This window comes from Phocoena phocoena, chromosome 8 (assembly GCF_963924675.1).
Source record: "Phocoena phocoena chromosome 8, mPhoPho1.1, whole genome shotgun sequence".
NCBI classification, from domain to species: domain Eukaryota; kingdom Metazoa; phylum Chordata; class Mammalia; order Artiodactyla; family Phocoenidae; genus Phocoena; species Phocoena phocoena.
The window spans coordinates 98,176,506-98,239,758 of NC_089226.1; the positions used below are offsets into that span (position 1 = coordinate 98,176,506).

The following is a 63,253-nucleotide window of genomic DNA, read 5'->3' on the forward strand; positions in this document are numbered from 1 at the left end:
AACAGAGCACTTCCCCAGGCTCCCCCTGAGCAACCGTCCCACCAGTCAGAAGGGATGCAGTAGAGTGTTTGCAGACAGGTTTGGTTTCAGAGTCCCCAGTGAGAAGCAGATACGTCCCAGAGGTAACGCAGAGATGTTATCAGCTGTTCATTAGCCCACACCTAATAGGTATCTGGGCTCAGGGGAAGTGACACCAAGAGGTGCCACTGACACATTAAGTGATTAGGCTCTGACCCAGCACCTGAGTAAGGTGAGAGAGGCAGGGGTAGAGTGGTGATACCTAGATTCTATTTTGCAATCGGAAGCCTGAGGCTTCTGGAAGAGCTGACATGGTTAAGTGTACTTTCTGTGCAATCTTACCCTGCCCCCAGGTGACGAGTCAGCCACAGAACCCCTCTTCCATCTATCAAAGCCAGGCAGTCAGGGTAGCCAGAGAGCCCGGACTGAGGGAGGAAGGATGCCTTCCTGCCCTCTCCGCCTCAATCACCAAACTCACGCTGCCCTCTGTACCTTGAAGTTTGGGCAGGTTGTAGCCCACCTGCCTCATCCTACAACTTGTGCACTCAACGTTGGGGCTCATCAGAGTTTCTACCCAACCCACACCCGCACATACGGTCAGTCTTTAAGCTATATTAAGGTGCAAAGGAGAGACCTGAAGTCAAACCTGGAAGCAAAGAGGTCCAAAGCAAGTGATGGGACTGGAGGGACGCTGACACAGGGCTCCTGGCAGATTGATCCAGAAAGGGCAACGGGAGTGAACTGACCCCCACTGAGCTCTGTGCAGGGCTTGGTCTATACATGGTGGTGCTGAGAGATTGGGTCCAAGGAGGATCCTGGATGTCTACGGTTCCCTGGGATTGGGGACCGGGAGGGCCCAGAGCTGTGAAGGATCCAGGTCAGGCTATAGGACTCAGGAGTTAAGACAACCTAAAAGGAGGTGGGGGGGGGGAGGGTCGGGGAGGAATTCCCTGGCGGCCAATGGTTAGGACTCTGCACTTCCACTGCTGGGGGTCTGGGTTCGATCCCTAGTCGGGGAACTAAGATCCTGCAAGCAGCGCAGCATGGTTAAAAAAAAAAAAAAAGAAAAGAATAAAAGGAGGCGGGACTAAGGCTGCTGACACCTGAAGGGAGTGCCCAGGGAGGCTGGAATCTGACCCTGAGGCACGACTAGGAGGGCTTGGGGCCACTCCTGGGAACTCTGGCTTGACAAATGCCCTTGAGAAAGATGCAGCTTGGGCTGGTTTTTGACTTGGCCCCAAGTCACTTGTCCAGATTCCTCAAAACAGGAGACTCCCAGGAAACAGAAGGAACCAAACTGCCTTGGGACTTTCACTAAATAGCTTCAGCATTGGGACTTCCCTGGTGGTGCAATGAAGACTCCGTACTCCCAGTGCAGGGGGTCCAGGTTTGATCCTGGTCAGGGAACTAGAACCCACATGCATGCTGCAACTAAGAGTTCGCATGCCGCAACTAAGGAGCCCGCCTGCTGCAACTAAGACCTGGTGCAACCAAATAAATATTTTTTTTAAATTAAAAACCTTCCAAAAATAATAAATAAATAAATAGCTTCAGCATCAGTAAGAAAGGAACCCTCCCTCTCTCAGCCAGGATGGGAGAGAGGGGCTGCAGGCCCCACCCTGGAGGGAAGGGGCAGTGAGGGGCAGCAGGAGAGGAGGAAGCATGGCTGCAGGATGCATGGGACGCTCCGGCAGGGGTGTGTTTGCCCCCAAGTCTACAGAACTGACGATTGTGTGCCCCCAAGTCTACAGAACTGACGATTAGGAGTCAAACGTCATTATGATCCTTGTCCAAGCCTGGGGTGGCCACCCCTGGTCCGTCCACAGCCTCCCTCCAGCTCTGAAACACGCTCCTGGGTGTCCTTGAATAAGTCCCTTCTCCTCTGAGCCACTTCTTGAACCAGAAAAGAGGAATGCAATGGCACCGGGCTCCCTCCAGGAACTCCATGAGCATCGCGTGAGATTTGGACACCCTCGCCCCGAATCCACGCATGCCGTTCTCCGTGTCCTCTCCATCATCAGCATTGTAGAATGCAGGCCAAAGAAAGAACTCTGGTGCTGAGTGAGGGCCTCTGGCTGGGAGCAGCTTGGGTGCTGAGACCCTGGGGCACACAGAAGGCCAGGAAGTAACCAAGGCAGGGGTAAGAGGCATCTGTCACCCCTGAGGCTGGCTACCTGGGCCCAGCACCTCATGGCACCCGTGCATCAGTACTGAGCTCCCACGGCCCTGGGAAGAGCTGCTGCTCTCCCTCTATTAAGTTGATCTGAAACCTGGGACAGGCTGCGGTCCTCCTGGACCTCAATTCTCCTCGTGGCTCTGTGGGAGAATCCACTAGGCCCAGCACAGCTCCTGCAGAAGGCCTCCTACTCTGTTCCTCACCCCCCAGCCAACTCCTACTCGTCCTCCAGAGCCCAGCTCGAATATGACTTCCTGAAGGACACTGTCCCCCAGCACCAGTGCTCTCACTGGCACACGTGCTCTCACTGTGGCCCATATTCTCTCATCATAGAATTTATCCCCGCTTGTAATTACATATTTGTGTTCGGGATTATTTGATTTCTGAGTTCTCCCCCATCACAGGCACAGGTAAACACCCGTGGGTACACAGTCGGGGCAAGGACCTTTAGTCACTTATTCAACGACCATTTATTAAGTGACTGCTGATGCCAGGATGGCTCCAAGGGCTGCCGTTACATCAGTTGGATAAAAAGACAAAAACCCCTGCTCTCATGGAGCTTACTTTTTTTGGGGGGCTGTGCTGTGTGGCTTGTGGGATCTTAGTTCCCCAACTAGGGATTGAACTCCTGGCAGTGAGAGCACGGAGTCCTAACCACTGGACAGCCAGGGAACTCCCGGAGCTTACATTCTAGTAGGAAGAGACAGACAATAAACAATGAACCCAGTAAGTAACTAACTTACATTCTGTTGGAAGGTTATGGAGAAAAAAGAAAAAGTAGAGCAGGGTATGGGAAGACCTGTGTGCCAGGTGAGAGCCAGAGGTGCAGGACTAAGCAGGGAGATCAGGGAGGCCTCGCTGAGAAGGGGAAGCAGGGGCAAAGCCTTGAAGAAAGCAAGGACTTGGCAGATGGTGGCTGTTCACTGCTAAATTTCCAGCCCCTGGTCCCATGGTTGGCCCCCAGTAGTCATGTAATAAATGATTAAACAGATGAATGAGTGGGTGAATGGATGGATTGTCTTTATTTAGCTCAATGTCCAGCCAAGACACTGTCACCTGGACCTGGGGGGCTGTGGTGGTCCTTGTAGTTGACCCCCTTTTGAGTATCTCTTTCCCCCTCTCCGCTGTTCAGCAATAATGTGGCTCTGGGTTTGATCTAGTCTGTAAGACTGCCCTGATGCATCCAAGATAATCATAGCGGTATCACACTCCCTGCCACGGACTGATTCAGGAACCCCAACCCAAGTCAGTCAGTACCTAACACCCTCCAGGTGACCATTGTCTCAAGTGAGTTTTGACCTAAGATATCCCAGAGAGAAGGGAAAGATTTTTGTCCCGTGATGGGGGAAGACCTGATTTCTCCTCCCAGAGAAGGACAAGGAGGCCAGATTAAGCCAGTTTGGGTTGGGTTTTCTATAACTTGCACCCCCAAAGTACTCTGGCTGATGAGGGGCATCCCTTCCACTCCCCCTGTGTGCTGGTTCGACCCCCTCATGGGTCAACATTACCCTTTTTGCCAAGGTCAGAGATAAAGTGGTCTGTCCCATCTCTGGGTACCACCCAGTACCAGCTCCTGTCCTCTCAAACCCCCCTGTGAAGTATACATTATTCTCACCTAAATTTTTTTTTTTTTTAGTTTTTTATATCATCCCCATCTTAGAATAAAGCCCTTGGACTCAGAGAAGCTACTGAAATATGTCTTGACCAAAAACCCATCTCTGAAGCCATCCAGCTGATGGTCAGAGAAGGGAGAGGATAAAATCTTCAGCTGAAAAAAGAGAGAGTGCCTGGGTCCTGCATGTGCTGAGGAGAGGCTCCAGCTGCAGCCTGGAGAGCCCCCACTTCTTAGGTGGGTCTTGCCTCAGGCAGGAAATTCCTCTCTTTTTTTAAATTTTAAATTATTAAAGAGGTAATACAGGCACAGGGTTTTAAAAAACAAACAGCACAGGGCTTCCCTGGTGGCGCAGTGGCTGAGAGTCCGCCTGCCGATGCAGGGGACACGGGTTCGTGCCCCGGTCCGGGAAGATCCCACATGCCGCGGAGCGGCTGGGCCCGTGAGCCATGGCCACTGAGCCTGCACGTCCGGAGCCTGTGCTCCACAACGGGAGAGGCCACAACAGTGAGAGGCCCGCATACCGCAAAAAAAAAGAAACCCACAAACAGCACAAAAGATTACATAGCAAAACCTAAGTCTCCCAGGATCTCGGCAGTGCCTAGGGGCAGCTGTGGTGGGCATGGAGGTGGGGAGATCTCTATTACTTGAATCCACAAGCCCCTCAGATTACCCTGAGACTCAATACAGTCTGCTGGCTAGACAAGCATTGCCCTTCCCTCCCTCTCAACCAGAGTCATTCCAATACAAAATTCTGGGCAGCTACTCTTACCTATTTTATTTATGCTCTTCCAGAGACTGTCTATGCGTGTAACAGTATATGTGTGTATAATTTTATATATATATATATATATATATATATATATATATATACACACACATATATATATATGTATTTCATTCCACAGGGTTTTGATACAAATGATAAATATTACACTCCTCTGCACTTTGCTGTGTTAACTTAGTATCTTTGATACTGTTCCATATAAAAACATATAGGGCTTCCCTGGTGGCGCAGTGGTTGGGAGTCCGCCTGCCGATGCAGGGGACACGGGTTCGTATCCCGATCCGGGAGGATCCCACGTGCCGCGGAGCGGCTGGGCCCGTGAGCCATGGCCGCTGGGCCTGCGCGTCCGGAGCCTGTGCTCCGTGGCGGGAGAGGCCACAACAGTGAGAGGCCCATATACCGCAAAAAAAAAAAAAAAAAAAAAAAAAGAGAAAAACATATAGACCTCGTTCATTCTTTTTGATGGCTGTATATGGACGTACTAAAATTTATGTAACCAACCCCTATTGATGATACTTAGGTTGTTTCCTACATCATATGCTACCACAAACAAGGCTACATTGGCTATTGAGCTACACATATCTTCGTGTACATTTTAAGAGTAACTGCAGGAGGGACTTCCCTGGTGGTCCAGTGGTTAAGACTCTGTGATCCCAATGCAGGGGGCACAAGTTCCATCCCTGGCTGGGGAACTAAGATCCCACATGCCATGCAGTGCTGCTAAATAAATAAATAAGTAGAGGAGGGCTTCCCTGGTTGCACAGTGGTTAAGAATCCACCTGCCAATGCAGGGAACACGGGTTCGAGCCCTGGTCTGGGAAGATCCCACATGCTGCGGGGCAACTAAGCCCGTGCGCCACAACTACTGAGCCTGCACTCTAGAGCCCGTGAGCCACAACTACTGAAGCCCATGCGCCTAGAGGCCGTGCTCCACAACAAGAGAAGCCACCGCAATGAGAAGCCCGTGCACCGCAATGAAGAGTAGCCCCCGCTCACCACAACTAGAGAAAGCCCACACGCAGCAACGAAGACCCAATGCAGCCAAAAATAATAAATAAAGTTATAAAAAATAAAATAAATTTGTAGAGGAAAATTAAATAAATAAATAGATGCACTCTTTGGAGGAAAAAAAAAAGAATAACTGCAAGATAATTTCCTAAACAGTGAATTTTGAGATCCATGAGCACGTGCATTTTATTTTATTTTTATTTTTCTAAGCGTTTTTTTTTGTTTGTTTGCTTGTTTGTTTTTTTGGCTGTGTTGGGTCTTTGTTGCTGCGCGCAGGCTTTCTCTAGTTGCGGCGAGTGGAGGATACTTTTCATTGTGGTGCACGGGCTTCTCATTGTGGTGGCTTGCCTTTGTTGTGGAGCACGGGCTCTAGGCTCACGGGCTTCAGCAGTTGCGGCGCGTGGGCTCAGTAGTTGTGGCTCGCGGGCTTAGTTGCTCTGCAGCATGTGGGAACTTCCTGGATCAGGGCTCAAACCCGTATCCCCTGCACTGGCAGGTGGATTCTTAGCCACTGCGCCACCAGGGAAGTCCCAAAAAAGAAGATTCTTAAACAAAAAGGAAAACCGCTCATCAATTCCCCAACCTTCGATAATTTTCTTTTCTGCATATTCTCCTCCAGACTTTGTCAACATGAATACTTACTATTTGTGGTTGCAATCACAGAGTTCATGCAAATTGTGTATCCTGCTTTTTCTCAACAAACATGATGTTATAAACAGTTTCCATGCTTCTGCATATTCTTTATAATTATCATTTTTGTGGTAGCATAATACTGTATTGACTAGATTAGGTATGGTTTTCTTAACCATCTCACTGCCTGGAGAAATACAGGAGAATAATGCCAGTGGCATGCCTGGAGCTTTTTTCTTCTGCTGAATTACGGTCTTAAGATCAATTCCCAGGAGTGAGATTAATGAGTCAAAAGGTAATAATATTTTCAAGGCTCTTATTACATTGCACTAGATTGTTTTCCAGAGTTTTGCACACTGCTTCCAGAGACAGAGGAGCACAGACTTCATCCAATCTGGCTGGCACCGGGTAATGGTGTTTGTAAATTCTGCTAATTTAATAAGTATGAAATGCTATCTCCATACTGCTCTCGTTTGCATCTCTTTGATCACTAACCAGTTGAACTATTTTCCAAGCGTTTGTTTACTCTCTGCTTATCCTCTTGGGTGAAGCAGTGGGTCCACATCCTTCACCTGTTTATCTGAGGAGTCCTGAGGCCTTTCTTATCAATTTGAATAATTTTAGAGTCGATAAATATTAATCATTTGCCAGCCAGATTTGGCCATTGGAGGCTTCTGAGCAGGTGAGTACATGATCAAACTACAGCTTGGGGAGATTAATAGTTAGGTTGATTGAGGAAACGGGGCTGAGAGACAGAGAAATCTGTCGGTGGGCTGCCGGGCCCGATCCCACAGCGGGGACCTGAACAACACAGTAGGAGTGGAAATGGGCAGGAGGGTCCGTGGCCCCCATACTGGAGCTTGTGGTTCTCTGCATTGCCTCCAGCAATGCCCCCTCATGCTCCCTTGCAAGTTCAGTGGCTTCAGCCCACAGAATTGGAGGGGAAAGGGATTGTTGTGTCCTGTTCATTCACTCTGCAGATAAGAAATGTTGTGTGTGGAGGACCACACAGCGAGGGGATGCTGCAAGCGCCTTCCTCCTCTGGGGTCTCCAGGGGGGTGGGGGAGGGGTTGGAGCATTAGTGCAACTGGGAAGGGGGAATCACCAGAGTCTTTTGCCCTATTATTTGGGTTCCCAGACTAATGGAGTCTAAGGCAACTCATCCCATAGCCACCCCCAGGCAGGGCTTCCCAATACTTCCCCATACCCACCTCCACCCCAGACTTTTTTTTTTCATTTGATTATTTTATTACATTTCACAACTAGTTTATCTCTGTGAGTTCACCATGGTATCACAAGATTCAAAGTCTGGTGTTATTAAAATGTGCTATTGAGGTGGGTTTTTTTGTTTTTTTGTTTTTTGGAGTATAGCTCCTTTACAATGCTGTGTTAGTTTCTGCTGTACAGCAAAGTGAATCAGCCACGTGTATACATATACCCCCTCTTCCTTGGACTTCCTTCCCATTTAGGTCACCACAGAGCATTGATAGAGTTCTCTGTGCTATACAGTCTGTCCTCAGTAGTTATCTATTTTATGCATAGTCGTGTATATATGTCAATCCCAGTCTCCCAATCCATCCCACCCCCGACCCCAGACTTTTCACACACTGCTGGATACCAGCATGACCAGCAGCACCTTGCACCAAGATGGCTTGATTAGCATCTTCCCACTAGTCGGTGGGTCCAATAGGTCAGCCACACTTGTGCTGAGTGCCTACTCTGGACTGGGCTGTACCAGGTACACGAAATAAAGCAAAGTCAAAAAAGATATGGACCCTGCACTCAGTGAATTCATGGTCTCGCGAGAAAGGGAGGCTCTCTGCACCGGGAAGGGTACTCCAGCAGACACAACGGGACCTCACTTTCTAACCAAGAGGCCTCCAGGGCGCCAAAATTCTGACTTACGGTCAAGACTGGCATGGAGCCTCAGGAAAGAAGGAGAGGGTCACGCAGACCTGGATTCAGAACCTGGCTCCACAGTTTCCTCACCCTATCCCCTCTGACGAAGCCATGTGACTTCTCGGTCCAGCTGCCCTTAATATTTGCAGGGCCAGGGCGGGATGCAAACAGAGGCTCTGGGACCCTAGGTTGAGAGGTTCCTGCTCGCCCCACCAGTCCACGCCGGGCAACCCATGCCCACAAGGTACCCCAGCCTCCAGCACAGAAGCTTTGCTCTTTTGTGTTCTTCAAAGGGACTCAACATTGGAAGGCTAGGTTCAAATTCCAAATGATCCAAATCCTCGGAGTTCTGTACAGAAATCCAGCCACCTCCTCTTCTCTTCCCAAACCCAACTCCACCGCAAACCAGGAGCCTCGTGGACGTGCATGGGAATATCGCACCCACATGTCCAAGCTCCACCCACACCTCCTCCAAACAGCTGCCCCTCAGCCACCCTAGGGGCACACGTACTGGCACAAAGGCAGAGGGGAGATGACGCCTACACAGGTGCTAGAAGTAGACTTGGGCCATTTGAGCAAGAGATTCCAGGGTTCTGGATACCCAAAGCATGGCCTCAAAGGGGGAATGCAGGGAATTCCCTGGTTGGCTAGTGGTTAGGATCCCGGGCTTTCCCTGCCATGGCCCGGGTTCAATCCCTGGTCGGGGAACTGAGATCCCGCAAGCGGCGCGGCGCAGCCAAACAAATAAATAATTAATTAAAAATAAAAGGGGAATTCAGGCTCTCAGAGGACACATCCCTTTGGTCTCAAGGCCTTTTTCCCCCATGGAAGGATGCCGGCTGGAGGAGGACCAGAGCAAAACCCTCTAAATCATGGGACCCAGGGCAAGATACTTCTTGCCCAGATCTAAAAGTAGTACTACCACTCTGAGTTTGTATCTCCATCTGTAAAAAGGGGATAGTAGTAGACCTTCCCTCCCACAGAGCGGCTCTGAATGTTAAATGAGCCAGTACACATACATTCATGACATGACGTGATTAGTTAACAAAGGTCAGTTATTATTATAAATAATGTAGAGGGACAGAAACTCGAGAAACCAAGCAGGGAAGGAGAAAGTACATTCTGACAGCCCTGCCCTTTAAACGAATCTAGTTTAGGTTTTCTCCCCTGTTTAAGAGACGACCTGGAAAGGAACCCTGTCCCCATCAGGCCAGGCAGAATAGGATGTGGAACTCACTGGCAAGGGTTCCGGGAGGCAAGAGCAGGCCCCGCTTTTTCCCCTCCCTCCATAGTATACGATCACCCCGACAGGTTCAGGGGCAGGCCTGGTGGCCAGTGGGAGTCCTGAGGGACCCAGAGTGGGGTCTGGGGGAATCCCTAGAAATTCTGATCTTCATCTGGGGCCCACATCACAACCCCAGAGCTGGGAAGTTGGGGACAGCATGGCTGAGAGGCTTCACTGTAGCTTCTGATTCCAGAGTCACATAGAAAGAAGGATGTCACCGAGTCATGGCTTTTTGAGACTTCAGGAGTTTTGGGTCCAAGATGTACCTTTTGATAATGGGGAGCCTGAAGTCCAGAGAGGAGAGAGGTCGTTCCCACATTACACAGCCATTCGGAGGCGGAGTCCAGGCTAGAACTCAAGACTTCCAATTTTCAGGTCTGGATTGCTTTCATCACACTGGGCAGACATCCCTGGTCTGTGGCAGGGGCAGGTGGAGATGTGGAGGTCAGACACACACACAGGGTGGGAAGTTCTAACTAAGAACCGACTCCCGGACCCAGCTCTGCCACTTAGGACTTCTGAGACCTCAGGCCATAACTTTACTTTCTGCCCCTAAGCTGCAACATCTATCTCCTCAGGTTGCTGTTAGGCTAAACAAGAAAATTAATATGAATATTATTAGCGTCTATTGAGCACAAGGTCAGGCTCTCTGTCAGGTTCTTTCATGCTTTATTTCATTTCATCCTTAAACAACCTGAGGAGCTGGGAGCTACTATTGCCCCCCGACCCCTGCCTCATTTTCTGGATGAGAAAACTGAAGCTTAGAAAACTTCAACACCTTGCCCAAGGTCATCCAGCTATGAGAGCAGCAGAGGCAGGGCGTGAACCCAGCAATGCCTCTGCTCTTGACCATCGAGCCATCCCATCTTGTATGCCAACCGCCAAGTGTCCTGCGGTGACGTTGCCAAGTAGGTGCAGAAAAGAACCAGGGAAGTTCTGCGGACTCACTAAAGCGGCCCCCAAGAAGGAAGAGGGGCCCCAGGTGTCACACTGAGAGTAGGGGTGCTATTAATAAGCGGGAACTGGTAGATGAAGTCGACACTCATCTAGTTTGTGTCAATGTCCTGCTTCTTCGACATGACCTCCTTTCCAAGCTCACGGTTCTCCACACAACGAATCCGCCTTCTCAGGGAAAATCCATCCATCAGCCCATTTCCCTGAGATCCTTGGCTTCCCTTGGGACTGCAGGTCCACCTACAGCCACCAGAGGGGGGGCCGGCTCTGCGGCAAGTCCTGAGGACACAGTAAGCTGCCCACCAGCCCCCTCCCCCAAGTGTCCAGCCAGGAATGGACCCAGATGCCCTGCGGCACAGCTCTCGGTTACACTTTGCCTCGGGTACATCATTTACTCCCTTAGATCTCAAAAAGTCCAACTGCAGAAGTTCAGTTCGATCAGACGCGGTGTCTGATTCTACTGAGATAAAGATCTCAAGAATCACCAGCAAAACGGTAATGACAACAGCTGCCACTCCAGACACTGGTTAGAACCTCACTTTACGAAGCATTTTCTCATACCCTGACTGGCTGGAGATTTATCTGGGTAAGCGGAAGCTTATGCGTGAGTGGGACATTCCATTGTACAGATGAGGAAACTTAAGGCAAACAGGAAAGGATGTAACTCGCTTCGGGTCACCTAGAGGACTCTGGTCTTCGGGGAGAGCTGTTTCCAATTCCCTGCCCGTCTGGAGGAGGGGATGGGGGGTGGGGGGACTGCAAATGTGGATAGGGAGAGGAGGAACAAGGGGTCAGGATGCTCTACTGGGAATATCAAATGCATTGTGGTATTTCCTGTAAACTGAGACCCTGGGCCATCCACCCACGCGCCATTCGTCCATCCAACAGTGTTCATTGAGTACATGCTGGGGACACAAAGATGGATGAGAGGAATTTCCTGCCCTCAAGAAGCTGTAAGTCTAGTAGGGGAAAGTAGTGAGTCAGCAGATAACTAGAGGAAACCGATGCTGTACGGTGGGTTATAAGCAGAGGAATGTTTGACCGTCTGGAGCACACCCAAGTTCGGGGTGTCTCTTGGGGCTCCCAGGGCTGAAGGACAGGACTGGAGCCAAGGATCGTTGGCGGGGACGCCCCCTTTCCTGCAGCTCACCCCGGGATGGGGGCTCCCCTCCCAGCTTCGGGTCCCCGCCTGTGTTGGGGGCCCCCCAGACCCCACCCAGAAGAGCGCCAGTCCAGGGAACGGATGACAGCACACACCTGAGTCAGCCCGCCGCCCACCCGCCCCTCAGCGTCTGTCTCCGCATCTTGTGATATTTCGCTCCCCGGGAGCCAGCCCCACTGCGCTCCGGAGGCAGCTCGGCAAACAAACCCAGCGACAGATTGCGCCGCGGCTCATTCCGGGGAAGGACGCCAAATCCCACCCTACTACCCCCAACACTCCCTCCCCGCCGCCCCCTCCAGGCCTTCCTCCCAGGCGCGGGCCCTCGGCAGGGTGGGTCCCGGGAAACGCAGGGCCCCTGCTTTCTAGAGATGGGAGAGGGGCAGGGGAGCCCCTGAGACGCCCCTTTTCACTCCCACCTCACCCGAACGTAAGACGGGCCGGAAGAGGAAATTTAGTTGCTGGGAGGGCCTGAGAGCCCGAGAAGGGCAGAGGATGTAACCAGCAGGGGGCACCCGAGCGTCGAGGTGCAAGAGGGCTGGGAGCCCGCTACTGAAACCCGGTGGAAAGGGAGACAAGAGACAGACATCCGACCCAGAGATGGAGAGACAGGGAGGGAAGGAGGCACAAGGGCAGAAGGGAAGCGACAGAGACACGGACAGAAAGCGAGAGAGACAGAGAAGACAGTGACGCAAAGAGATAAGTCATAAGGGAAGGAAGTGGCAGGGAGAGAGTAAGGAGGGGAGGGAGGGAACAGAGAGACGGAGACCATAAAATATGAATAAGAGAGGGAGGAGAAAATGAGAGAAATCGAACGAGAACGAGGGAAGAATGAGATTATGGGTGGAACAGAAAATGAATGGGAAAATGAGATCAGCATTTATAAAGCGCCGACTGTATGCCAGGCGCTGCGTTGGGCCCTGGCACAGACGGGAGAGAAGGAGCCAGAGAGCCAGGTGGAGGAGCGAGGGGGTTCCTTTTCTTTGCTCGCGGGAGCGGCCGCCCGGGACTCCCGCGCTTCCTCGGGCCGGCTTCGCGCAGATTTCCCTGGCTCTGGCCGTCGGCGCCGCTCCAGCAGCCCCAACCCGGCCTGAGCCGCTTGGCCACTGTCCCCGAAGCGGCTACCCCGAGGGCCCCGCGACTGTCCCGCGCCGGGGCGGCTCCCAAGGTCCGGATGCCCGACGCCCTGGACCAGGTCAAGGCCAGGGTGATCCGCATCTTCCCCTTTATAAGGAGACGCTTAGGTCGCGGGCCTGCAGGTATCGCCCTGAACGAGGCCACGAGGGGCGCAAGGGGTCCCGAAGAGACCAGAATGCCTCCCTCTTTAAAAGGAAGCAGAAGAAGCTCCCGTGAAGCCAACGCTCTCCTCCCACCTTTGAGTCTTCTATCCCCCTCACGGGCACCCAAACTTGCACCCGCTTGCAGATGCGTTAAGGGGCACACACACACCACTGTACACATACCCCGGCCACCCAGCCCCAAGTTTGCTTGCGCCAAACCCTCACACGTTTCCCATCCGCGCAGACACGCGCGCTGGCTGACAGCGGCTCATCCATTCGCACACTCACGAGCCCCTGCTTCCCCCGGCCCGTATAAAAGATAACGTGCAAGCACTCAGTCACACCTGCACAAGCGTCCTTGCGCGCGCGTGCACGCTCAGATGCGATCGATCTCGCGCCCACAAACTCCTGCATATACTATTCTTATAGTCGCACACACTCAGGGCTTGGGGTCTGGGAACGAAAGGGAAAGTGGAATCTTGGAGGTCTCCCAGAGGAGAAGAACATTGGAGACCTGGGCAAAGGGGCCTGGGGCCCGGCAAGGAGGAGGGGGTGACCCAGGAGCCCGGCTCCTCCCAGAAAGTTGGGAGGGGGGAACTGGGCAAGTCCACGGGGTTCCCTTACACTACCGCACACCACCACCACCACCCCCGGAAGGGATTTCTCTAGAAGCGTGGCGCCGTGAAGGCGATCGAACACAGTCCTCCGGATCCCCCAAGAAAGAGAGGGGGCCTGGATGGAGGGGGCTAGAAAGCCGCTCCCGCCTCCTAGTGGCCAGGAAAAGGTTAAATCGGCAAGCTAGGAAGCGAGGGAGGAGCCAGCGAGTGCGTGAAGGAGGGGGGTGGTTGGGAAGAGCATCCTCGCTGTCCCCACTCTCCCTCGGCGAGCAGCCGGCGCTCACGGACCGACGGACTGACGGACACCGCGCGCTGCCTGCGGTGCTGGGGGGCGCGGGCACCGGGCATCGACGGCCGGCTCGAACCCCGTCCCGCCGCGCCCCACCCCGTCCCGTCGGGGCCGATGGCTCCTCACGAGGTTCGCAGCCCAGGGGGCGCAGGGTAGAGCGCCGCGGCCCGGCCACACAGCCCGGGGACTCCCGGGCCCTCCCGGAGCCCCGCGGAGTCCCCGCCGTCCGTCTGGCCGGCTCAGGGAGCGAGTGGGAGCGCCCTCCCCCCGCCGCCGCCCCCTCCCCCGAGCGTCGAGACAAGATGCTGCCCGGGCTCAGGAGCCTGCTGCAAGGTAGGGACCCCAGCCTGCGGGAAGGCAGAGAGCAGCCTGCCGAGGCGAGCGGGGCGCCCCTCCGCCAGGGCGCGAGGGTGGGGCAGTAGTGGGGGTGGGGGTAGCCTGGGAGGAAAAACGCTTAGCCCCGGGCCCCGCCCCCGCCCCCGCCCCCGCCCCCAGAGCTGCCGGCAGGAGCCGCGCACCCGACTCGGAGGAGCCTGCTGGGCTGTGCGGGGAACTCGTGACCGAGGGGGGACGCAGGGGGCAGGCGGACCGGCCCCGGGGGGTGGGGAGGGAGGCTCAGGTTCTGCTGTCCCGGCTCCACCTGCTCTGGGGGACGCCGAGGACTCGGGCCGGCTGGGGAAGCGCCGACTCAGCAACTTCTCGTGCCCCGTGCCTCAGCACTTTCCAGTCACCAGGGAGGACGAGGGATGAGGGCAGGGGGCTGTCCGGGAGGATGGGGGAGCAGAGGGAGATCCAAATGGCCCTCCGCGGTAGGACGGATGGAGGGCGCTACAAAAGGGATAGTTCCACGAACTGAGTGACGGACAGACAAGGGTGTGGGCCAGAGATTGGGGGTGGGGTGGGGAAGGGGTAAGAAGGAAGAGAGCGGAAGATGGAGAGAGCGGTCAGGGGAGGGCGATAGGAAGGCGGGGGAGGAGGAGGAATAAAGGTTAGACGGGAAAAGCTTGGAGGGAAGTGAGACCCTGGCGAGGACACAGGAAGAGGGAAAGAGAGGGGAGACCAGATTAGGGGAGGGGTGGGGAGAAGACCAGGGCCAGGGACCCAGAACCTGGCGGTGGGAGAAATAGGAAAGAGAATGAGGGCTGGGACCCTAGGGATGGGGAAGGAACGGGGAGTGAGATCAGAAAGCCAGAAACCAGAGGAGGATGGGGATGGTGGATAGAGATGGGGTGTCAGGAACAGGGAAAGACGACTGGGATGAGCTCTAGGGTTGGGGATGGGAAACCAGAGATAGGAGAGGGCCTGGGGTTGAGCAGGATGGGGATGGGGGCTGGAAAGGGAGGAAAGGAGGAAGGAAGAGAAAGGGGAGAGGGAGAGAGAGAGAGAGAGAGACTGGGGGGGCGGACTAGGGATGAGACAAAGAGACTTCTGGTAACCACTTCCACGTGGGAAGCCCTCCATTTCCAAAGCGCCTGCCTGTCACTTCCCTTCTTTCAGGGAGTGGCCAGTGGGCCAGACCCTGGGCTCTGAGCTCAGGGCCTTGTGGGTGGCTGTGAGGGGGAGAAGGGGAAGACATTCAAGTGGGGTGGCAGCCTCCTCCGAGGGTGGGCGCCCTGGCTGGCTCCATGCTGCCATTTATATCTCTGGGCCCCATCGTGGGATCCTGCCGCCGCCGCCACGGTGGCTGCTTATTTTGGGGTGTTACATTCTGGCAGAGTGAGAAGCTGTTTGCAGCAGCTCTAAACCTCCATCACCCGCGTCAGTGCCTCCCCAGGCCCCTGCGTCACTGGTATCATCACCACCTCCGTTCTGTTCCGCGGCTCCCACCCCCTCAAGCCCCTGCCACCTCAGCATCTGCCCGGCAGGCCCAGCCCTTTTGGGTGTGGAGCTGTTGCTTCTTGTCTGGGACCCTGTGCCCCTCCTTCAAAACCAGAGGCCTTGACTCTCTTTCCAGGGAGCACTTTTCCTGGGGCCACTCTGCCCTGAGGGTTGGCACCCTGTTTCCTGCCTCTACACTGGGTCCATCTGCTTCCTTCTCAAGTTTCTTCTTTCACAGGGATCTCTGGACTTAATGGTGGCTCCCGGGCTGAGAACTTTGTGAGCCTTGGTGCTCCAGGATGATAGCCCAGAGTCCTTGACAGTGGGCCCTCAGTGAGTGGATACTTTTTGGCTCTGGGCACCTCAGTCTTCTGGGATCAATACCATGTTCTGGCCTCTCTCCGTTCCCTCCCCTGGTCAGTTCTGGCCACATCTTCTGGACACTGGTCATCTCTTCCTGACTCCCAGGTGGGCCGTCCCCTAGAACAACCACAGCCTGGAGCCCAGGAGGGGAAAGTTGGAGAGGACCTGGGTCCTTTACCTTGCCTTGACCCTGAATAGCCAAACAGAGCCGGTGTCATTGCTGGCCCAGCCCTGTGCACCTGGGTGCAATTTCTGTCCTCCCTTTACCCCACCCGGAGCGCAGTAACTCTCACACTCGGGGGTGGTGTCTGTGGATGACGTGGGGTCTCCCAGAGAGAGGTCAGAGAGTTCCTTTTGACATGCACTTGTCCAGTCTGGGTTCCACCTTGTCCAACTGCATGACCTGAGGCAACTCGTTTCCTGTTTGTGAGCCTCCCTCCCTTCATCCGCAAATTGGGAGCCATAGATTGATCTCACTGGGGCTATGTTATGTTGTATTCTATGCACAAAGACATGTACAGATACAGTGGCTGGCACACAGTAGGTGTTTAATAACAGATGGTTTCTGCCCATCCTTGCTCTCTGCTCCCCTGCAACTCTAGCCATCACCCGCTGACTTGAGAAAAAAAAAAAAAAAAGAGGATGGACGGAATCAGCAGAGAGGGTGGGGAGGCTGTTAGAACCGGCCCAGATAGTAGTGGGGGCATAAAATGAAGCCTTCGAGAAAGATAACCCAAGGTGGATTGACAGAGATTTGGTCAGGGCCTGGGCTGCGCCCTCCGAAATGAACTCTTCCCCTCTTCAGTTCCCAGTGGTGCGGCCTGTGAAATAAGGGCTTTGCTCTTGATGGCCGATGAGGTGTCCCCCACCTTCCTGCTCTGACACTCTGTGCATCTTGACCCCATCTTTGCCAGGGATTCACAAAATGGGGGCCGGGAGTGGAACCGTGGTCCTCAGGGAGAGAGGGAAGACCCGGGCCTGGGGGGAAGGAGTGATGGTGAAGAGCCAGGAGAAGCAGGGGGTGGGGAGGCGATGGTGGTGGGAAGGAAAAGGGCACAGGCTGGGCAGGGGCTGAGGGCGGAGGAGGGAGAGAAAGGCTCAGCTCACCAGGCCCTGCTGCCTCTGCCCAGGAGCACTCCAGCCAGGCCTGGGGGCAGAGCAATCCGGAGCCCCACCTGCCCCTCCTCCTCACGCGCTTCCAGTGAGAGCCGCAGCCTGAATTATGGATGAGGCTCCTTGGGTTACAGCTGCTTTGCACGGCAGCAGCGAGGACCAGAAATGGCAACAGAGTCACTGTTACGCAGCAGCTGTCACGGAGGGGCCCCCTGCTCAGGGTCCCCCCCTCAAAGAGCCCGCAGGGAGCGCCATCTTGGCCTTGGGGAGGTGGGCCATGATGGGGGGAGATATGGGGGCAAGAGGGAGGGGATGTGGGGAAATAAGAGAGAAGCCCCCTAAAGAGGGCAAGCAGGGGGCCAGGGAATTGTGGGCTAGAGGAATGAGTGGGGCCCCTGCCAGCCCCTGCTGAGCTCGACCTCCAGGCTGGAAGAGACCCTGGTGCCAGGGGACCGCCTCCTGACTCCGGAGCCCTCTGGGATCACGTGTCCTTCCCTCTGTCTCTCCTGGGTTAACAGTTGGCCCTAGAGGCTGAGGAAAGAGCTCCATAATCCCTGGAGGGCTGGCAGCCTTCTGAATGAACACCCTGTGAGCTTGAGGATAAGGGGTGGGATTAAGGGATCAGAGAGGGATTTGGCTTTCTCTGGTGTCAAGTCCTTGGGGAAGCGAGCTCAGAGGGTGACTCCACCAGGAAGGAAAGTGCTCTGGCCAGTCATCAGGAGACTCCTTTCTAGTCCTTGCCCTGCCAATCACGTTGCTGTGTGACCTTGGGCAAGTCACTTTCCCTCTCTGAGCCCCAGCCATCACCTCAGTAGAACCAGAGCTTGAACCAGATGAACCCGGAGGATTTTCCACCTCCAAGATCTCCTGTTCTAAGCCTCAAACCTCAGCCCTCCTGAAACCCACCCAGGGCTCCCTACAGGGCTCTCGCACCCCGCCCCTGCCTGGTTGGGTTGAGGGGTGAGAGACATGCTCTTCCACCCAATGTGGAAAAACTCGGGAGGAGAAAGTAATCGTGAAACGCCGCACGGGGGAGGGGTGAGAAGGGCCGAGAAACGCGGAGGTGGTGTGAACGAAGGGAACAGCAGCCGCTGTGTCACCGAGTATTACATCACACCCAGCCTACACACGCACGGGGCCCGGCACTCACACACACGCGGAGGACCACCGGCACACTCTTGCGCGCAGCGGCGCGGGGAGGGGCCGGGACGCTCGCCGTGGGCCGGGTGGCGTGGCGCCGGGGTCCCCACCCTGCGCCTTTGCGCTCCCCCGCGGGAGGAGGCACAGCCCAGCTTCCGTGATGTCCGCGCCACACGCGGGGCCTGTCGGTGCCATGTGCCCACCCCGGGCTCAGCAGCACTTCATGTAGAGGGCACCCGTCCCCCACGCGCATTCACACACAGCAACCTCTGACACCGGGCGTCAGTGAAAGTCACGGAGCCCTCAGGGTCTGCCCTGAGGACCCAGGATCTCAGGTCCTCGGGTCCAAGGGCAAAGGTCTTCCACTGCCTTCGCAGGCCGTAGCACACTGTTTGGAGCAGAAGGTGCTCATTCCATGTGTGCCCAGAGAATGACCGCCTGGCTTTTGGAGTGCAAAACCCGCCAGATGAAAATCCCGAGACTCATCCGGAAGTCATGATAAAGGGCAGAGGTCAAGCTAGTTCCAGCCCAGAACCTGCATCAGCTGCCCTGAGGGTCAGAAGGCCAGGGGACAGGGATGGATGAGGGGTCCCAGAGCCCCTGCTGTAGCTCAGGGATACGGAGGCCTAGACACGGCTCTTTAGCCCCCAGGCCCTTGGGCCTCCCTGGGCCTGCCTCTCCATCTATATCACAAGAAGGCTGGATCACGGCCCACCTTCAAAAGTTACTTTGAAAAAAAATTATTGTTATGTTTTGGCCGCACCAAGTGGGATCATAGTTCCTCAGGGATCGAACCAGTGCCCCCTGCAGCGGAAGCGCAGAGTCTTAACCACTGGACCGCCAAGGAAGTCCTGAAAAAGAATTTTTAAGTGACTTTGAATGAGAAGAGCCTGGGGTGTAAAATGCAGATTCCTGGGCTGTTCCCCCAGGGATGCTGATTCTGCACAGGCAGGGCCCAGGAAGCAGCATTCTTTCCAGGACCCTCTGATGCTTCTGCTGCAGGTGGCTGGAGACCCCCTGTCCCGTGGTTCCTAAGATCCCTTCCAGTGTGGAGAGATGAGGGAGGAGGGCTGTGCTCACCAGTGGGCCAGCAAGACCAGACCCCGGAGGCAGCCACAGGGCGATTTTACATGGGCCTTAGATTCACAGAGGGTCTCAATTTAGTGCCACCTGTTCTCAAATGGAGTCAATTTTGCTCCCCAGGTGATACTTGGCGACGTCTGGAGACATTTCGGTTATCATAGGTTATCATAACGGCAGGGGGAGGGGCGTTACACATCTAACGGATAGAGAACAGGGATGCTGCTAAACACCCCTATATAGGACATCGTTGTACAGGACTGCCTCCAACAAAGCACTGTCCAGCCCAAGTCTCAAGACCAAAGTCATGGTCAAACCTACCATAGTGAAAACAGGAATGAAAGTAGACGCTCACTCATCGAACAACTTTCAACCTATCACAGTGCTTCCTACAATGTCCTCTTGGCATTTCTTTACTCTTTAATATACCAGGAGCCTCCAAAAGCGGAAGTGGCCACGGCCTCTCGCGACTCTGAGGTTGCACCCAGAACCCCCCACCCAAGCTAGAAACGAAAGGCTCTCAGCAAGGGTCGCCTTAGGGGTGGGTGGGCCCGGCCCCTGGCTGGCACTCCCACGCTCGCAGCCCGCCCAGAGAGATCTCCCCCGCGCCCTCCCCGCAGGTCCCGCCCCGGCCTGCCTCCTGCTGGTGCTCCTGGCCCTGCCCCCAGCTGCCCCCAGCTGCCCCATGCTCTGTACCTGCTACTCGTCCCCGCCCACCGTGAGCTGCCAGGCCAACAACTTCTCGTCGGTGCCGCTGTCCCTGCCGCCCAGCACGCAGCGCCTATTCCTGCAGAACAACCTCATCCGCACGCTGCGGCCCGGCACCTTCGGGCCTAACCTGCTCACTCTGTGGCTCTTCTCCAACAACCTCTCCGCCATCTATCCGGGCACCTTCCGCCACCTGCAGGCGCTCGAGGAGCTGGACCTCGGCGACAACCGGCACCTGCGCTCTCTGGAGCCCGACACCTTCCAGGGCCTGGAGCGGCTGCAGTCGCTACATCTGTACCGCTGTCAGCTCAGCAGCCTGCCGGGTAACATCTTCCGCGGCCTGGTCAGCCTGCAGTACCTCTACCTCCAGGAAAACAGCCTGCTCCACCTACAGGTGAGCCGGCCCTAGCCCGGCGCGCGCGCGCGCACACACACACACACACACACACACACAGGCACACATAGTCCTCTTCTGCTTCCCTCTCTCCCTAGGGCCTCTCGGCCCCTCTGTCCCTGCTCACCCTTCCCGCCTCTGTCTCAGCACCTCTCTCTATTTCTCTGTCCCTTTCCTAGGTTTCTGTCCCTCCCACTTTCTCCAGGGGCTTTTCTTTATTTTGTCTCCTGCATCTTTCTCTGTCACTAATACCCCACCCCCCATCTGACTGCCTCTGTCTGTCTGTCTCTCCCTTTCTGTCCCTATCTGTCTCGCTCACTAACTTGCCTCCCCCATCTGTCTCCCTCTGCCTCTTCTGTCTGTCTCCCTTCACACGCCCACTCCACACACACACCCCCATGTCTGTCTGGGTGTATGTGTGTGTCTCTTTCTGTGATCTCTCCTTTCCCCCTTGTTTGCCTTCCGGGGACTCCGCCTTTCCCCAGGCAGCCCAGCCCAAAGGGCTTCGTGGCTGCTCTTCTCACCCACCCCCATGCCCTCCCGCAACACGGGGAGGTAAGCAAGAGGGCGGAGCCACTGCAACCGGTATCCCATAGAAGGTCCCACCTCTCTCCACCTCACTGGGTCGTGGGACAAGGGGAAACCCTACCCTTTCTAGATTCCGTTCCCCAAACCTACCCCCCAAATCTGTTGTCTCCGTGCAACGGGTGAAGGAAAAGGGGGTAAAGAGCTGTTACGCAGCTGGAAAACGGATGCTCTGAAGACGGAAGGAATAACAGTAGTTGCCATTGTTATTATTGATCTAAATATTGGTTTTTATCGTCGTTATGCTGACTGTTTGACATCCAAATCCTCCCATTCTATTTCCCCAGGAAGCAATAACACACCCTCCAAGCCACTCTGGGAGAAAATTCTCCCTTGGCTACACAACCTCTGGATATCCAAACTCTCCCCTCTCCCCACACCAACCTGGAAGGCACTTCCTCCTCCCCGTCCCAGGCTGAGGCCTAACTGGTGGATTTGATGCTGATAGTTATAACAATAGCAATCATAATTTAACATTTATTGAGCACCCAGAATGTGCCTGGTGCTGAGCAAGGGGCAGCGAGCAAACCAGACGAAACTCCTGCCTTCGCAGAGAGCATTCTAGCGGCGGGGAGAGACAAGACGTAACGTGTACAGTATGTTGGGAAGACGTGTTGTGTGTTATTATTATTGCATAAGTAACGATAATAATAGCCCACTAGCACTTAGCAGGCACGCTGTCCGTCAGGCGCTGTGCTAGGACTTTACAGGTATCAACTCTGCCGTTTACAAGCGTGTGGCATATTTCAACCTCCCTGAGCCTCAGTTTTTCCATCTGTAAAACGGAGGTAGCCATAGCACCCACCTTCTAGGGATTTTCTAAGTGTCAAGTACATGAATAATTTGTAAAGCACTTGGAACGGCACTTGGCGTATGGTGGGCACGCTATAAATGCTTGTTACGATACTATTTTCAAAAGAGAAACAAGCCTCATTTAACACTGGTCTCAGTGAAATGGCCCATCTTGGACCCTATCCTGAAGATACGGGTCAACTTCAAGGATTATGCCGAGACCATGGGTGGGTCCCAGAACACTCCCTCCTTTTTCTTCTTCCTAACTTTGCACCTCATGGTTTCCGAAGTGTGCTCAGTCACCTCATTTCTACAGCCCTGTTGGGAGATTGTTTATACTCCCTTACAGATGAGGAAGCTGAGACCAAGGGTCCCAAAGTCTCTTAAATCATCGTCCATATGCCTGGGGGCTTAACGTGTTCTCAGTATCACGTCAAACCTCACAGCGGGCTGGCAGTAGGGATGCTTAGGGGCAGTAGGGACAAAAAATGAAGTTTCTGAGGCCACACAACCAGGAAGAGCTGGTGGCACTTCAGCCTTTGTAGTCTGATGACACTTCAGGCCGTTTTTATCATTCAGAACGCTCCACTGGGGGCCGACCAGGTGCAGGGGGAATGGTACTCAGAAGGACAGCAGAGCAGGCTCATTTTTGAAAGCACGTATGCTTTGTTTTGGTTTGCTTTTGGCTCCACTGCACAGCATGTGGGGTCTTAGTTCCCTGACCGGGGATCAAACCCACGCCCGCTGCAATGGAGCGCGGAATCTTAACCTCTACACCACCAGGGAAGTCCCTGAAAGCACCTGCTTTGGAGTCTGCCAGACCTAAGTTCAAATCCTGGCTCCTATACGGCTCTGGACAAATTACTCATTAAAAATTACTCTTTCCATTGCCATTGCCTCATCTGTAAAATGGCAATCCTGATAGTAATTAACAATAATACTTACCTAAGAAGTTTTGTAAGGATTAAAGTTTAGCACAGGACCACATCAATATATGGGCGCTGGCGTTATTATTGTTAATCATTACCAGTAGTGCAACAACCACTACTACTGAGATCCTGACCTCCTTATCAACATACATTAGTTGTTCAGGTTAGGAATCTGGGGTCAGCAGGCCTGAGTTTGAATCCCTGCTCTGCTATTTTCTGACTTATTTAACTTTAGACAAGTTGCTGCCCCCTCTGAACCTCAGTTTTCTTATCTTTAAGATGGGAATAATAAAAAATAATACCTTCCATAAAGAATGGCTGTAAAAAGTAAGTGAGTTCAAAAAAAAAAAAAAAGAGTCAATGAGTTTGTATATAAATCACATAGTTAAGTGCTGAATAAATTTTGTCGTCATTACCTGATCCTCCATCACAAATGGCAGCCAGGCCCTGGGGTCAGGAAAGACCTGGGCAAGGTCAGTGGACACTGACCTCGAGTGGACACTGGGGTCTTCTGAAGTGGGAAGTGTTGGTTCTGCACACCCCTGGCATGAATGGTAGGAGGCATCATGGGAAGGAAACATCTTCACAGCTGGTCCTATATAGAAGAGAAAGAAAGAGACAGCCTCTGCCTGTGAACTGCCTGGAGAAACTAGGCTGGGCGATGCCACAGGCAGGTGCGGAAGCACGCGGGCCGGGCTGAGATCCACAGAGCGCAGGTGTGACCCAAGATGCCACCGGGCCTGCCCCGAGAGGGGAGATCTGGAGGAGGCAGGAGGACCACAGCTTTTCAGGATAAGGAAGGTAGAAATGGGAATGGGGTAGAGTGGAGGTTCTCACAGACTGTGTGCTGTAGGCCAGGCACTGTGCCAGGTGCGTTCATCACAGATTCTTACTGAGCATCTACTATATGCCAGGCAGTGTTCTGGGTGCCAGGGATTCAGAAGTGAACAAAAACTGTGTCCCTGCTCTCCTGGAGCATATTTCCTACTGGAGTGGAACCAGATGATGGAGGCACCTCTCTTCTAATTGTTAGAGCAGCCTGCATGGCGTAAAAGTGCAGTCTTTACATTCAGGCAGATCTGATTTGCTCTGTGGCTTTGGGCAAGTTACTTAACCCCTCTGAGTCTCAGTAGACCCGTCTGTGAAATGGAAAAAAATGACCTGTAACTCAGGGGTTCGTTGTGAGGATTAAAGGAGATGCTGCTTGAAAGGGGTTTAGTGTGTCCAGTCCAGAGTAAGCATCATTTCCCCCATTCAACGGCTGAGGACACTGAGGCTCGGAGAAGTTAAGGCGCCCACTCAAGGTCACCCAGCTCGTAAAGGGCACAGCCTAGAATTAGCCCAGGTCTGTCTGACTCCAAAGTGCAACTGTTCAGAGCTCTGTCTCCAGAGTTCACGTCTGCCTTCCACTACATACTGGCTCTTGAACTCTAGGCCAGTCACTTGCCTTCTCTGAGCCTCCCTCTCCTAACCTCTGAAAGGGGGAGAATGATACTATCTGCTTCACGGGACTTCCCTGGCGGTCCAGTGGTTAAGGCTCCGCGCTCCCAATGCAGGGGGCATGGGTTCGATCCCTGGTCAGGGAACTAAGATCCCATATGCACAGCCAAAAAAAAAAAAATGATCTGCTTCATGGGGCTGTGATGATTCGGTTACTACATGGGATCTGTGTAGCACAGAGCCTGGCACATGGCAAGAGCTCGGTTAGTCAGCTGCTGACGCAAACGATGGCGATGATACCCAGCGTAGATCGGTGAGCGCTGTGAGTGGGGTGCCTGGCATGGAGCAGACACTCAGTACAGCTTTCTTGAATGAATGAGGTACATTCCAGGACTCACTTGCTCATTAATATCAGATGAGGATGGATCTTAATAATCAACGATCTCAAGTCCCTTGTTTCACAGATGAAAAAAAAACTGAGGCTCAGAGAGGTGCCCGGAGCTGCCCAAGGTCACAAAGCCCAGCAGCTGATTTGACCAGTGCCAGAGACTGGATGGGAGGCTGGAGGAAGGCAAGGTTAAGAAAAGGATGCTGTCCAGGGAAGGGGGCAGGGATGCTGCGTTGAGGTTCCAAATGGCTTCCGAGAGCTGTGAACCGGCCAGGGGGAGGTGAGGGAAATGTGGTTTTCAAAATGGAAGAGGATGACTTTAACAGACACTCTCCACCCAGAGGGAGGGCGTGATAGGGAGTGTGGTGGGGGAGGGGGAAGGCTGTGAAGGTCAAGAGCTTATTAATGCACAGAGAACCATTTTAGAGGAAGGACCCGATCTGAGACCCGCAGCCTAGGAAGTGACAACAGGATCTGGCCACGGCGTGGATGGGGGTTGGGGGAATGGACCCCCAGGCTGAGGCTTAGAGCAGGAGGGGCAGGACTTTGGCCAGGAGAAGGAGAAGGAGATTGGAATCAAGGAATCCTGTAACCCCAAAACTGGGGCTGTAGGTCAAAGGTGCCTGAATTCCCTAGCATCTCTGAACTTTTGGTCTTCCCTTCCTGACTTCCAGAAGTCCCTAAAGTGCCAACTGCCTCTGCTCCCTCTCTACCCCACCCCACCCCACATTTATCCTTTGACCAGGTACCTCTGGGTGTGTCCTACTCTTGCTGACAACTCCATTAAAAAGAGAAACCCTAACTAGGTGTTTGAGTGGAAGGGATTCAGCCCACTCCCTGGGGGGGCCAAGAAGAAAAGGACCAAGGACACCAGGCCACGCTGGGCCAGGCCCTCCGCTGGAGACCTGAGCTGGGCATGGGGCCGTGGCAGCAGGAGGTGGAGAAAGCTGGTGTCACAGGCAGCCGGGAAGGTTGAGGGGGACGGATCTCAATGTGGCCAAGAGGAGGGTTCTTGGCAGGCTCAGTTCCTGTAGCAGAGAGGGCGGAAGCCAGATGGGAGGGGGCGAGAAAATGCAGGAGCACAGGAAGGCGGAGGCTGTGAGTGTGGGCTGGGAGTCAACGCCCTCCCCCCACCTGAGAGCCTGAGACCAGGCTCCTGGGTGAGGTGGGGGGATCATCTCCCCAGACAGGGAAGGGTGGGAGGGGCACCGCCAGGAAACAGGAATCCAGGGTGAGCTGGCTTGAGCACAGAGGATGCCCCTGTCCCCCAGAACCAGACCCCCCTGGGTCTGCTGACCACAAAGATGTCCTCCACAAGAGGGGAGGACCTCAGTACTGGGGCTCTGGTCCCCTCTGTGGCAAGCCCTTCATCTCTCTGAGTCTCAGTGCTCTCCTCTGCAAAAACGTAGGCTAGGCTGGTGCACCCAAAAGCACTAACTCCCAAATCTGGTTGACCATCACCAATACCTTGGTGAACTGGTTAAAATGCAGCGCCAGCCCCCTGCTCTCTCCCCTCCGCGGAGCATACCCACACCTCCACTCCCCTGAACCACAGTTCAAGGCCCTTCCAGCACTAATATGGTCTGATTCGGAGACTCCCCAGCCTTGGGCAGGTGGGACAGCCCCTCTAAGGGGACAGTGATGCAGGGCATGGGGCAGCAGTCTTCCTTCCCCTCCCCTGCTGCCTATGTGGGGTGGAGCTGATGTGGTCCCCTTAATGTCCCAGCCCAGTAGCAGAACTTTGGAGTCCCAGGAAGCTCTTCTATTAGAGGAAAATGGATGGGACCTAATTCTAACTAAGACACTATTGTCATAATAACCACCATTTATTGATGGTGGTCTGGGTGCCCACCGGGTACGGCATCCTTACAGGATCTCATCTAACCCTCCCTCAGCCTGCTGAAAAGAGTTGTTCTCTGAGTTCCACACACTGAGGAAACTGAGGCTCAATAAGGCTAAATAACTTGCCCAAAGTAACGCAGCTGGGAAGAGGGCAAGCTGGATTTGAGCCGGGGCTCTGCTGACTCCTGAGCCTGTGGGCTTCATCACTGGACCGAACCCCGATGTGCCAGGCCCTGTGCCCGACACTTCACCCATCTGATAGGTATGGGGATTGTCTTCTTTAATCCTCAAAACAAACCCAGGGGGAGGTACACTCACCTCCATTTTAATGACGAGGAAACAGATTGCTGGCTTGGCCAAGTTCACAATAATGGCTAACTCATAGAATGCCCACCACATGTATTAACACATGTTGTTTCATTTGATCTCCACATGTTACAGGTGAAGAAACTGAGTCATAAGGATACTGAGTGACTCGCTCAAGTGTCAGTTAATAAGGCCAGGATTTGAAAGTCAGGGAGTCTGAAAGTCCGCATACTTAGCCAGATCAGAGGTTCTCATTCTCCAAGTGTGGTCCTCCCACCAGCAGGATCAGTACCACCTGGGAACTTGTAAAGACGTGCAGAATCTCCCCCTGCCCCCGCGCCCACCCCTACCCCCGCTCCAAGACCTGCTGAATCAGAAACCCCGCGGGCAGGTCTCAGGGATCTGCAGGGGATTCTGATGCACCCCCAAAATTTTAAGAACTATATTGCGTTTCTCACATTAACCTCTAAATAGGTTAGAGGAGGCAGGATTAGAACCCAGGACTCTATGGATCAGAAGGTCAAACCCCTTCTGTTCTACCACAATGCTCCCCTTCTTTCCCAGATTTCTTCGGTGCCTGTCTCAGAACCACTCACCACTCTTCTTCTCTCCCCTACGCCCCCCTCCCCGCCCCCCGCCAGGATGACCTGTTCGCGGACCTGGCCAACCTGAGCCACCTCTTCCTCCACGGGAACCGCCTGCGGCTGCTCACGGAGCACGTGTTCCGCGGCCTGGGCAGTCTGGACCGGCTGCTGCTGCACGGGAACCGGCTGCAGGGCGTGCACCGCGCGGCCTTCCGCGGCCTCAGCCGCCTCACCATCCTCTACCTGTTCAACAACAGTCTGGCCTCGCTGCCGGGCGAGGCGCTCGCTGACCTGCCGGCGCTGGAGTTCCTGCGGCTCAACGCCAACCCCTGGGCGTGCGACTGCCGCGCGCGGCCGCTCTGGGCCTGGTTCCAGCGCGCGCGCGTGTCCAGCTCCGACGTGACGTGCGCCACGCCTCCGGAGCGCCAGGGCCGCGACCTGCGCTCCCTCCGCGAGGCCGACTTCCAGGCCTGCCCGCCCGCCGTGCCCACGCGGCCCGGCAGCCGCGCCCGCGGCAACAGCTCGTCCAACCACCTGTACGGGGTGGCCGAGGCCGGGGCGCCCCCCGCCGACCCCTCCACCCTCTACCGAGACCTGCCAGCCGAAGACCCGCGGGGGCGCCAGGGCGGGGACGCCCCCACCGAGGACGACTACTGGGAGAGCTACGGGGGCGAGGACCAGCGGGGCGAGCAGACGTGCCCCGGCGCTGCCTGCCAGGCGACCCCGGACTCCCGCGGCCCCGCGCTCTCGGCCGGGCTCCCCACCCCTCTGCTTTGCGTCTTGCTCCTGGTCCCCCACCACCTCTGACTGCGGTGCTGAGACTGAAGAGGCCGGTGTGTCTCGCTCCCCCTCTTCCCTCATCCCCATCCCCATCCCCATCTGCGGCTCCGGCCCAGTCCCCGCCCTCTGGCCCTGCGGCCTTGCTGCCTTCTTTCCGCTCCCAGCTCCTCTCTTCCCCTGGGACCAGGCCACCTCTCCCTGCCTCCCAGGCTGCTGGCTTATGGCAGCCCCAGGAGGACACATCTGGTGGCTCAGCCCTGTTCTCCCCAACTCTGGCCGTTAACCCGTTCCCATCCCAAGGCTGGGGTGGGCACCCCAGGCAGCCGCTGACCACTTCTCCCAGTGCCCACAGTGGACTCGGGAGGGGCTTTGTCTGCAGAGCATCTTCCACCAGCAGAGCCTTTGGAAGCTCCCGGGAAGGGAGCCCTGCCCAGGAGCCCTTTGGAGGGATGCTTCAGTCGGGGCCAGGCCAACCCTAGGCCCCTGCCTATCCTAGCACCCCTCAACCTCCCGACACTGGAGAAATACTTTTCTCCTGTCTACCTTGGACACTTTTTAGGGTGCCTGGAGAGAGCTTTCCTCTCCACCATGGCCCCTGTGTGGTGAAGATCAACAGAAGTTGTTTGGGAAAAAAAAAAATTTATTAAAAAATTCTATTATTTTATCTTCTGTAAGATTTGTTGGCTCAGGTCCTCAAAAGTGGGAGGAGGGCTTAGAACCATGAGGCTTTCAGGGCCAGGAGGGTTACAAAAAGGGGAACCATTTCATGCTATCCAAGTGCTTCTTGCTGTTTTCCCATGACAAGAAGCTGAAGCCTCAGGAACAGGGTTGTGACCCCGGAGTCCCAGGCAGGACAGGTGAAATCTGATAGCCAGGAGTGGGTGCTAATGGCACCTCACCTCCTCATTTGTCCAGGAGAAGCAGCTACAGACGACCCTGAGTTGTCTGTGCCTGAGGAGCTAAGCCTGGGGAAGGCCTGGCTAACCGTTCTCTCTGAGGCTCTGTTCCTTCAGGAAGGGAGAGCAGTTCCCTCTTTCCCCTGCAACGAGGAGTAACATGGACAGCCGTGGTCACAGCCAGCCCAAACATGACTTTGGGTAAATCTGAGAGAGGCACCTCTTCCTCAGGGGAACCCAGCCCCATACCACAGCAAACGGAGCATAAGGCTCACACTTGCCCCCTCACCTGATTGCCCTTGTGCAGTGTACAGCCTGCACAGCTGTACACAGCAACCTTGTAGACAGATGGTCTCTTTCCCTTGGCTCCTGTGAGGTAGAAGTCATCAGGGAGGAATCAGGTCAGAGAAGCAGTTCTCCGAGCAGGTTAGAGGAGAAATCAAGGGGCTAGGGTGATAAGAGGGACAAGAATTCCAAGCTGGGGTGTCTTGCTGGCTTGAGGTGTGATCAGAAGCTTCATCTTTCCAGTGTGTGGAGGAGAGGCTGGGGAAAGGGAAGAGCCCTGGCTAAGAAGGACTTGGTTGAGTCTCATCCAACAGAAGCAACTGGGGAGACATTTGATGGTTTAAATTTAGGGTTAAAAAAATCTAACTTGGGATCTGGGGATGGAAGGAGACGGTACCCGGGTGCCAGGGCTCAAGGATGCTGAGATTCTGTGGCCCTGGCCAGACAAGTCAGAAGGATAGTGGGAAGAGGAGGCAGAAACGGGACAGAGTGAACATCTAAGGCCTGAAGCCAGTGGACTTTGGATAAAGATGTGGGGTTGGGGTAGAGGGATAGTGCCCCCCAAGTCTGGGGTCTCATGGGGGCCTGTGTCAGGCTGGCTTTGAGGAGACTAATGAGGGGGCCTAGGGGGCCAGCCAGGCAAGAGCTCTGAAGGAGGGATTGCTGGGGCCTGGGCAGGGGGAGGAGGGAAGATGCTGGGAACTCAGAAGCAGGCAGTCCAGGTCACAGAATTTTCGTTGTGAAATATTCATGGGCCTTTGGTCCAGATGCTATTTCAGAGCAGTGAAAGCAAGAGGAGTGTGTGAGCCTCAGGAAGAAGCCTACAGCAATGCCACTTTCCCCCACCCCCGCCCAGACAGACCCACGGACGCCCATCACGTGCACACCCACACTCACACGCTCTCTCACACACACTAACACAGAGCGGAGCTAGAGAGCACGTGCAGGCATGCCAACACCCACGGGTCCCACACACAGGAGGATGCACCCCCAAATACTGACATGCGTGTGCCGCTGCTCACATGAGTCCCCACCCATGAGATGTCACACACACAGACCCCAGCCTCTCCAGACAACCCAGAGCCACACACCCGGAAATAGGAGGGACTTTCAAGGCCATCCAGTCCCACCCCCACCGATGCTCTGAGAGGGGCAACGGAGGCCCAGAGAGGGGAGGTGATGTGTCCAAGACTTCCCAGCCCTGAAAGGAACAAAACTCATTTACCTCCTGCACCCTGAGTGTATACCCACATGCTGAGTTCTCTCTGCCTGACACCGGTGGTAGTTAACTCCTCCCTTTCTTTAATGTCCCGTCTCTGCCCGCTCACCCAGTCCCCCTCGCAGGCCCCATCCAGCCCTTCCTTTCCATTCCTCCTGCTACCTCCCTGCTTCATCTCCTCATTACCTCATGCCTAGAATATAGAAGAAAATAGCAATAACCTCCTCTCTGGTTTTCCTCCATTCACTCTCTCTCTCCCTCCCACTCACTGGCCCCTGTTGGCCAGATTCAGCTGACCAACATTTGCATTATGTCATTCTGTTACTCAGGGACTTACAATGGCTCCCTGTTGCCTACAGGTTAAAGATAAAACACCTTAGCAAAGCATCAAAGGTCCTTTAGAGTCTGGTCCCAACTGCCTTTCTAGCTTTCTCTCTCGTGGCCTCCTCCCAAACCTTCACTCCAGCTAGAAAGATTGTATCATGCTGGCCATCAGTTACCATGTGCTTGAAACCCACAAACCTACTTTGAACCCTCCCCCAAATTCCTCAATCTCCCCCAGACTAGGAGCCCTCTCCCCCTGTCCTCAGATGACAGACTCCAGAGCCCTTCGCCAAGGCCAAAACTGCATCTCCGGGACCTTATCCATGGGGTTCTTTTCCTGTCCTTCAAAGCTTCGGTAGAGGCTCAGGCTAGGGCTCCCTCATAGGAGATAGCTGCCCTCCACTGGCCACCTCGGGTATCACAGCCAGGCTGAGTTACCCTAAACTGAGAGTATCTGTCTGCCTGGGGAGAGGAATAGAAGGACGCCAGATGACAAGGTTTATAAGCCCTGAAGCCTCTAAGGTTCTTACACTCAGAGTGGGGGGAGGGTTCTCAGCCCTGCTTTCTCAGCTGCTGGCTTCTGACTTTAGCTCCCTAATCCATGAGAGAACCTCCCTCCTGTGAAATACGGACTCGGGGGCTCCCAGGACACTGCTGAAGGGAAATTTGCCCACCAGGATCTGAGAGGCCACCAGGCCAGGGACAGTCCAGGTGGCAGACCCAAGGTCCAACTGGGGTCAGGTTTCTGAATGAATTTTTAATGCTTCCAGCCAGACTTGTCAGATGTTCCGAAACCCGAGCATCTCCTTTCATCTCTGTACATGATGCCCTTCCCCACCCCCACTGCCCCGGGGGGAGGAGGAGGGAGGGCAGGGAGGGGAGGCCTGGGTCAGCCACCCAGCAGCCTCTTGAGAAATGATTTGGGGGAAATAGAAGGGTGAATGACCTATTTTCCCACTGACTGTGTGACCTTGAGCAAGTCACTTAACCTCTCTGAACATCCCTTTTTTGTTTTGCATGTATAACCTGGGGGCAATAGCGCCTGCCTAAATTGAGCTGTTGTGGGGGGTAAGTGCAATAGCCCGTGGAAAGGTGGCCTATATGTTTGCTGTCACCCTTATCTTTCCTCAAGCCCTGCCTCCCTCCTGTTTTCTTCCTACCCCAGAGATAGGTGCTTTGCCTCTTTCTTTTGGAGGTGGGGACTTTGGCTCTGCCCTTACTCCCTAAGATCCAAACTGCCTGCCCCAAGATTCTTTGGCCTTAGAAACTTCAGATGAGGTGGGGGAAGGGAAGTGAGAGAGGAAGATGGATAGAGCAGCTGAGGCAGACGGGAGGGAAGAAGGTAGCAGAGGGAGGAAGGGTAAGACCCTGCTCAGAGAGAGGACAGCCAGGTGAGCCTCACTCTCTTTCTTTCTCCTTCCTCCACCCCCCCCCCTTCCTCCCTTCCTTCCCTCCTTTCTGGCACCTTCTCCATTCCCTGGTACTCTCACACCGGAAGCAGAGATGGCCATACAGAGCAGAGGTGAGGTCAGGAGCATGGAGGAGGGGTGGGGGGCCGTTGATGAAGACTTGTCCAGTCTTTCCAGCCCACCAATTCCCTGCACAATGTTTCTGAAAATGAAGGTCTTTTATATCCGATGTAGGTGGGAAACTGCTAAGACGCAGATTCCTGAGCCCCTGAACCAGATCTCTAAGGGAGCCCTGGAATCTGCATTTTAACACGTAGGGGTGGGTTATGAAGCTCTCTAAAGGCTGAGAAACACCTCCTCAAAGGTGGGGTGGTCCTTGGGGGGCAGAGGGGAGAAAGCAAAGGAAGAAAAGTTAGATTCCCTCCCCTCCCCCACTCACTTGGTGGAAGTTACAGACAATACTCTTGCAAGGAGAGAGTGATGCCAGGGATGGGGGAAAAGGATGGAGACAGATGGGGGCGGGGGGATGCAGTGAATGTGACACCCAGGGTAAGCAGCCACAAGCGGAAACAGCCACTTGCACGTTGCCCCCACCTTCGTGGCGATCTGAGACCCTGAACTTCTGGCCCGGGATGTGGAGACTCTGGAAGAGTCCCCTGTTTCTGGGGCGTAGGGTCAAGGAGGAGCCCTCATCTTCGGAGACCAGCGGCCCTCCCCGGAGGTCCCACACAGCGATAAACAAATACACATCTACCCATCACTCCCCCGGCCGGAGCCCTCCTGCCCTCCCCTCGGGTCCAGCGTCCGTCAGACCTTCTTCTCCCTCCATCGGCCCTCCCCAGCCCGCGTCCCAGCTCATCTGCATAAAGTTCCAATTAACACGTTTTCCCTCAGCTATTTACGATCCCTGAACTTGCTCTCGGCTCGGGAGCCCGCTTCCCGCCGCCCCCTCGCCCCTCGGAGTGTGGCCCCATTAATCCTTGCGACCCGGGCTGCTCCCTGCGGTCTGGACCCCGCCGGCTTGGCCCGCGCCGGGAGTCTAGGGGGTGAGGGGCGCGACCCAGGGGGACGGCGGGGTCTGCCGCAGGCCAGAGGCCGGGGCTCTCCGGGAAAAAAGGCAGGCGCTTGCCCGCCCCTCTTTCTGGGAAGAGATGGGGAGGGGGGCTTCTCCTGGGAGACTCGGGGCGTCGAAATTCCTCGTTCCTCATCCTGCGGCCCCCGCACCCCTCCTCCTCCCCGCCACGTACCCTCTCCGCTCCCCAGCCATCTGTTCCACTCGGCAGCGCCGCGGCAAACACGGCTGCAGCTCGCTTCCGCCCCTGCCCAGCCCCCTCCCCAAGCTCCCCACCCCGGGAACGGGGAGGGAGGAGACACCCCTCCCCCAGGAGGCCGAGATCTCTGCCTGCATCTCCCACCCGGCCCCACGCCCCAGCTGGGCAGGGGCAGAGTCGAGACCCCCTCCTTCAGCCTCGAGGGTCAGTGGGGCAGGGGATAACGCTTGAAAGGATGTTCGGCGAAGGAGGGCAGAGCAAGCCAGGGTAGGGGTCTGGAGATCGAGACCCAGGAAAGGGCAGACTAGTGGGTAAGGGGTGTATGTGGAGGGGTGTCGAGGTTCCTTCCTGGCTCGCCGCCGGCTCCCACCCTCCCACCCCGTCCCAGCCGCAGCCACGCAGCGCCGCCTGCTGGGCACACCGAGCACCCGGCGCACACGCCTTGCTTCCTCCGCCCGCCCCACTTCTGTTCATCGCTTGTGATCAACTTCCACCAGACTATAGGGAAAGTCAAGGTCTGGGACAGAGAGTGTAGTGAGACCAGGCTAAGGCCTCTGGGAGCCCGTCCAACCCGTTGGTGGGTGCCGTCCAGTTCTGGTTTCTATTTTGCGAAAAGGGCACAGTGTTGCAAGCCAGGAGTCTGGGCTCAGAGCAGCCAGGTATCTGCTGTGCAACTTTGTCAAGTCTCCAGACCTCTCTGGTCATCTATAAAATGGGTGGGTCAGTCTGTTTTATCAACTCCTAAAGACAGTTTAAGACAAAGGGAGGGCTTATTTGTAATACTGTCTTTCAGGGCTAAAATTTGGGGGTTCTCCAAGGGTTTTTTTTTGGTGTGTGTGTGGCGGGGGGGAAGATAAGGCTTTTGTGGTTACTCTCAGCCCTGAGAGGGCAGCAGAAAGTTGAGCTCAGAATCTTGGGACCTCCTTTCTGCCGCTGATTGCCTTGGCAGACCTGTGGTTAGGACTCAGCGGTTAGAATGCCAGGTGCCAAGCTCAGCTCCACCACCCACCTACCAGCTGTGTGCCCTTGGGTCTCGTGCCTTAATCTGTCTGAGCTTTCCTCAATCTATGAAACAACCCGAAGACACCGACTTCTACAGTTAGGATGAAATGAGATACCTGTGTAGCTAGGACAGGCAGATCCTCAACAAATGTTAGTGGTCCCTCCCTGCCCCATCCCTCCATTCTGTGACTTTAAGGTTTATGTCCCAGGGCAGAAAGAGATGTAGGAGTGGGATAAATAAGGTATAGCTTCCTGGAAGGTCCCTTGTCCTCAAAGACAGTGTCTTCCCTTGATGCAGGTAATTTTAAAGCCTCACTTTATTGCTAAAAGTAAATATGAATATAGCATAAAATGAAGCTCAAAATTTGCATGAAGTTTTATGATAAAACACTATAAAGAATGTTACTTGTGACAGACCTCCCTCCAGGGATCCCTGGATAGGAAAGTTTGAGAGGCATTCCTTAGCATTCTCTCCAAAGCATCCTGCCCTTATCCCCTGTAGGGAGAAAGGCCAACCTCCCGGATGTACCCCAAACCCTGAGAAGTGGCGGGCAGGAGCAGAGGGCAGGATCTGGACTCCCTCCAGACACTAAGGGCAGGGTATGGTTGAGAACAGGGAGGTGAGCCAGACAGCCACAGGTGGACAGGCTGGCACTTCAGGTGTCCTACTTAATGCCCAGCTAAGCCTGGCTGAGGACAAGGGATGGGGTGTGGGAAGACACCCCCTTCCCCCAAGACACAGGCAGGTACATACCAGCCAGCCTCTCACTTCCCTTTTTATTTCCTCTAAGATCTGCAAGCAGCAGCCGCAGGGAGGGAACCCACCCTCCAGCCTCGGGAAGGGGCTTACCGCCCACGCGGCAGCATTCAGGACACAGCCAGCACCTCAGGCCCCTTTCCTCTGAGGGGCAGGGATTTTCATACCCACATGCACACACACATGCCTGCACACTCTGGACACAGCACGGCTGAGATCTTAGGGGTCACCTGTTCACTGATCCCACAAGCCCCCAGGAGGCAGCAGCAGGCAGACCCCTAGGCCCAGAGAAAGGGCAGGGCTGCACCCTGGTCTCCTCCAATCCCAGGAGCAAGAAGGTCTGATCCTAGCACGGGGGACATCTTCAGTCAACGGAGCACTGCTTTGGGGAATTTTTTTTTTCCTTTTTAACAAGTCCCTACAAAAATAGAACTTCTCTTGGTATTTATAGGTCCCCGGCGCCTGGCTCTGTGCGGAGGTTACAGGTAGAAAAGCCACGAGGCATTCCCTTTGGCTGCTCAGGCCTTGACTGCCTGTCACCCAGGCCCCTCAGAGGCCTAGGCAGTCACCTCAGGGCTGCCAAGCACCTTCAGGGGGCCCTCCCAGTGGGTGATGTACTCCCTCTGGAGCCGGGTGCGATAGTAGAAGAGGTAGCAAGGTAGCAGGAATCCCAGCAGTGAGAACAGCAGGAGGCCCAGATTCACCTTTAGGGCAAAGAGAGAGAGAGAGAGAAAAGCGAGTCAAGTGGGTACCTGTTCACCCTCATGACCCTCAGGGATCCTCCTTAGCCTCCCACAGGGAGGAGAAGGCAGCCATTTTTAGTCCAGGTCCTGGGCCAGCATGACAGACAGAGCCAGTACTTGCTGTGTGCAATCACTCTCCACCAGCATCTCACTGAATGCTCGGCGGCCTTACAAAGTGTCAGAGCCTGGTTTGAACCCCAGCTAATGCTGGTGCCCAAATGATCTGGTGCCGTCTGGGTAGCCTGGGCTGGGAACCTCGACCTTTGAGGGCGTTGGCAATGGGATCCCATCGGGAGTGGTGCTCCCAGGCGGTTAACAGCACTGGGGTGCCTCCTGGGATAGAAGGCCTGGGTCCGAGCCCACCTCCTGCGGGCTCGGACGCAGCGCACATCCCACCCTGCGTTACTCACGGTGTGGCTCTGGGCAAGTCATTCTAATCCGACGCACCTCCTTCTCTGGGCCATTGTGGCAACGAGCAGTACAAAACACACGGTGCGCTCAGCACCCGGTGAGCACTTGGGAAATGGCAGCTGTCGTTTCGTCACCATTGTGGGGAGTGGGTGGGCCCTCGAGGCAGATATCAGCTTTAGGGAGTGAGGTCAGTTCGATGTAAAGAAAAGCCTTTCCGACAAGACCCACAGCTGCCTCCTTGTACAGGACCGGCACCCCATCGCCGCGGGCGTTTGACTAAGAGGGTCTGGAGGAGCCCCTTTCTAGGGGCTCTGGAGAGAAGATCCCTGCATCGGGTGGAACTGGACTGGATCAGGACTGGGTCACTGTACAAATCACCTGGGAGCTGCCCGGGCCCAGGCCGAGAGATGCTGATTCAGTAGGCTGGGGAATCTGTGGGCGGGTGTGACGGACAGCCAGCTTGGGAGCCCCCTGATTAGAGACCTCCAAGGTGCCTCCTGGCTGAGATGAGAGCGAGGGATCCCATCACACACAAGAGCCCCTATCCTCAACTCCTTGGGTGTACCCAGGAAGGGGGATCCTGTTGCCCCCATGCCACCCCCCCACCCCGACTTCTCACCCAGAAGGGCTCTCCTTTCAAGGGTCCCACCATGGCCATGAAAAGCGGCTGCTGGAGCAGGGCAAACACAGCACTGATGAGGGATTGCAGGCCCGTCAGTGTCCCGAAGTGGTTGGACGGGTACCTGTCAATGAGAGGAGGGCGCATCGTGAGGGGCGTGGTCCTCTCCAGCCCCACCCTTTGTCCCGTCCCTCCCTAGATATCACTCTTTGTTAGCCAGGCAGGGCAGAGCTTAAGAGTTCAGGTTCTCTGCATGTGCCCTGGCCTCAAGGGTGTACGCTGTGACTGTGACTTCACAGCTACTGAGCTGGGTTCTGACACCTACTGTCTGTGTGATAACAGCAAGTTACTCAACCTCTCTGAGCCTCACTTTCTTCCCTAAAAACAGGGATAGCACTAACCTCACTGGGCTGTTTGTTTATTCTTTTAACACATATTTATTGAGCTCCTATGACGTGCCAGGTTCTGTTCTAGGTGGATGGAGATACAGCAATGAACCAAACAGATAGGGAGGTGGCATTCTGGCGACGGGTGGGGGGTTGGGGGGCGGCACGCAGGTGGTTGTCACACAACAAGCAAGAGAAATGCACCGTTGGGACTTCCCTGGTGGTCCAGTGGTTAGGGCTCTGTGCTTCAACTGCAGGGGGCACGGGTTCGATCCCTGATCTGGGAACTAAGATCCCACATGCCGGGCGTGGCCAAGAAAGCAAAACAAAACAAAAACGCACAGTGTGTTAGAAAGTGGTAAGTGCTATGGAGAGAAGTTCAGTAGAGAGAAGGGGGTGAGGGTATCTAGGGAGTTGCGACTGTAGACAGGATGGCCGGCAGAGGCCACCGAGACAAGGACAGCTGGAGAAAGGCCTGGAGAAGGTGAGACGGCTGGGAGCCTTGTGGATATCTGGAGGAAGCATGTGCCAGGAAGACGGGACAGCAAGTCCAAGGGCCCTGAGGAGGGAACACACATAGGGTTCCTGTGGCATGAGGCAGCCATGTGGGAAAAGCAGGTGAGCGAGGTGGGGAGGTGAAGGAAGAGGTCCCTGGGCGGGGGCTGGGGCGGACCCTGTAGGGCCTTTTAAGCCATAATGAAGCCTTTGGCTTCTTCTCTACGTGAGATAAGACGGGCAGTTGTGGAGTGACGTGAAGAGACTTATGTCCTCACAGGTGTCTCCAGCTCCTGTGTTAAAAATACGGAGGGAAAGCAAAGGCGGACGCAGGGACGGTCAGGAGGCGGCGGCAGCGGCAGTAATCCAACCCAGGGGGTGGCACCGCTGGAGATGCTCGGAAGGGCTGGGTTTGGAGGCTGTGGAATGTGGAGCGGGCAGGCTCGCCGGTGGACTGGATGTGGGCTGTGAGGAATGAGGGCGTGGAAGCAAGGACGACTCCAAGGTCCGGCTGGGGCTGCCCTCAGAGGTCTGAATGAGGGCGTGGGGTCAGCATCTCATGCCACGCCCACGATGGAGTCATAAGCGCTCCAGGACAGTTACAATTTTGTCACCGCTCTTTATTTTACTCCATCACACACTGGGAAGACCCTCAGCCGTGGAAACCAGGAGGAAAAGGGAACAGGGAACAGGGCCAGGGGGGTGGGGCAGGGGAGGGGGTTGTTCGACATGAAGCAGCGAAGTCAGGAGGCAAGCGAGACTGCCGTCTGGAGGTTTCGACAGGGCTGGCACGGGGAGAGAGGCCACTCCAGGGGCCGCTCCCGAGAGCAGACATAGGACCCAAGTGCCATGCAGCCAAGGATCTCAGCTGCCCCTAAGGGAAGACGTTCTGACAGTGGGGCAGTGGGGCGGGCTGCCTTTGAGGAAGGGAGCTCCCTGCCACTAGGAAGCTGGGGGGAGGGCAGCGAGCCAGGCAGCCTCCAGAGCCTCACCAGCCCCGACACAGCAGCAGCCCAGGGAGGCTGCGGAAGGGCGCGCTCAGGGGAGCCCAGGAGCCCAGCTGACTCACACTGCTGCGTAGAGGCCTCCACAGGCCGAGTGGTAGAAGCCTCGGACCATGGTGTGCAGGACAAAGGTCAAAAACTGAAACCAAAAAGAGAGCGGGGAGAGCTGAAGAGCTGTGTGGACACAGGAGGGAGGGCGGTGACAGTGAGGAGCCTGCACGCGCCTGCCCCCTCCCAACCCAACCTCCTACAAACACTTCCTGGACGGCCCAGAAGACAGACCCAGAGGATGGGAGCCCTGCTTCCTGGAAAGCACCTGCCGGGTGAAGCGTGCCCGGGGCGGCACTCTGCAGGGCGGGGAGAGCGGGGAGGATGGAAGGGACGGGAGCCCTGCTTCCTGGAAAGCACCTGCCGGGTGACGCATGCCCGGGGTGGCACTCTGCAGGGCGGGGAGGGCGGGGAGAGCGGGGAGAGCGGGGAGGATGGAAGTCGGTACCTGGAGGTGTAAGCTGTCGATGAGGCAGGTGATGCCGAAACCCACGAGCAGAAGGTTGGTCAGAGTGAAGGCGTTGATGGCATTGGTGAGCTTTTGGATCTTGCGGTAGCGTGGTCTGACGGACTTGGTGGCCACGCCGTCCCTGAGGAGAACAGGCCGTCACCAGCCGCTGCCCCGACCTCCTTGGCAGCCCTCCCCACCCCCTGGGTTCTCAGCCTGGTCCCTCCCCTTTCAGGGTAGCAGAAAAGGGAGAAAGTCATTCCTCCAGCCCTGTGTTTCTCAAAGCGTGGCTCCCCCAGCATCAGCTGGAGCTTTTCTTTAAAATGCAGATTCCAGGGCCTTGCCCCAAACATCAGAATCTCGGGTGGTGGGCCCTGGAATCTGCATTTGGAAAACTATCTCCTATTTCGTAAGCACACTGAAGTCTGAGAATCGAGGATGGGAAGGAAGGTGGAGAATGGGGAGCTCTCACACCATCTCTCATCAGAAGCCCCCCAACAAAAGTGTCCCTGCCCACCAGCCTAGACAAAAGTAGATGACACTCTAGGGACAGCCGCTTGGCCCCTGACTGCCCAGCAAGCCCCTCCCTCTAGCATAATCAAGGGCTCTGAGTCTGGCCCAAAGGAGAGGTCAGCAGGCTGAGACAGATGAAGACAGGCCGCCCCACTGGTCCGAGAGAAGGGCCCTGCTGATGGACCATGGCCGTCAGAACAGAGCGTAGAGGAGGAAGGCTGGGTACCAGGGCCAGGGTACCACTGGTGGGGAGGGAAGCCGCATCCTTAGTGACTTCTCTCCTAGTCTCCCTCTCCCATCATCTCAGGACAAACAGGACCGTTTGGATCAACACAAAAAGAACACAAGCCGTCAGGAGACCTTCGTGCGAGACCCAGTGGTGTGGGACTTCCCTGGTGGTGCAGTGGTTAAGAATCTGCCCGCCAATGCAGGGGACACGGGTTCGAGCCCTGGTCTGGGAGGATCCCACATGCTGTGGAGCAACTAAGCCCGTGCGCCACAACTGCTGAGCCTGCGCTCTAGAGCCCACGAGCCACAACTATTGAGCCCACATGCTGCAACTACTGAAGCCCGCACGCCTAGAGCCCGTGCTCCGCAACAAGAGAAGACACCGCAATGAGAAGCCCGCGCACCATGACGAAGAGTAGCCCCTGCTCTCCGCAACTAGAGAAAGCCCGCGCGCAGCAACGAAGACCCATCACAGCCAAAAATAAATAAATAAATAAAATGTGGTGGGGAGAAAAAGACCCCTTGGTGGTCTCCAGCCCACAGGACGGCCCCGATGATCCCCGCATCCTGCATTCACACCCTGGTACAGTCCCCTTCCACAAGGTTCCAGAGTTACTCTGTGTGCCTATAGAAGACAACCTCACTCGTGTATGTCACTTCTGAGATGACATCATGACAGACCTTGTTGCTTCTGTCCTGGTGTCCCCCCCTCAGCTGTCTTGCTCTGGGGCCAGCTAGCTGCCGTGTCATGAGCAGACTATAGAGAGGCCCAGGTGGGGAGGAACCGAACCTCCTCCAATGGGCACACGAGTGAGCTTAGGAGTGACTGTCCAACCCGTCAGTACTTCAGATGACTGCGGCCCTGGCCAACAGCTTGACCACAACCGTATGAGAGACCCTGCTATGGTCTGAATGCTTGTGTCCTCCACAAATTGTTATGTTGAAATCCTAATGCCCATGTGATGGTATTAAGAGGTAGGACCAGGAATTCCCTGGCGGTCCAGTGGTTAAGACTCCAAGCTTCCATTGCAGGGGGCCCGGGTTCGATCCCTGGTCAGGGAACTAAGATCCCACAAGCCGCGTGGCAGGGCCAAAAGAAAACAACAACAAAAATAGAGGTAGAGGTAGGGCCTCCGGGATTTGACTTGTGCCCTTATAAAGAGGCCCCACAGAGCTCCCTAGGTCCTTCTATGTGAAGACACAACGAGAAATTTTACACCCAGAAGAGGACCCTCTCCTGACCATGCTGGCACCCCGATCTCAGACTTCCAGCCTCCAGAACTGTGAGAAATAAATTTCCATTGATTATAAGCTACCCTGTCTGTGGTATTTTGTTATACCAGTCTGAACAGACTCAGACAGACTCTGAGACAAAACCACCCAGCTAAGTCATCCCCAGATTCCTGACTCTCAGAAACTATGAGATAATAAATGTTTGTTGTTTAAAGATGCCAAGTTTGGGGGTGATTTGTTATACAGCAGTAGATGTCTAATACACCAACTCTATCTCTTTCTAACCGTAAGAAGGCTTTAGAGCGTACTCTTTATAACAAAGGTTCTGGAATCTATTACTAAATGCTGTGTGATCTTGGGTAAGTTAGTTAACCTCTCTGTATCTCAGCTCCTCACCTGCGAAACGAGGATAATAATATAGGTACCTACCTCCGGGAGCTGGTGCAGGACTAAATAGGACAATGCAAGTGCCTAGTGCACAGTCAGCATTTGACATCAGCTATACTTATTATCAAGCCAGCCAAGTCCCCTCCTAGTGTCAGTTTCCTCATCTGTAAAATGGGGATGTACCCCTTCTCTCCCAGGGCTCTTGGGAGAATGAAGTAAGATGCTGGATGTGAAAGCACAAAGCTGTCACCACCCCTGGGTAGGTCACCTAGCAGTGGGGGTGTCCACGCAGTCCTTGATCCGCCAGTCCATGACGTAGCCAATGAGAGGGCAGGTGAGAAGGCACGACAGCTGCATGGCCCCAAAGACGGACGAGTAGAACTCAACTGGGCAGGGCAGGAAGAGAAGTGGGGTCAGGAGCTGCCATGACAGATGCCAGCAGCCTAGTGGGCACTGTCACCCACGCCCAGCAGAGGAGAGAAAATGACAAAATCACCTTCTTTTCACCCCCAAATTCTTAGATCCCCAAAATGCCCAGGGTGACAAGGGTGGGTCCAGGCTCCCCCGACGGCAGGCAGTGGCGGGGTGGGTGTGGGCAAGGACCCGAGCTTTTGTCCCCCTACCTGTCTCTGTCACCCTTTGTTTCAGGTCGTCCGTCTCTGTTGGGGGTGGAGGGGGAAAGCCAGGGTGAGAGGAGCTCAGCCAGGGTGACCCCTGCACCTCCAGCCCCCAGTGGGCTCGGCTACACCTCACCATGCTCCTGGCCGCCAGTCACGATGTACTCCAGCATCTTGTTCATAGCGGCCATGTAGAAGATGACCCGCAGCTGGGTCATGCCCATGGTGAGGAGGCTCCACAGGAAAATGGGGGAGCAGAGGCTCTTACGCAAGGGCACAGACTCTGGGGAGACAGCAGGAGGTGCCCCTGAGCCCCAGATCTTCCACTTGCCTCTGCATGTCCCAGCTGATGCAGTTCTAGCAGAGGCTCTGACGCTATGACTTCGGCGAGGGATCAGTTTCTTCAAAAACAAGGGTTCAGCTTTACTGGCCTCCAAGTTCTTGCCCAGCTCTATCACTATCTCACCAGAGCATTTTCTTTTCTTTTTTGGCCACGCTGCATGGCTTGTGGGACCTTAGTTCCCCAGCCAGGAATTGAACCCGGGCCCTCAGCAGTGAAAGTGTGGAGTCCGAACCATGGGACCACCAGGGAATTCCCTCACTAGAACATTTTCAGGTGACCTCCAGGTGTGTACCGTAGGCTTGGCGTGGTAATAATAACTCGAGCTACTATTTATTAAGCACTTGCTATGTGTTGCACACTTGACAGGTATTGTACAACAACCCTATCTTCAGCACATTCTACAGATGGGGAGACCGCAGCTCAGAACGCTCAATGACTTGCCCGAGCTCATGGGGCTGGAAGGTGGGATGCAGGTGGGATGGACTCAGCTCACGCCTGTTAACAACTCTGCCATGGGAGGACCGGCAGTGGGGATCAGACTCATACCTTCACAGCATTTTCAGTTTGCAAAGAGCTTCCACGTCCCTGTCTTCATTCAATCCTCACAACTAACTTCCCTGTGAGGTGGGTGTTCTTACTGCTAGTTTAAGAGACAGGGGAGGGCTTCCCTGGTGGTGCAGTGGTGGAGAGTCTGCCTGCCGATGCAGGGGACACGGGTTCGTGCCCCGGTCCGGGGGGATCCCACATGCCGCGGAGCGGCTGGGCCCTTGAATCATGGCCACTGAGCCTGCGCGTCCGGAGCCTGTGCTCCGCAACGGGACAGGCCACAACAGTGAGAGGCCCGCGTACCGCAAAAAAAAAAAAGAGACAGGGAAAGTGAGAGCAGGGTTAAGTGATCTACCCAAGCCACATGGCCTGCAATTGGGAAGCAGGACTCAAAGCCCCATCTCCTGACGCCCAGGCCCATCGTCCTTCCACTAGTCACAGAACTGTCACCTTGCAAAGTGGCCCAGGCAGAAGGCAGGTGCAGCTCCTCCTGTAGCCAGCAGGAGGCGCCAAGCAACCAGGTGTCAGAGGACCCAGACTGGAGGCTGGCTCACCTGCAGTATCTGATGCAAGAGGCTTGGAGGTTGCAGGGAGCCCTGAGGAAACCAGCCCTCCCACAGGCCTGGGCACCCTGCCTCATTCTGGAAGCTGCCCCTCCCTCATCCCAGAAAGAGTACCCCTGAATCTGAGCTTCCCAGAGTTCCCTGGGACTTTGATTTGCCCCCATTCTAGAAACAGGGAGCAGGCCCACCTCTATGAGGGGGTGTGGTGAGAACTGAAGAGGCGAGAACGAGTACCTGGGCATGATGAGCTCGCTACGCGCGAGGACCCACCCTCTCCGTCCCCCACGGCCGGCACCTTGACCAGCCACTCACTCTCGGCAGACTTCTCTGAGATGTCACGAACGTCCTGAGACGAGATGAAGATGTCTGCCCCCTCCTCCAGGCTGGGGGCCTTCTGGCTCAGCCGCTGGCCCACGGTGGTCACATAGGTGTAGAAGCGGTCACCTGTCACCTTGTGATCCAGGGCCAGCCCTCTGAGCTTGATCTTCTCCCTGCCAGTAGCCAGGCCACAGCACGTGGGAACCAGCCACACAGAGCCCCCCTCCAACAGCCTGCCTCTAGGGGGTGCCAAGCCCCCCTTTAACCAGCACTGACGGGCCCACTGACAAGTTCCCAAGGGCAGGGCTTGTGTCTGTGTGTCTCAGAGCCCGGCCCAGGGGCCAGCTCAGCACACGCTAAGTGAAGGACGGATGCGCCGTTTTCCACTTGGGCTGTAGCCACGGAGGCAGCATTGAGAACCCAAACTCCGGGGTGGGGGGGCGGAGGGAGGGATAAACTAGGAGGTCAGGATTAACATATACACACTGCTATATACGAAATAGATAACCAACAAGGACCCACTGTATAATACAGGGAGCTCTACTCAATATTTATAATAACCTATAAGGGAAAAGAATCTGAAAAAGTATACATATATATATATATATATATGAATCGCTTTGCTGTACACCTGAAACTAACACAACATTACAAATCAACTATGCTTCAATAAATTAAAAAAAAAAAAGAACTCAGACTCTGGAGTTCTGATTCCAGCCTTAGATTCCCCCCTCCCCCCTTCAGTGGTACGACCTTAGGGAAGTCACTTTGTTCCCTGTGCCTTTGCTATGAGTGGAGTTAATAACAGAACCCACGTCACAGAGCTGACAGAATGAGCACTGAGCACAGTGCCTGGCACACAGGAGATGCTCCCTCAGCATCAGCTATTTGACTGGCACCCTAGGTGCCTGGTTGTGGGGCATCACTCCAGCCCCCTGGGGAACTGATTGGGGGGGTAGGTAAAGTTGGCATTCAGGTTGCCCCACAAAGGGTGGGATTTCATTCCTCTGTTCCCCCCCTTTCTGGGTCCCCGTAGCACATGGCACTATTGCAACGGTCCCTCCTACTCTGATCCCATCCTCCAAACCTGGACAGAAGAAGACAGTCCCCACGTTTTGGCTGCCTGCTTTATGCCTGATCTACTCAGAACACCTGCAGGTGGGTGGGATCAGGCCCACGGTTCAGATGAGAAAGCGGAACTTGGAAAGCTCAGATGATCGGCAAATCTTGGTTGCTCTGAGTCCACAGCTGCTTCTGTACATCATACCACCACACCCCGACCTCCAGATCTGCAGCGGGGGGGTCACCCTCCCACCCCACACACCCCGGTCACTCACTTGTAGTTGACTTCCTCCGGTGAGGGAAAGGCTTCACTTGGCCAGTTGAAGGCACAGTTGAGAAAGATGAGGCAGGCCAGGCTTGACCAGGTAAACATGATGACCATGAAGGACACGCCGGCATCATAGATCAGCTGTCGGGGGAGGGGACGGGCCATGGAGGAGGCTGCCCAGCCCCAGGCCCACGTCCTCCAGCTGGAGGTAGAACCCAGGCCCCAGAGGCCTTAGAGAAGGTCTCTTCTACCCCATTCCTTGTACCCAATTTGCAGGCAAAGAAACCAAGACCAGAAGTTAAGAGCTGGATCTAGAAGCCCCACCATCCTCTTCCTTTCTCACCCCAGCCCCCCTCAAGAGGTGTGAAATAGTTCGCACACGGTACCGAAGGGGCCGGCCACAAGCTCAAAATGTCTTTGAAATCTCAATTATTATCTTAAAAAGACACACCAGTGTTGCCTTTGACTCCATACACGTTTTGTTTTCACATGAAAGTCATTTCATTTTATGTACGAGAGAGAACGATGAAAGCGTCTAACCGTGTTTTTCCTGCCCCTTCTGGGCACCCTCCCTGGGGGAAAGACAAACCCAGTCTGAGAAGCCTTATCTCACCTTGCACAGGTGTGACAACTGAAAGAGGAGGGGCGTGTGCAAGCACTCTGCCCACAGCCTCCCAACCCCGGGACAAGCAGGTTCTCTATCGATTGGGATTCTGTGCCAACATTGCAACTGCTCTAGAGAGGAAGCCAGGTATGTAGAAATGTCCTGCCTGCCACCCTCTGCCTGGGATGGCTGCTGTCTCCCCTCCACTCAGGCTCCAAGCTCCAGTGCTGCCTGGGAAAACTGCTCCTCCTGGGCCGCAGGCTTTGGGGCTCTTTCTTCCCCGGGAGCAGGACAGAACTTCAAAGGGCCACACCCGCCAAGATCTGGTTCCTCAAATCCCACTGCCTTAGTCAAGGGAATGGGGACCCCCAGCTCCAGGCCTGCTCCTACCTGAACAATTGTTGGTCACCCCCATCAGTGTGCTCTCCACCTCCTCTGGCGATGGATGCTGAGCGAGTACCTTCTAAACCAATAAATTAACTGCCCAAGGCAGAATCTGAGGGGCATGGTGCGGCCCAGCTGGAAGGGTACTTTGATATCAGAGGGAGGAAAGAGGCCCCAAACTTGCCCAGAGCTAGAACTCAGGCCTTCCGGCTCTAGGTCCGCCAGGCTGACCTGTCTAGGAGCTGGCCAGGCCTGAATTAGCTTGGTGACCTTGGACCCAAGTCATCCAGCTTCTTCAGGGCTGGGGAAGGAGATATGGCCTGAAAGGTGGGCTGAGGCCAAAGAGGCGAGGGCCTTGAAGGCATGTGAAGGGGTTGGACCCGATTCTGTAGGCGAAGCAGAGTGGGTGGATGAGCTAGTCCTCCAACTAAGGTCATTCTGGAAGTCACGTGAATGGCAGCTTAGAGAGGGAAAAGCTTGGAGGCAGGGAGATCAGCTGAGAAAGCACTGGCCCAGGAGCGAGGATGAAGGCCTGGACGGAGCAGCAGAGAAGTCAGACCCACTGGTCCACAGCAGCGCCTGGACTCTTCCCATGATGCTGCAGTGCTTTGCCCTGCCATGGTGGGAACTGACCTCCACCTGGCAGGAAGTAGGTCACCAGATACCCTATGCGCCCAGCCCCACCCAGGTCTTGTGTCAAGGCAGAAGGAAGGCCAAGCGACCTCACTGCCCACCAGCTGCCCACTCCCCAGGCAGCTCCGTACCTTGATTCCCGGGTACGTGATGGCAGAAGAGGCATAGGAGCCGATCATGAGGGCCATGAAAGTGGAGCGCAGGTTCCCAAACATGTTGGGCAGCTGAGAGAGGAGAGCAGTGTCAGTGAGCAGGGAGACCCTGACACCTGCCCAGGGCTCCCCTTTCTCCGCCCGAGCAAGCTTGGAAGCTTCTAGCCCAGTAGTCCTCAACGTGAGCTCCAGGAACACCAGCCCCAGAGTCACAACAGAAAAGTTCTAAGGCAAAATCAGGGTTGGAAACTGGGCTGTACTCCCCTCCCACACAAAGAAGTGCCCACAAAGAGAAGTTTTGTTTAACCCCATGGTTTCCCAAGTTACTTTTTTTTTTTTTTTGCAGTATGTGGGCCTCTCACTGCTGCGGCCTCTCCCGTTGCGGAGCACAGGCTCCGGACGCGCAGGCCCAGCGGCCATGGCTCACAGGCCCAGCCGCTCCGTGGCATGTGGGATCTTCCCGGACCGGGGCACGAACCCGTGTTCCCTGCATCGGCAGGCTGACTCTCAACCACTGCGCCACCAGGGAAGCCCCCAAGTTCCTTATTTATGGAACCCCTTAATCATGAGTCGCCTCTTAATAACCCATGGGTTAGGTGTTTAAGAAACACTAACCTACAGCAACTCCTTTGACAGATGAGAACACTGAGGCCCGGAGCGGGAAAGGAACGTACTCAAGCTCACAGAGCACGTTACTGACTTTCTCCCCTGTCCTGGCCATCCGAGTTCTATCCCAGAACCCAAGGCTGTGACCATGGCTGGCTCTGTAACAGGATGGTGCCCCTTAACCTTCTCGGTGGCCCCAGAGGCCCACAGTCCATGGTTTCTACTGAGCCAGGACAAGTAACAGGATGACTAGGGAGGTGAGGGTGGGAGTAGGGGGGAAACAGGGCCAGGCCAGGTGTCCAGAAGAGGAGGCTCTGACCCGCAGGGCAGACCCAGAATTCCTACCAGTAGAGAACTGACCGTGTGTTCTACTCACTGGCCTGAGCTGGGCCCTCAGGGGAGGGGAAAGCAAAGTCACCCAGCCCTTTGTGTGCTCCCACCTCTCCCTCCTCCCCCCAGTCCACAGATCCCACGGCTGGAAGCGTCTTAGATGCCATGCAAAGCTAAAACCCTCTCCACAGAGGGAAGAACGGGGCTCCAGAAGGGGATCTCAAATAGCTCTGGAGGGGAAGGCGAATAAACACAGAGAACTGACCCATCAACCTCGAAGCTGCTATGAAAAACAGCTGCGGCCGCCCTGACCCCCCCTGGCACCCTGTCTGTGCGAGGCCTGCTGCAAGGATGCCATGGAGAAGCGCTAGGGCCGGGGGAGCGGCGGGGGCCTTGGCGCCCCTCACTACCCCCCGCCAGGGTCCGAGAGCGCTGTCTCCGCCCAGCACGGCCCAGGCCAGCCTGGCTGGACCGGCAGGGCGCTGGTTGTCCCGGCTCGGATCTGTCCTGGCCCGCGAGCACCTAGGCCCGGGGGCGGGACCGGAGCCGGGGGCGGGACCGGAGCCGGGTCCTGTCATTGGTTGGAGATTACGGTGGCGGAGCAGGGGGCGGGCTGCGGGCGGAGAGCCCCCTAGGCCCCAGGGCAGGGTTCAAGGTTAGACCCCGGAGGGCAGGGGAGAGAAAGGCTTTAGGGCCTTGAGCCAGGGTGCGCAGCGTGGAGAAGTGGCTGCGGAGGGAGGCGGGGATGAAGCGATCCGCTTCCTTAGAAAGTTGTGAAATGTCCTGGGCTGGAATTAAAGGCAGTTCCTGGGCGAGGTGAAATTCAGCCAAAAAACACCCAGTTTGGCGGTCAGGCGGCCCTCCTCTGAGATAAACAGCCCGAGGCTGGCCCGGCCAGGAACCCCTCCTCCCACCACACACGCTGAAGCCTTTAACCCTTCTGCACTCACTCGCGTATACACTTAGAGTAACACACGCCAAACACACATGTAAGAGGTCAAGCCAAGTGAAAAAGCCCTTTCTGCGGGTCAAGCACAGTCAAGTGTCGGCAGTATTATATGCTTCAACCTAACACACTCACAAACACATCTACCTACCCATGGACAGCACCACATATACACGTGGCAAACAAACACACGCCCACTGTCTCAAGCTGCCCACCGCCCTTACTTTCGCATTACCCAGTTTTATTCTTTCCAGCACTTACGACTAGGGATATCATTTATTAGTTCACTTGTTTTTAGGGTTGTCTGTTCCCCCAATTCCTGAATATAAGTTCCAGAAAGGTGAAGAAGTTGTCAGTTCTTTCTGTGCTGTGGCCCCAGGACAGAGTTCAACAGATGTATGGGCTTGGGACACACACACACACACACACACACACACACACACGTGCATTTGATCTGCGTCCACAGGCCCTTCTCCCACCCTCACCCTCACTCACTCCTGGGTGACCTGCTGCCGAGTCGGGACCTGTCATACTCACTGTGAGTGAAGAGAATGTTAGGCAGATGCCGCCAAAACCATTCAGGGACAGGGCCAGGAATATCAACGGAGACAGAACTGGGAAGCGGAGAGGGATGAATGAGGCACTGGGGAGCTGTGGGAGGCTAAAGGCAGGAGCTGGGGTAACACCCACCTTCATCCCACCCATTCTTTTCCTGTGGGGACACGAGAGGCCAGACATCTCACCTTTGGTGTCCCAAGAGGCCAGGGCCATGAGGGTGCAGGATGCAGCGAAGCAGGCGCTGTGGAGATGCAGGGGAAGGGGGAGGGGCTGAACACTCTGTGCCTCCCCTCCCCCTGCCGCACCAGTCCTGCCCTGCAGCTCCCCAAAGCCCCTTCCAGTTCCCCACAGCCCAGCCACCTCACCTGCCAATCAGCCGCATGGGCCGGGGCCCGAAGCGGTCCATGAGGATCCCCAGCGGCAGAGTGGTGGCACTGAGCACGAAGGAGCCGATGGTGAAGCCCAGGTTGAGCATCTCTTCCTGCTGGTTACAGCTCAGCCACTGGCGCTGCTCATCCTGGCTGGTGTTGGTGGTGTTCACAGCTGAGGAGGGGAAGGGAAAGGCAGCACGTGACCGCGGGAGCAGCTGGGCACAGGACAGAGGCCCGGGATCAGGGGTCCTGCACTCAAGTCGCATGCCTCTGCTTGGCTGCTAACTAGGTGACTTTGGAATTATGCCTACTCTGGTGGGGAAGGGGCTCCATAAACGGCAGCAATCAGTATCTGACCCGGGGAGAGTCATATACCCAACCTGAGGCCTCAACTAGCTCAAATGGAATCACGGACATCGAAGTATTTACCAAATTGAAATATTCACTCAGTGTCCGAGCTTAAGGGGTTGAGGATCTCCAATAGGATCCAATAGGAAGCACCCTCGAATCCAGGACAACATCAGTGGGTGATGCTCAAATGATGTAACAAGAATTCCCTTAAAACTTAGAGGACGCTTCCCCGTACATGACGTTCTGATAAAATAAGAGCTACTATTTGTTGAGCATTTAACTGTGTTCTAGGCATGTTCTCAGCGGTCACTGTCTTAACTCACGACAGCCCCAGGAGTCAGCTAATAAAGTATCCCCACTCTCCAGATAATGAAACTGAGGCGCAGAATTAGGACCACGGCACCGCCCCCCGGTGCTCCCCTTCAAGTCCACCTCCGAGAAGACGCGTCCTCCAGGTAAAAGGCCAACTTGGAGTTGTGTCAAGTTCATGAAAAAGGCTGGTGGCGTGGGAAGGAGGCGGGTTTCATTTCACCCAATGCTCAGTGAGTCACGAGGTGGCGGCTCCCCTGCCTCCTACTTGTTACTTAGGCATCACTGCCAAGGGCAAAGTCAGGGTGCACCTGGAAGGTGGACAGACCAGGGTCTGAATTCCCACCACCATCCCTACTAGCTGTGCAACCTTGGACAAGTAACTTCCTCTCTTTGAGGTTCAGGCCCCTTGCCTGTAAAAAGGAGCAGAGAATGCCTAACCCAGGCTCCTTAGGAGATTCAGTTGGAGAAGGGTCCTGGCCCAGAGAGGGTGTCCTGAAACAGCTGATGAAGGGGTAGATGATGGCCCCCCGGGGGAGCCACGGTGTGGCGAGCCTTTTCTCTAGGTGCCGGGGAACTCACGGTGAGAAAGACAGGAAGCTCTCAGCTCTCATGGGGCTTGTATTAGATAATAAACAAGGAAACAAATGGACACTGATATAAAGAGTCACAGGTGCTATGAAGAGAACAAAACAGGAAGATGTGACAGTGCTGAATGCTGGGAAGGGGAAGTATCTGCCCTCCGTGGTGACAGTGACCCCTGACTTCAGGTATCCAAAGGGCATGCAGACAGCAGAAAGCTGACATAAGGAAGAAGAGAATGAATTCTTTTCAAAGCATGAGTGCTGGTCAACCAGAGGAGAAAGCCCCTTGGGCAATGGGGTGCTCAAGTACCTGAAAGAAGGGGTTAGGGGTTTAAAGCACACAGCCTCTGGGGTTCAGGCTAGCCCCCCCCCCAATTTAGTGATCTTCATCGTCACTGTTCATTTCTCCACCAGGTTTGTCTGCACCTGTTCAGACATCTACTGTACGACAGGCACTGTGTCGGGACAGCGGGTAAAGCAGGAAGAAGTGCAATGCTAATTTAGACCAGAGGCTACAAACAGGTGACCAGCAATGAACCCCACCCATATTTTGCTTGGCTTGCAAATTTTAATTGGGTGCCAGTTTAAAATCAGGAGTTATCACCTAAAAATCCAGAAGTCTGGCTTCTCTTTAGTAAGTCAGAAGATCTGGCCATCGCTGGAGCCGAGGAGAGACCACTCCTTTCCAGCAGGGCTTGCCTTCTCTAAGTCGCCCACGTCCTCACCTCTTCATGAGCTCTCAGACATCTGCCCTCTTCTATCTGGCCTGATTGGCCCAATTATTATTAGGTTTTCTATTGAAGTATATTTGCCACGCAATATATTAGTTTCACGTGTACAACATAGTGATTTGATGTTTGTATACATTACAAAATGATCACGACAGTAAGTCTAGTTACCACCTGTCACCAGATGTACTATTACTGACTGTATTCTCACATTGGACATTACCACCCAATTGTTATTAACTGCCTGGCCCCTGTTGGCATCTGAGTTTGCAGCCCCTGAATTAGACACGGTCCCTGCTCCTCAGTCTTTCACAATCAAATGACACTTTCCATCACTAGCCCTCAACTAATTAATACCTACTTTGTGCCACGCTTTTCCATACAGTATATCATTTAATCTTCACAACCCTACAAAGTGAGTGTAATGATCCCCATTTTATAGACGATGAAGCTCCAAGAAGCAAGGTATGTCACAGTGACACAACTTCTTCCAGGCAGGCCTAGATTCACACTCAAGATCCTCTCCAAAGCCAACACTTCCCCGTTACCCCAATGGGCCCCTCTATCCTGAACAGGGCAGCTTAGTAAGTTTTCAAAGCCTGCGCTAGTGCTGGCGAGGAAATGTGTTCTTGTATTGGTGGAGAACTCCAGCCTAGTGCATGGCGAATAACCCAAGGTCAATTAATGCGTTCACTTTTCTGGTTTAAATCGATCAGCCTCTTGTGAGTTTGACTAATAAGAGCTAGTTCCTAAGGCCTGATGACTCTGAGTGGTTGGAGAAAGCCAGACTTCTTTTTTTTTTGCAATGTACTTTTCATTTTTTATTAATTTTTATTGGAGTATAGTTGGTTTACAATGTTGTGTCAGTTTTTGCTGTACGGCAAAGTGAATCAGTTATACATATACATATATCCACTCTCTTTTAGATTCTTTTCCCGTATAGGTCATTACAGAGCATTGAGTAGCGTTCCCTGTGCTACACAGTAGGTTCTTATTAGTTATCTATTTTATTTTTTAATATTAATCATGTTTTTAATATTATGTTTTAATAATAATGTTTTGATATGTTGGATAAAATATGTGATGGAAAATTATTACAACTGTTTTTAATTACTTTTATTTTATCTACTTTTTCATATTTCTTCCCTTGTTTAATTTTTTAGAGTCTATTTCCTTTTCTCCCCCTAAATTGAAAGAAACAGTTAATATCAATAGCTCTTGCTACTTCTGTTTTCTTTTGCATTAAAAAAAAATTTTTTTATTGGAGTATAGTTGATTTACAATGTCACATTAGTCCTTATTAGTTATCTATTTTATATATAGTAGTGTGTATATGTCAATCCAAATTTCCCGATTTATCCCTCCCCCTCCCCTTCCCCCTCGGTAACCATAAGTTTGTTTTCTACATCTGTGACTCTACTTCTGTTTTGTAAATAAGTTCATTTGTACCTTTTTATAGATTAAGCCAGACTTCTGAACCAAGAGGGAAGCCAAGCCAGCATGCAGAGACCTCTGTCCATGTCCATTACAACAGGAGAGGTCTTTGACATCTAACCTCTCCCATTTTATAGACAGCTGAAGCATGGGGTGCATATGCGGTACGTTAAGTGATAGAGGTGGGCTTAGAAGCCAGAGAAAATAGCGTTTCTCAAAGTGTGGTATGCACAGCATGTGCGCACTCAAGATGGGTTTAGAGGTACAGATGACCCTTGAACCTCAGGGGGTTAGGGGCCTCAACCCTTCCCCCGTGCTTTGGAAAATCCGCCTGTAATTTAGTCAGACCTCCCTTTGTGGGGTCCCTCCATATCTGCGTTTCTGCAGCTGCCGCTTCATCCAGCCACGGAGCGTGTAGTCCTGTACTATTTACTGTTGGGAAAAATCCTAAGCAGTTCAAACCCGTGTTCAAGGGTCAACTGTACAGGTAATGGTTTTTGATGTTTCATAGTTATTAGTTATTTGAATGTGTATCAAACACACATATACATATATGTATGTATTAGAAATATATACGTATGATGTATGTGTGTATGTGTGTCTGAGTTAACATCAAACTCAAGGTTCCAAGAGTATTACACATTTTTTTTTAAACAGGATCTTTAGTTTAATTTAATTTAATTAATTAGTTAATTATTTTTTGGCCACGCCGCACAGCTTTCCGGATCTTAGTTCCCCGACCAGGGAATGAACCCTCACCCCCTGCAGTGGAGGCGCAGAGTCCTAACCACTGGACCGCCAGGGAAGTCCCAAGAATATTACACTTTAAAATGAGGCTTTTTATTTTTTAAAAAGTGGATTGATTTAAAAGGAAGTATTAAGTAAATAATAGTACCTATGGCACACAGAAATGGTAAAATCATGAAGGTGAACTGCAAATGACTAGGTCTAGGAAACACGGGAGAGAGGATCACGGTTAAGCATTCTTCATGTCCAAATTCTGGCTCCACTAGCTGTGCTGCTGAAACTCAGAGGTTCTGCTATCCCATCTGTGAAATGGGGATAGTGACTGCAGCCATGTAAAAGGTGGGCTCTAAGGACTGCTGCACACACACAGTACTCACAAAATGATCCCAGGTCTCTGAGCCCTTCCTCACCATCCCCCACCCTTGCCCCATCATTCATTCTCCTGCAGCTGACATAGCCACATTCACCACAACACCCGCAGAACTGGGCTCTGGCTACTTGTCTTCTCTGTGACGGGGCTCCCCCAGGGGAACTCTTAATGCTAAGGCCTCGGAGAAAGGTTCTGGGGCTGAATACACACTCGGCTCCTTATTTATTAGCTGTGTGACCTTGGGGAAACTACTTAGCGTCTCTGAGCTTCAGCTTTCCCTTCTATAAAAAAGAGTTGTTGTGAGGACTAAAGATCTAACTAGCAAATAGTCAACGCTTGATGAACTTTAGCTACTGTTTTATTATTTTGGCACTTATGCTGGATATGCAGTTGTGTGTGAGAAGCTGAATTACCCCTGCCCACTTCTGAGTAAGAGTCCTCTTTAGCTGTGATGCCCCAACAGGTGGGTCAACCATCTACACCAGGGTGTACCTCAAAAGAGGGAGAGCAGAAACCTGAGAAGACAGAGGGTGTGGCCAGGGAACCCCAAAGCCCACACTAATGAGCACCTCACTAATGAACTTGGGACTTCCCTGGTGGTCAGCAGTTAAGATGCCACGCTTCCGTTGTAGGGGGCACAGGTTCAATCCCCGGTCATACAAAAATTAACTCCAAATGGATCAAAGGTTTAAATATAAGAGCTTAAACCTTAAAACTCTTAGAAGAAAACACAGGCGTAAATCTTTGTGACCTTAGATTAGGCAATGGTTTCTTAAACATGACACCAAAACACAAACGGCAAAAGAAGAGACAGCTTGGACTTCATCAATATTAAAAACTTTTATGCTCCAGACCTAGAAAACAAACTTACGGTTACCAAAGGGTAAAGGAGGAGAGGGATAAATTAGGAGTTTAAGATTAGCAGATACAAACTACTATAGATAAAACAGATAAACAACAAGGACCTACTGTATAGCACAGGGAACTATATTCAATATCCTGCAATGAACCATAATGGAAGAGAAGAATATACATAGATGTGTGTGTACATAGATATATACACATGTGTATATATGAATCACTTTGTTGCACACCAGAAACTAACACAACATTGTAAATCAACTATACTTCAATTTTTAAAGAATAATCCAAGAAAAGAAAGAAACTTTTGTGCTCCAAAGGACACCATGAAGAATATGAAAAGACAACCCATGGTGGGAGAAAAATTTTGCACAAACTATATCTGATAAGGGACTTGTATCTACAATACAAAGAACTCTTACAACTCAATAATAAAAATAACCCAATTTAAAAATGGGCAAAGGGGGCTTCCCTGGTGGCGCAGTGGTTGAGCGTCCGCCTGCCGATGCAGGGGACACGGGTTCGTGCCCCGGTCCGGGAAGATCCCACATGCCGCGGAGCGGCTGGGCCCGTGAGCCATGGCCGCTGAGCCTGCGTGTCCAGAGCCTGTGCTCCGCAACGGGAGAGGCCACAGCAGTGAGAGGCCCGCGGACCGCAAAACAAAAAAAAAGGGCAAAGGATCTGAATAGATATTTCTCCAAGGAAGAAATACCAATGGCCAATAAATACATGAAAAAGATGCTCACCATCATTAGCCACTAGGGAAATGCAAATCAAAGCCACAAAAATATAACACTTTATGTCCACGAGAAGGGCCGTAATAAAAAAGATAAACAATAACAAGTGTTGTCTAGACTGTGGAGAAACTGGAACCCTCCTACGCTGCTGGTGGGAATGTAAAATGGCCCAGCCACTTTGGAAGACAGTCTAGCAGTTCCTCAGAATGTTAAACATAGACTTACCCTATGGCCCAGCAACTCCATATGGAAGGAAAGCATATGTCCACACGGAACCTGAACACGAGTGTTCACAGGAGCGTGACTCACAATCGCCAAAAAGTGGAAACAACCCACATGTCTGTCAACTGTCGAGTGCATAAATAAAATGTGGTAGCAAAGGACTTGGAAAGGAACCAAGGCTTGATACGTTTGCCAACATGAATGAACCTTTAAAACATCATGCTAAGTGACAAAAAGCCAGTTATAAAAGATCACCTATTATAAGATGCCATTTATATGAAATGTTCAGAATAGGCAAGTCTATTTTTGTCATAGGCAAACCTGTAACAGAAAGTAGATGATTGGCTGCCTAGTGCTTGAGGGTAAAAGAACAGGTTGGGGGAGAGGTACTGCTAGTGGGTCCAGGGTGACTTTTTGGGGTAGAGAAAATGTCCTAAAATTGGTTGTGGTGATGGTGGCACAACTCTGAATAAACTAAAAACCATTAACTTGTATACTTTAAATGGGTGAATTGTAACATATGTGACTTATATCTTAATCTAGCTCTTATCCATATTTTTAAAAAGGTGGAAGGGTGGGCAGCAAAAGGGAAGGAGCTTTGGGGATGATGGAAATATTCTAAATATTGACTGTGGTGACGGTTCCCGAGGTGTGTAAATTTGTCAAACCTCATCAAGATGTGTGATGTAAATTAATCTTCAATAAAGTTGATTAAAAAAACAGGTGGGGCTGCCCTGGTGGCGCAGTGGTTGAGAGGTCTCCTGCCGATGCAGGGGACACGGGTTCACGCCCTGGTCTGGGGAGGATCCCACATGCCGCGGAGTGGCTGGGCCCGTGAGCCATGGCCGCTGAGCCTGCGCATCCGGAGCCCGTGCTCTGCAACGCGAGAGGCCACAACAGTGAGAGGCCCGCGTACCGCAAAAAAAAAAAGCAGGTGGAGAAGGCAGGAAGAAGCCACCGGCTGGGCAGCAGCAGCAAAGGGCAGGTCTCTCCAGCCTCCAGGGTAAACAACTCAAAGGGGACCTGGACTCCTGGCCTCTATTGGCAAAGGGATCCCACACCCCTCTGTTTGGTTCTCAGCCACCCTGGAGCACCCAGCACTTCACCCCAAGCCAGCTCCTCCTGACCCGACCTGCCTCCCCCGGCCAGCTGCCAACTCTAATCTCCACGTCCTCAGGCTCCACGGCGCCCTGCAATTGGGGCCAGGATATGCAAGTGCATCCTTGCATCCTTGGTGCTACCTGCTGCCTCCTTACAGATAAGGCTGGCGGGGGGGTGGAGCAGAGTGGGTGCTGCCCAGAGATCAAGAGCACCCCAGCTCCACCCCCCAAGGCAACGGTTTTCTCCCACAGCCAAGGCAGGCGCCTGCAGGGAGTGGAGTTGAGGAGTTGGGAGAAGCTCGGAGAAGCCAGCAGAAGCCAGGAATGACCCTAACATTGATCAAGCGCTGTTGACACCCAGCACAGATAACTTACTCTTTTTCCCATTTTGCAGGCCCGGCGACTGAAGCTCAATGTTTTAGGGAACTCGCCAATGTCACCCAGCTGCTAAAAGTGGTGGAAGCTGGGATTCTAACCCAAGCTGGCCTTCTTCCAAAGCCTGTTCCACAGCAAGGAGGTTGGAGGAAGAGGATGGGGGCGGGGGGGTGGAGGGCCAAACTCCACATCCCTCGAGCTCCTTAGGCTGAGCTTGCCCGCACAGCTCTCTCCTTCCCAGAAAAGAAAGATACCTATCAGATCACGAGAGCCTCAAGTCCCAGACACTAGGAAGGGTGACTCCTTGCCTCCAGGCACCTGAAGACGGCAGGGATGTGGCTACTGCTCCCAAGGATTGTTAGAATTCTCACTCCTGCATCCACAGCCCCTGATTCAAAGCCAAGGTGACCAAAGTGGAAAACAGGGACTGTCCTCAAGTGGGGGCCTGGAGGAAATGAGGCCATTAACTTTGTACAAATGGTTCCTTGACGACCTGGGGGCTCGAGTGGCCTGGAAAAGGAGAAGCACACTGCCTCCCCCTCCCTTTACAATCAAATCCAGCTTGCAGGCTCTCCTTTGCCTCACTCAGCCTTACAATAGCCCTAGAAAGAAATCCCTCACCCAGCTAGTAGCTGCTGCACTTCTGGGAGTCACCACCTTGCTCGAGACCTGAGGCTGCAAAGGGATCAGTCCCAGGATCTGGACGCCCGCAGGACACCTGGCGTTCAGTGAAAACTGGATTCGAAGAATGAGGTAGAGTGGGTCATTCTCTAGAGGAAGTTTGAAGAGGTCAAGAAGTGGGGCCGCCCAAACCCCTGCGGAGTGCTCGGTCTTGAGCAGCCCGGCTTTCTGTCTCCTTGGCCACCTGTCCTTTGCCGGCGACCACCTTCCCCCTCTGCTGCCCCTCCCGAGCCCCACCGGCCCCTTCTCGGGCATACCTGAACACATGCTGGAATAGAAGCCCTCGTTCTTGAGCATGATCAGCAGGGAGCTCCAGCCCAGGAGCACCGCGGAAAAGAAGAGGTTCTCCAGCACGGCCGTGCACGCCATCCACCAGCGCCTCCGGTACGCCTCCTCCAGCGTGGGGGCCATACTGGTCGCGAGCCTGCCCAGGAGCAGAGCACTGAGCGAAGGGCCCAGAGGACCGAGAGAAGCATCCTGTATCATGATGGCTCCCGAGACCCCTCGAGCCAGCCCGCAAGGGGGCCTTCATGGAGGCCCCATAGAGCCCTGGGCTTCCCAGCGGGTGCCGCCGAGCTGGCTCTGGGCGCTCTGGCAGCGCCAGGGGCGCACGAGGCGCTGGGCTCCCGCCGTGTCACTATCAGAGACAAGGAAGGTCCTGTCTGTGCGCAACAGCTTCTTGGCGCGCTGCCGGGATCTTCCACCCTGGCCAAGGCACGCAGAGCCCGGCTCCCGGGGACCAATCCCGCACTTCCCCAAGTCCCCAAAGGTCAGCAAGGGTCAGGGCGCGCTCTGAAGCAACCGCTGGCCAGTATCCGGCCTCCCGCTCCAGGAAGGACCCCCAGAAGCAAGCAGGGGTAGGAAGGGGAAGTCTGATGTTAGCTCAAGGACACCCTCCCCTCTTCCTGTTGCCCCTATAAGACCACTCCTCTTCTCTGGGGCCGGGCTTCAGCAAGCCCTCCCCCTTTCCGCGCTAGGCGACCCAAGTCCCTACAGTCTCTCGGTCTAAGCCGACAGCTGCCACGTGGAAGGAGACCCAGGCAGGCCCTCCAGCGCCGCCGGCGCCACCCACTCACACGGGCACCCAGCTGCGAGCCGGGGAACATGCCCGCCCTCTCTCGCCCGGGGAGGGGGCTCGGGCACCCGCAGGAAGTCCGACGGCCGCTGACTTTATAAGAGCAGTGGCGGCGGAGGGGCTGGCGGGAGGGTGGGTTTACCGGAGAAAGAAGGAGCCCGAGCACCCACCCCCACCCCCTCCGCCTAGGCCACGGCCGCCGCCGCGGGAGGAGACGGGGCGCGGGCGGCGCGGGGACGGAGAGCGGCCGGTGAGACCGAGAAAAGCAGGGAGGAGAGGGGACAGGAAGGGCAAGAGAGAAAGGGCGCGAGGGAGCGGAGCAAAGCACGAATGCCTTCGCCGGAGGGCCTCAGTACTCTCATCTGTGAAATGGGGCTTTGCATTTAGGAGTTCCCGCAGGTCCGTTCGAACTCCGACAAGAGTGTTTCTCTAAACGGAGGCAGTGCAGCAAGAGAGGGCGCCGAGGGGCCAGACCAAAGGGGAAGGAGGGACGCGCTTGGAGAGGCGGGACCCACGGGCTCAGGTAACGGGTCTTTCTTGGGGAGCCTGGAAGTGTCGGTGGGAGCCAGCCGGGTGACTCTCAGAGAACGTTCAGCCCGGGACCCGGACCCCAGCCGCACCCGCTGCTCACCTCTGATCCGGGGCAAAAGCGCCTCCTGTAGCCGCCGACCGGTCGGGGAGCGGCGCGTGCACAAATTCGGCGTCCGGTGTCCGGCGGGCCCAGCTCGGAACCGCAGCGGCGCTCGGGGCTTCTCTGCGCGCCGGGTCTGGGCGGCCTCGGAGATTCTGCCGGACAGCCTGGTGTTCTCACCGCCTCGGTCCCATCGGAAGAAGTCGGGGAACGGGAACCCGGCGGGCGCCACCAATCCGCGAAATGAGGCTAGGACGAAGTGGATCGACGGAGTGAACAGTTGTACTTACAACCGGCCGGGGCTGCACCCCGAGGTAGGGGCGGGGGCTCCCTTCCCTAACCCTCCCCCTAGGTCGAGTTTCACGGGCACGTGACTCGTCCTCTGGTCCCCAGATACTCTCCCCGGCACACGCCCCTGCACCTAAAATGTCCACCCTTACTCCCTCCCCCTCCCCTCCCCCTCGGCCCCCCAGACAGAATCGGGGCAGCGCCCTCTGTATCCTCGGTCAAAACAAAGAACAACTCGGCTGGAGCAGACTGACCGCGATGCAGGGCAGCCTTGGGTGGGGTTTTGAACTGTGCACTTGGGAGTAGAGTTTTCCGAGAGGCAGAATGACCCGGGTTTCTTTGTGAAGTTAGATCGAGGTCTGAGAGTGGACTTGAAAACTGGCCTGGGTTATCCTGAACAAGTTGCTTAACCTCTCTGAGCCTCGGTTCTCATAACAATAGTACCTACCTTACAGCAGTACCCACAATAGTACTGCCGAGAGGTGGGGGCTGGAATTGGGGGTTGTGAGGCAGGTAAAGTGCTCATCACAGCGCTTGGCACAAAGTAAGCATAGTAAATGTTCACTGTTGTTGTTACTACTGTCATTATTATTATTTTAGAAGATGTGGTGATGGGATGCTTCCAGCCACTTACTGATTCCTGGTAAATCTCTCAACCTCCCAGAGCCTCAGTTTCCTCATCTGTAAAATAGAGGGTGAACTGTGGTGTGGATTAATGGGATGAGGTCAAGGGCAAATAGATACAGATGTGAGTTTATTAGTGTGTAGAGAGTGATATTCGTGATACTCACAAAGCTCTGTGGGCATGTGAGCAACTGCCCAGGAAGTTCCAGACCCCAGACAGGAGGGGCTCTCTGAACGGCTGAGCCATCTAGCCACGAGAGGAACTTACATTTGCCGAGTGGCTACTATATGCTGGGCACTTTCCAAACAAAAATTATCATTAAATCGTCCAAACATTACAGGCTCATCTAAACCTCAGAGCTTTTCACAGAGGGAGAAGACTGGAGGCTGGCAGCTGGAAAATGGTGGGTAGAAGCAGGATGCAAAGTCAGGTCTGTCTGGCTTTGAAAGTGTGGCCCTTTCCATTCCTCCAGGTCGGGAAGAAACAGCAAGAGCAAAGGCTTAGCAGCAGAAAATGCACAAGGAGTTCTCTCTGGCAGGAGCACAGTGTCAGGCTCTGATGCTTTCACTTCTCAAAATGAATTACTGGCTCCCAGAACTTCCACATCAAGGTCAAACTCCTTAGTTTCGCACAAGGGGCCCTAGAATAAGGACCCCCATGCTCAAGGCGGTCATGGATGGATCCCTTTGAGAATGCAATAAAGTTTTATGAGTCCATTCCCTATGAAAATGCCTGTGTGAACATGAACACACGCATATATTTACATTTAATTTCCAAGGGTTGTGGAACCCCTCTACAGACTCTAGGGGTCCATGGGCCCCCGTGGCTGAAATGCTTGCCGCTCCTTATCTCCAACCCACATTTTGATATTTTCCCCATGTGAACTGTCAGCTCCATGGGGGCAAGGGTCTGGTCTGCTGTGGTCACTGCTGTATCTCCAGCACCAAAAACAGCACCTGGCACCTAAGACGCATTCAGTAAATACCTGTGGAATGAAGTGTGAAGCCAGCTGGTTTCACACCTCCTGCCCTTTGCACCTGCTGTTCCTTCTTCATTTCTTTTTTTTTTTTCCTACTTATTTATTTTTGGCTGCGTTGGGTCTTCATTGCTGCGCATGGGCTTTCTCTAGTTGTGGTGAGCGGGGGCTACTCTTCCTTGTGATGCGTGGGTTTCTCATTGCGGTGGCTTCTCTTGTTGCGGAGCACGGGCTCTAGGCACGTGGGCTTCAGTAGTTGTGGCACATGGGCTTAGTTCCAAGCTCCACAGCACGTGGGAATCTTCCCTGACCAGGGCTCGAACCCGTGTCCCCTGAATTGGCAGACGGATTCTCAACCACTGCGCCACCAGGGAAGTCCCTCCTTCTTCATTTCTAATGCGCTCATCCTTCACAACTCACCTCAATTTCACCTTTTTCTGGAAGCTCTGATCTCTTAGGCTGGGTTAGGGGTCCTGCCCATGTACTCCCCCCAAAAGCGATTCTGTCCTGAAATGAAGCCCTCACACTGATCTAGAATCATCAGTTAGTTGCCTGCTCCCTCCCCATGAGCTATAAATCTCTGGGGGGCACCTTGGGAACCACATTGTAGGTGATTTGTATGTCTGCTACCCGTCCCAGGACCAGGCCTGTAATAGCCTGTGGTAAACATTTATGGAGTAAGTGGAAGAGGGCAGTGGGAGAGGGAGCTGGAAAGGTAGGCTGTGGTCAGTTTGGAATGACCTCTGCCAGGCCAAGGATTTCCCACATTGTGAGATAGGTGATGGGAACGCCTGGATTTTGTCTTCTTGTTTTATTTTGGTTTACTCTGTTTGTTTTTAAGGGAGGAGATAGATATGGTCGGGTTTGTGTGTTTAATGAATAGAAAGGAGAGGGACTTTAAAGCAGTTAAGAGGCCACTGTAATAGTTCAGATAATTAAAAAAAAAAAAATAGAGGAAAGAAGAGACTTTTTTTTTGGCCACACCACATGGTGTGTGGGATCTTAGCTCCCCCACCAGGGATTGAACCTGCGCCCCCTGCATTGGAAGGGCAGAGTCTTAACCACTGGACCACCAGGGAAGTCCCAGAAAAGAGACTTAAGACACACTTCCATATCAGAATCAATAGGACTTACCAACCCCTCCTCCTGTCCCCAGAAATAATCCCTTTTTAGACTCTGTTCCCTTGACACTACCCATAGCTTG

At 54.3% G+C, this 63,253-nt stretch overlaps 2 protein-coding genes across 2 annotated transcripts; one reads left to right on the forward strand and one right to left on the reverse strand.

Moving 5' to 3' along the window:
• The first annotated feature begins 14,016 nt into the window (after positions 1-14,016).
• Positions 14,017-28,003, forward strand: RTN4RL2 (reticulon 4 receptor like 2). The gene is made up of 3 exons (XM_065882999.1): positions 14,017-14,047; positions 19,849-20,330; positions 27,254-28,003. The coding sequence occupies exons 1-3, from the start codon at positions 14,017-14,019 to the stop codon at positions 28,001-28,003; spliced, it is 1,263 nt and encodes a 420-aa protein (XP_065739071.1).
• Positions 28,004-35,696: 7,693 nt separating this feature from the next.
• SLC43A1 (solute carrier family 43 member 1) lies at positions 35,697-58,865 on the reverse strand. The gene is made up of 14 exons (XM_065881684.1): positions 58,712-58,865; positions 49,950-50,127; positions 49,770-49,825; positions 49,564-49,640; positions 47,124-47,216; positions 45,379-45,512; positions 44,036-44,214; positions 42,408-42,554; positions 42,278-42,313; positions 41,923-42,040; positions 39,294-39,435; positions 38,863-38,936; positions 36,913-37,036; positions 35,697-35,843 (listed from the first exon to the last, which is right to left on the reverse strand). Exons 1-14 carry the CDS (start codon positions 58,863-58,865, stop codon positions 35,697-35,699), a joined length of 1,659 nt encoding a protein of 552 aa, XP_065737756.1.
• Between the last annotated feature and the right edge of the window lie 4,388 nt (positions 58,866-63,253).

Excerpts from the sequence above, each read along its gene's own strand:
- RTN4RL2 (XM_065882999.1), top strand. The coding sequence starts at position 14,017 with ATGCTGCCCGGGCTCAGGAGCCTGCTGCAAG. Across the intron at positions 14,048-19,848 it reads GCTCAGGAGCCTGCTGCAAG|GTCCCGCCCCGGCCTGCCTC; the intron begins GTAGGGACCCCA and ends CCCTCCCCGCAG. Across the intron at positions 20,331-27,253 it reads ACAGCCTGCTCCACCTACAG|GATGACCTGTTCGCGGACCT; the intron begins GTGAGCCGGCCC and ends GCCCCCCGCCAG.
- SLC43A1 (XM_065881684.1), bottom strand. The coding sequence starts at position 58,865 with ATGGCCCCCACGCTGGAGGAGGCGTACCGGAGGCGCTGGTGGATGGCG. Across the intron at positions 49,641-49,769 it reads GGCCTCTTGGGACACCAAAG|TTCTGTCTCCGTTGATATTC; the intron begins GTGAGATGTCTG and ends TCCGCTTCCCAG. Across the intron at positions 39,436-41,922 it reads GTGGACACCCCCACTGCTAG|GGACGGCGTGGCCACCAAGT; the intron begins GTGACCTACCCA and ends TGTTCTCCTCAG.